At 34.7% G+C, this 72,089-nt stretch overlaps 7 protein-coding genes, 1 long non-coding RNA gene and 1 pseudogene across 10 annotated transcripts; all 9 read right to left on the bottom strand.

The window, feature by feature from the left end:
• Positions 1 to 1,540: 1,540 nt before the first annotated feature.
• Positions 1,541 to 3,729, bottom strand: AMT1.5 (ammonium transporter AMT1.5). The gene has a single exon (XM_006589152.4). The coding sequence runs from the start codon at positions 3,491 to 3,493 to the stop codon at positions 1,916 to 1,918; it is 1,578 nt and encodes a 525-aa protein (XP_006589215.1). The 5' UTR covers positions 3,494 to 3,729; the 3' UTR covers positions 1,541 to 1,915.
• Positions 3,730 to 17,019: 13,290 nt separating this feature from the next.
• On the bottom strand, positions 17,020 to 19,217 carry AMT1.4 (ammonium transporter AMT1.4). Its single transcript, XM_026124130.2, has one exon. It carries the CDS (start codon positions 18,899 to 18,901, stop codon positions 17,384 to 17,386), a length of 1,518 nt encoding a protein of 505 aa, XP_025979915.1. The 5' UTR covers positions 18,902 to 19,217; the 3' UTR covers positions 17,020 to 17,383.
• An 811-nt stretch (positions 19,218 to 20,028) lies between these two features.
• LOC106794994 (uncharacterized) lies at positions 20,029 to 21,006 on the bottom strand. The gene is made up of 3 exons (XR_001383240.3): positions 20,940 to 21,006; positions 20,588 to 20,660; positions 20,029 to 20,463 (listed from the first exon to the last, which is right to left on the bottom strand). It is a non-coding gene; the product is annotated as an uncharacterized lncRNA (long non-coding RNA).
• An 18,628-nt stretch (positions 21,007 to 39,634) lies between these two features.
• On the bottom strand, positions 39,635 to 41,531 carry AMT1.3 (ammonium transporter AMT1.3). Its single transcript, NM_001361523.1, has one exon. It carries the CDS (start codon positions 41,499 to 41,501, stop codon positions 39,984 to 39,986), a length of 1,518 nt encoding a protein of 505 aa, NP_001348452.1. The 5' UTR covers positions 41,502 to 41,531; the 3' UTR covers positions 39,635 to 39,983.
• Positions 41,532 to 43,345: 1,814 nt separating this feature from the next.
• Positions 43,346 to 44,867, bottom strand: LOC121172885 (uncharacterized). The gene is made up of 2 exons (XM_041005769.1): positions 44,090 to 44,867; positions 43,346 to 43,976 (listed from the first exon to the last, which is right to left on the bottom strand). Exons 1-2 carry the CDS (start codon positions 44,421 to 44,423, stop codon positions 43,864 to 43,866), a joined length of 447 nt encoding a protein of 148 aa, XP_040861703.1. The 5' UTR covers positions 44,424 to 44,867; the 3' UTR covers positions 43,346 to 43,863.
• Positions 44,868 to 54,761: 9,894 nt separating this feature from the next.
• LOC100796681 (uncharacterized) lies at positions 54,762 to 58,533 on the bottom strand (annotated as a pseudogene).
• A 66-nt stretch (positions 58,534 to 58,599) lies between these two features.
• LOC100796154 (exosome complex component CSL4-like) lies at positions 58,600 to 61,167 on the bottom strand. The gene is made up of 6 exons (NM_001255945.2): positions 60,921 to 61,167; positions 60,721 to 60,795; positions 60,538 to 60,626; positions 60,155 to 60,239; positions 59,952 to 60,033; positions 58,600 to 58,962 (listed from the first exon to the last, which is right to left on the bottom strand). The coding sequence occupies exons 1-6, from the start codon at positions 61,089 to 61,091 to the stop codon at positions 58,871 to 58,873; spliced, it is 594 nt and encodes a 197-aa protein (NP_001242874.2). The 5' UTR covers positions 61,092 to 61,167; the 3' UTR covers positions 58,600 to 58,870.
• Positions 61,168 to 63,805: 2,638 nt separating this feature from the next.
• On the bottom strand, positions 63,806 to 64,485 carry LOC106794121 (uncharacterized). The gene is made up of 2 exons (XM_003535331.5): positions 64,285 to 64,485; positions 63,806 to 64,083 (listed from the first exon to the last, which is right to left on the bottom strand). The coding sequence occupies exons 1-2, from the start codon at positions 64,395 to 64,397 to the stop codon at positions 63,852 to 63,854; spliced, it is 345 nt and encodes a 114-aa protein (XP_003535379.2). The 5' UTR covers positions 64,398 to 64,485; the 3' UTR covers positions 63,806 to 63,851.
• Positions 64,486 to 65,815: 1,330 nt separating this feature from the next.
• LOC100799672 (uncharacterized) lies at positions 65,816 to 67,796 on the bottom strand. 3 transcript variants are annotated; one of them, XR_005886658.1, is made up of 3 exons: positions 67,135 to 67,786; positions 66,996 to 67,052; positions 65,816 to 66,275 (listed from the first exon to the last, which is right to left on the bottom strand). XR_005886658.1 is itself a non-coding variant. In XM_006589151.4 (2 exons), the coding sequence occupies exons 1-2, from the start codon at positions 67,450 to 67,452 to the stop codon at positions 66,126 to 66,128; spliced, it is 504 nt and encodes a 167-aa protein (XP_006589214.1). In that variant the 5' UTR covers positions 67,453 to 67,767; the 3' UTR covers positions 65,841 to 66,125. The 3 variants fall into 3 exon arrangements, 1 of the variants encoding a protein (XP_006589214.1); XR_416481.4 differs by having other exon boundaries at positions 65,841 to 66,275; positions 66,996 to 67,796; XM_006589151.4 differs by lacking the exon at positions 66,996 to 67,052 and having other exon boundaries at positions 65,841 to 66,275; positions 67,099 to 67,767.
• Positions 67,797 to 72,089: the final 4,293 nt, after the last annotated feature.

Genomic DNA, 72,089 nt, shown 5'->3' with positions numbered 1-72,089 from the left:
ATAAATGGGGGAAGGAGTCATCAAAGTTGCTATCACAAAACAGTTATTGACAAGCTGAAATCATGGGAATACACTCATTACATGAAAATAAATTATTTTGCACATCCCCCCACAATTACATATGCTTAAAAAAAATGATATTCATTACATAACTCGTTGGAAGCTCTCCAAGATCAACATTAACTTAATTGATTGAATGATTAATTATGACATGAGGCTATTGGGTGGTCTGTCATCTCAAGCTTTTCGAAGGAACTTGACTGGAAGGTTGAGGTCCACAAGAATGGCGTGAGTGAGCCTCCTCCATTTTTTTATTTTAAACTAGTTAAAAATACACACTTGAATCTCCTTGTTAAAAATAACTTGAAATTCTAAATAATATTAGTGTCTTATTAATTTCTTAACTAACATTACTCCTTTTCTATGCTTGCCCCAGCTTATAGTCTTGCTACATTGCCAGGATACGTACCCTGATGTGTTGAACAAATGTAATAGTTGAGAAAAAATATAAGAGATAAAAATCTTAGTTTTTTTATAGGGTTTAGGGTTTAAGGTAACATGAAAAAATTAAAAATATATGTATATAAGGAGTTAATTTAAAATAATGGAACAATTTTAAGCATCCTCCATATATGTGTGTGTTAAAATATTTGCAAGCATGTAACTTATTAAAACATTTCTTCTGAAAAACTGTAGGAATATGTGTGTGTAACCTAATTCATAATGCTACGTACATTTTAAACCACGGCTTTGTATAGAGTTTTCTTTGAATAATTTTCTCTTAATAAAATAATTAATACTTACACATTTAATTTCTTTTTAATACACTCTCCTTACTTTTTACTTTAACAAAAAAAAAAGTGTGTAGAAAAAAAATGGCGTGTAAGAAATTCTGTTCATCAATATATATTATCCGATTTAGATTCTGGTTTATTAATTAATTGGTTAGCCAGAAAAATAATGATGATAACATGCAAATGTCTGTCTGTCAATATAAAATAAATTTTTAACTTCTCCTTTCTCTTGATTAATTTCAGTCTTGCTTTCTCAAATGATGTTATGAACTTTACAACTATACAAATAAAGCTCTAAGCGATAAAAGATTTGTCACGTTGATGAGTTGTTGACTGTTGAGATAAAACTGTATGCATTGTTTTTTATTTCTCACCAAGATCGTGAAAAAATATGAATTAGGTTCCTATTATCCTATACTCCTTATTATTTACTTGCGAGAATTAATATTGAAGTGTACAAATATGCATGTATTGGAAGCACAATGAACTTCAAAACCACAAAACAAATATATTTTTTATGAAGTTTCCATAGTTAGGCCATAAGATTTTCATGTACAATACTATTCAAATATTAAATTATATTTATTTGCTTTTGATGCTCCTACACTGTCGGTCTTCTGTTATGATGAAGTATCTTATTCTCTGAGAACATATTTCAAGATACCAAGCTGAGATGGATGGTACTTGACCTTCAGCTATGATATTTATTTTATCAAAAGAAAAAAATGTATGTTGAAACACTAATATCACAAGATTAGCAAAATCATAACCTGCATTAATGCATTTAGTATATATAATATATCACTATATACCAACTAATCAGTATACAATTACAAGCAAGTTATTCTGCAGCAGGATACAAACTAACGTGACAACAGTCGACCAAACTAGTCTTGGAATTCAAAGATGAAAATAATAAACCAAGCCAACAAACATTTTAAAATGTACAGTAACTCTAGAAGACATTTCCTAAATGTTGACCCCCACGCATTAATTTTTATACTACATATATGCATCCCTCGTGTCTTGCTTGTATATGGTTTTGACTAGGCTAGCTTTGCCCATAGCTATGTGCAGGTACGAAACTAAAAAACGCTTGAAAATCATAAACCACATTTTGATTAAACTTGTGGTGCAGCGGGGGGAGAGGGAGAGGTACCAGCAGGCTCAATTCTAAGCATCATGAATCCTACTCCCCTGCTTGAACCATCTTCATCATCATGGTATGCATAAGCAAACCCACCATGCCTCGTCAAATCCATCCCCGCAGTCTCATCATCCCTCGAAATTCTCAACAGTTTCATCTTATGAAGCCCATAGAACAACGGCGCCATGGTCGCCGTAACCCACCCGCACACCACCAATATCTGAATCACCTGCGCCGCCAGCAGCCTCCCTCCGCCACCCATCAAAGCCCCGAACGGCCTTCCAACACCGTAAATCTCCTCCACGTACACTTTCTTCGCAAACAATCCCGTGAAGAAAACCCCCCAAGCTCCGCACCCGCCGTGAAGCTGCGCCGCCTCCAACGGATCATCGTACTCTACCTTCGCGGCAAGCTTATTAAGCCAAATCAAAACCCACGCCGCCACAAACCCGCAGACAATCGCGGCCCACGGTTCCACAACGGCACAGCCCGATGTAATGGCAGCGAACCCGCCAAGCAGGCCGTTACACACGTCAATCACGTTCCAGTGGCCAACCAATAACCGCTTGCTGAACAACGTCGTCAGAGCCGCAGTGCTCCCAGCCAATGTCGTCGTGACAGCTGTCCTCCCTATAGCGCTCCATTGACCATAATACCCTCCACTTTCATACCCCTTGTCTATTGTCACAAACGAACCAGGGTTGAAGCCGTACCAGCCGAACCATAACAAAAACGTACCAAGCACAACTAAAGACGCGCTGTGGCCACGTAAAGCAACCGACCGGCCCGAACGGTCGAACCGGCCGATTCTCGGGCCTTCAATTAAAGCCCCCCACAGGCCCGCTATCCCGCCAACCATGTGAACAACGCCTGAGCCCGCGAAGTCGATGACTCCAGACCCGAATAAAACATTTCCGTGGCTACGAGTCGCGCTGGCCCAACCGTCTGAGGACCAGAACCAATGCGAAACGATGGGGTAAACGAAACCGGTTAAGAAAGAAGAGTAGATAAGGTAAGCCACGAACTGTGTTCTCTCGGCGATGGAGCCGCTGGTGATTCCTGCGGCGGCGATGGCGAAGGCCCACTGGTAGAGGAAGAAGCTGTAGTCGCCGAAGGGAGAGATGGTGATTCCTGCGTCGGCGATGGCTAAGACCAACTGGTAGAGGAAGAAGCTGGAGATAGAGGAGCCCATCGGGTAATCTCGTAGGCGGAAGTTTGGGCGGCCGATGAAGCCGTTGGAGGGGCCGCCGAAGGCGAATGCAAAGCCGAATAGGTAGTAGGAGAGACCGCCGGCGACGGCGTCGAGGACGTTGGTGAGCATGATGTTCATGGTGTTTTTGGCTCTGACGGAGCCGGCGCAGAGCATGGCGAAGCCGAGCTGCATGGCGAAGACAAGATACGCTGAAAACAGAAGGTAGGTGTTGTCGACGGCGTAGGTTGTTTCGACGAGCTTTCTAGAAATGGAATCGAATTGTGCGCAGAGGTAGTTGGCGGCGGCGGTGTCGTTGATGAGTGGGGCAAGGTCGTTGGCGGAGCAAGAGAGAGAAGCCATGCTTTGGCTGTTAGAGTGAGACAAGAGTATGGAGAAGAAGTGATGGCGGCAATGATTTAATATATACTTAGAATTGATGAGGGCCACTTGCTGTTATTTTATCTCTTTGGAGTTCAGCTATTAGGGTTAGTGGTTTTGAGAGCTGCAGAGGGAATCTTTCAATTATAAATCACATGCGCGAATAAATCCTCCTCAAATATTGTGTTGGAATCCTACAGATTGAGTTCGGGATTCGTTGGCTCCTCCTCAACCCTACGCATTTAGATATCTTTCCTCTCCTTTTTTCTGGCTCACTCACTCTGCTACAACTCTTCTTCTTTGCCTTTCTTAGTCTTTGACAGTGAAATTATATATATTTCAATGGATGATAATTTTTTATTTTTTAAAATAAAAAATATTATAAATTCAATGTTTCGCTGCTTTGTTTGTTTTTATAAATATCAGATAACTCTCTAAACGTCAAACATATATATTTTTAAACATTATGGTGAGTACATTAGTTAACAAATCAATAAATAAATTTTGTATCAAATTTTTTCATGGAGTTGGCTGCGTAAATATTATGTTTCTTATGAAACATTTTCACTTTTATTTCTTAAATAGTAATATATATGTAAGATACGAAAAGGATATAATTGAAAAATAATTAATATTATCTTAGTCTTTTAAATTAAAAATTAAAAGTGGATAAGTAAAATAAATAAATAAACAGATAGAGAATATACCTTACATTACAACCATTTTAGCTAAACTAATATATATATATATATATATATATATATATATATATATATATATATATATATATATATATATATATATATGTTATTAATTGTTATATATATCAAATAAGTATTATATGTTCAGTATATTAATGTTAATTAAGCTTTGGATGGTTCATTTTTAGAAAACTGAACACACTATATGTTTGTGTAATAATAAAAAGTGTTTTACCTACATTTCAAAATCCATTCTTTCTCCTTATAGCATTATACTTTATTTCTTCTAAAACTCTCTCCTTAATTAAGCTTTCAATTTAACTAATAGTTTTAAATTTAAACTTTAAATATACAGTTTGAGATTAAATATTTAAAAAAATTGTCACCTGTAATAAAGATATTTTAAGTCGAACAATATTATTCTGGTGAAAGATATTTGCCGCCTCGTACTAAACAAAGCTTCTAGATACACCCATCCTTATTAATATTCTCTCAACAATTTCATATCACAGTTCTGAGACAGCAATAATCTATTGGGAAATAACCAAAGTCCCACATCGACTGTCTCAATCTTTGGAGTACGGCTTATATATCTGTTGGGCAACTTCACTTAATGCCAATTGGTTTTAACATGAAATCTAACATGGTATCAGAGCAGGTTCTGACCTTGGGACCTCGTCTTCGTTTCCGTTGCGACACGCACCAAGTCCAATCCAATAAGGATTGGGCGTGATAGGTGCATGGAGACTTACTAGCCGAATATTAACCTCATGTCCCTTAAATTTTATATATATTCCGATATTTAAGCAGGTTGATCTCCATATTCACACTAGATGTAATTATTATTAATTTATTTTGGTTAAGGAAAAATTAGGATTTCAGGATAATTACCCCAATCGAAATAGTGCAATATCATAATATTAAACAAATTCAAACTCCCATCATGTATATATATTATGAACAAAAATAACAAGAGTTTAACCCTGAGACTCAAAATGATCATATAAAATCGTTTTATATATATATTATCATTTAATTATAAATTATTAATTTTATGATTTTTAAGATAATTTTATAAAAATCAATAATTTATCATAATTTTGGGTCAAAGACTACCGATTTTCTATATATATCAGTTAGCTTCTATTAACTGAAAAAAACATAAATCTACTTTAAAAGAAAACTTTAAAATATTTATCATATCTAAAAAAATAAATTATTATTAATTTATTACTTAAAATTTACTTTTTGTTATTTATGTATATTTGTTATGTTTCAATATAATCTAAATGTACAACACGAGTCTTCAATAAACAAATCTGTATTTGAATAAAAAGAAAATCGAAACTTGAACCAAAGTGAAACCCGCAGCACCCACCAATGTGGCAAAACCAAAGGCCAACAAAACGAAAGCACCACGAACCACCGCAACATCACCACGATCCACAATGAAACTCACCGCAATGCGAAACCACCGCGAACCTCCGAGGAATCTCACTGCCGCGTTCGCGCTCAGATCACTCTGTTGTTGGGTCTGTTATTCATGAAGATTCATCTAACAACTCCGCAGACACCTTAAACGACGACGTCGTTGAAGCCGTCATGACAAAGATGGAGACCCAGCTCTAGCACCTCTTCGACCGCCTTCATGCGCCACCGACGTTCGTCATCAGCAACACGTTTCTCTTCTGGGTCGTCGCCGTCGGGAAACACGGGCACGAGTGCACCATAAAAATTAGGGTTATTAGAAAAAACGAACGATTTTGTGAAATTGAGGCAAAAGGGTGAAATGGGTCAACCTTGGAAGTTCAATTTGAGGAAGCATCGGAGGAGTCTGAGATTTTGGGGTTGGGAGGAACAACAGTGTCGTCTTCTTAGATCTGAGGCTTAGATCTGAGTTTTCTGAGAACGAAGAAACCGGAGAGCGTTGTCTGCACCAAACCCTACCTGGTCGCGCAGGTGACGTGGCTCGAGGACCGCCCTTCTCCTTCCACCGTTAACGGCGACGGCACCGTTTACATGGCATCCGCGGATGGGAGGATTAAGGTTTGGAGGACGGAAGGCGAGGCGAAAGGACACAAGTTTGACGGAGGTGGTGGCGCGGTTGGACGGTGGTGAGAAGTTGTTTTCCATTAAAAAAATAAAGAATTGAATTTTTTAAATAGTTTAAATAATAAAAAATAATATATGGGTAATTAGGTTTGATTTTAACAGAATAAAATTAATTATAATTAATATCAAAAATAAATTTTAGATAATAAATTAAAAATAACCTATGGAAAATATGTTTTAAAAAAAGTAATAAAAATATAAAATAGGACACTGTCAATAATATAAAAGCGGGTAAGATCACCAATGAGTCAATATTTCGCACAACTCGTTATGGTTTGCATGATAACTCTTTTGTTTTGTTATATTTTTAACTATAAGCAATCATCTATCAATTGTTCAATTGTAAGTATTCAAATAGTAAGTTATATATGACCCAGTATAAATAGATGCGGACAGTCAATGAAAAACATTATAATTTGTTCTGGATCATATATATAGTTTAACTAACTTAAAAGATCCAGCTCAAATGTAATATCCATTGGCACAAAAATTTAGTTTAACAGATAATAACCAATTAAATAACAGTATAATTAATGAATTAACTATCATCCTAAATGATTAATCTTACTCGTGATAAAGAAGCTTCCAGATCTTGTATATATTTTAAATTTTGCATACATCTAAAAAAGAAAGCAGAAACAAGAGAGATTAGTATCAAATGTGAACTACACCCATTGGGTCAGCCAATATAAAAGGGGTTAACTGAGTTGGGCAAACATTCCTATTGACAAAGGCATTTTCATGCATTGCACCGTATTTGACAAGCCAGTTCGCGCATGCATTATCTTCACGAAGAGTATGCCTATAAGAGATCGTCCACTGCAAATTCATGATAATTAAGACCGATCGTGAATATGTTGAATCAAGCTGGCAGAAAGGAATTTTGTCCATACAACCTTCAATTATCTAACAGAAATAAATTACTAGTGTATAGATATAGGAAATGGTGAAAGGAATTTTTTTTTTACCCAAAAGTTTAAGGAAAAAATATTGACCGATTTCAGTATAAATAATATATCACGATTAAAAGACAACTTCTATGAGTTTTTAAAATGTAATTTGACTTTAAAAGATTACATGATATCAAATATAAATCGTCTATATATGATTATATAGACAAAATTTATTCTTCTCACTCTTGTTTATATGAAGTTATAATATTTATACTAAAATATCAATTTTCTTGATAAAAATTACTATATATTATTAAAAACAAGTAAAATAACAATCATCCTCTTCTGTTGGTAGTTTTCTTAATAATGAGTCAATGAGATTATTTTAGAACTCAATTATCATTCGCATAAATAACAGTTTTGTTGTCCTAATCCAGCTGATAGCTTTGCTCGAGGGTGAAATCAGTCAGTACAACTATCTATTGATGCCAAATCCATTATGCTGCTACTGTTCATTTTTTTAACGTACTAGTGGCAAAGAAGAGAACATTTAAATTCAGTTCTAATTATGTAGCTACAATTAATACACAGCTGCTAGGGGTATTCATGGACGTGTTTATATATTCCTTATTCTTATTTGATCTAAAATTTTGACAAAAATCATTTATTTGAATCAAATTTAATCTATAAATTAAATAAGACTGGGTTTGCTTAATTTGTTTTATAGTATATATTTCAAAATAAATAATTTTTGTATTAATATAATATCATGTTATGTAAAATAATATCCATTAAGTTAATTTTTGTTTTACAGAAAAATATCCATTAAGTTAGTAAATCTTATTATTACTGTATAATTGTTAAAAAACATGCAAAGCAAGCTACTTCCGGAACCTTCAGATCGTAGACACAGATAACAGTTTGAGTTCTGTGCAGAGCATCTCAACCTTGGCCGAAAACACAAACTGTTACGACATCAAGAGCTACTACAGCAACGAATGGGGCACTTACTTCTACTATGGTGGGCCTGGGAACAATCCTCAGTGCCCCTGATTATAAACTATATACAACGTATATATATCAATGTACTTCAGTTTCAAACAATCCTTCTACTCTAAATGTTTCATTCTTTCATTGTACGTAATTATAGAATTAATATTGTGCTATATATTTCCATTCTTGTTTCTACCACTTCCACTGTTTTGTTTGTTTCGATCGATGAAAGGGCCGGAAAAGGAAATTTTGAGTTGTAGTCAACAATAAATATGGAATTTGCATATCTATGAATGCAAAAAAACACGATTGGAAATGGCTAGTTTGACGGCTAAATATGATGTCTGAAATTTTACGCATATCGATTTCTTTTTATTCTCATAATTTTTTCTTAAGAGAGAGTGATATTATACAAACTTTTTAGTTAAGATGCATTAGTATTATACACCAAAAAATTTAGAAAAAACCCCAATAATTTTTTGTGCAAAAAAAATTGCATTATACACCAAAATTTTTAGAAAAAAAACCCAATAATTTTTTTGTTCACTTAAATTTAATTATTTAAGGGATATTGTATTGAACGAAGAATGCTTCTTTTAAACATTCTTCTGGGTAAAATTTACATGTGAGTCACAAATAGAGTGTGTGATTAACATTATTTGTAGATCATGCCACACCTACTGGTAACATGTGAAATGGTAGCAACAAAGTATGGATGAAATTTGTCTTTATTTAATGAATATCATTTATTAATTAGTGAAACTTATACAATTTTTTCAAGTATTAAAAAGATCGTTAAAAAGAATAGATTGAGTAATTAATAGGTTATTAAAATACATCTATACATTCAGGTGTTTTTTCTTTTTCCTGCACTTTTGAAATTGCTTCCAGCACTCCCCATAAACAATTCAGGAAATGCATAAAGCAATTTGCTGATTGATCACCGTCAGGGGAGATTGAGAGCTCGCGGGATGGACCAGTCCGTTATCATAGAAAGTAGTCCGGTTTTCAATATCAATGGAGAAGAAAATACCCATTAACAAGTTTGTTGAATTTTCATCATTTCTTGTATTAATTTAACACAGCATTCTTCTCTTATCACTCTACGTGTATGTCAATATATATATATTCGTTGAGGATAAGTATAAGTGTATTCTGTGGAGTAACAACTGTAGACTCAAAAGTTAGGATATCATATCTTAGAGATTATTTATATTTTCAAATAATCTAAATCGTATAAACTAAATAATTTTTAGTTTTTATCTTGAGTTAGAGATTATTTGTGTTTACAATCAAGAAAATAAAAAAATAAAGACAAGCAACAGATAAGAGATATGTATGAATAAGAGTGATTTAATTATGATTTTACGTATCATTTTTACCTAATTCATATTTTAAGTAAGAAATCCTAGTTGCCTATTAACTATGCAATCTTTATGAACTCTATCATTCTATAAGTCAATTAATTATGAGAAGATGGTAAAAAATACAATTAACTAATAATTAGAGTGACCAATTCTAATATAGAAGTGAAAATGATAGAAAGATACAATTAATTGAATAACATCGAAGAACTTTATTAAAAATAAGAATTAGAATACATGAATACAACTGCATCATAATCCAAGTTCTAAGAGATTTAACCAACCATAGCCATAGAATAACTAAACAATATACAATATTGCATTATAAAAATAAAAGAGATATAAAAAATCCTTATATATTCATACTTCAATGGCTCCTGGTACACTTCTCCTCTCAAAAGCTCTTAATATTCATAAAATGTATAATGAATTTTGAATCCATCAAGTACAAATTCTAACTTCTTATTTATAGACTCCTAAAGATAATTATTTTAATTAGGCACACACACTATATATATATATATATATATATATATATATATATATATATATATATATATATATAATCTAATATGATCTATAAAGATAATTTTTCTTAATTAAGATTACGATGGTCAGGGTGATATTCACCACGATCATTATCGAAATCCTAGCGTCGAAGCTTAAGTTATTATGAAATGACAAAGACCCTCATGATTGATCGTGATCTTCTTAGATGACCTCAATGTACCATAACCGTTATCAAGTAAAAATAATATCAAATCTTCCTGAAATTATGTATTTTTCAATTTTTTCACTTGATTGAATGATTATTTTTGCAAAGTACAAAATTAAAGTCCAAATGTAAATTTTGTAAAAAAAAATACATAAAATAACATAAAAATTCATATAAAATATCACTCAAATTATAATTTATCATTTCCTTTTTTTATAAGATTGGATATAAACATATAGGTAATTATGGATAACTATATTTCCCAATTCAACGGATGAAACAATGATAAGAAATTAGAGGTGATTTGATCTAATCCAGCCTAAGAGCTAATGATGAAGATGGCTACGGACTATCCCTTGCCTAGTATAAATGCGGGAAGGAGTCATCAAAGTTGCTATCACAAAACAGTTAGTGACAAGCTGAAATCATGGGAATACACTCATTACATGAAAATAATTATTTTGCACATTCCCCCACAATTACATATGCTTAAAAAAAGTTATATTCATTACATAACTCGTTGGAAGCTCTCCAAGATCAACATTAACTTAATTGATTGAATGATTAATTATGACATGAGGCTATTGGGTGGTCTGTCATCTCAAGCTTTTCGAAGGAACTTGACTGGAAGGTCGAGGTCCACAAGAATGGCGTGAGTGAGCATCCTCCATTTTTTTATTTTAAACTAGTTAAAAATACACACTTGAATCTCCTTGTTAAAAACAACTTGAAATTCTAAATAATATTAGTGTCTTATTAATTTCTTAACTAACATTTCTCCTTTTCTATGCTTGCCCCAGCTTATAGTCTTGCTACATTGCCAGGATACGTACCCTGATGTGTTGGACTAATGTAATAGTTGAGAAAAAATATAAGAGATAAAAATCTTAGTTTTTTTATAGGGTTTAGGGTTTAAGGTAACATGAAAAAATTAAAACATATATGTATATAAGGAATTAATTTAAAATAATGGAACAATTTTAAGCATCTCCATATATGTGTGTGTTAAAATATTGCAAGCATGTAACTTATTAAAACATTTCTTCTGAAAAACTGTAGGAATATGTGTGTGTAACCAAATTCATAATGCTACGTACATTTTAAACCACGGCTTTGTATAGAGTTTTCTTTGAATAATTTTCTCTTAATAAAATAATTAATACTTACACATTTTCTTTTTAATACACTCTCCTTACTTTTTACTTTAACAAAAAAAAAAGTGTGTAGAAAAAAAATGGCGTGTAAGAAATTCTGTTCATCAATATATATTATCCGATTTAGATTCTGGTTTATTAATTAATTGGTTAGCCAGAAAAATAATGATGATAACATTGTTGGAAATAAGACTTTTTATGTTTAGGAAAAGTGTTTAGGAATATTGGAGACTTTGAATAAAAATTTGATAGGAATGAAAATTCTTTATGAAGGAGAGAACTTTGTATTTTTGCTTGATACAAATGTATAAGATTACATCTCTATTTATACTACTCTAAGGAGAACTCTAGACACACTAATTCTAGAGAGTTCTCAACTCTAGAGATCCAAAGAATATTCTAGAGAATATTACAACCATAAGAAATATCTAGACACTCCAAACACTACAAGAATTCTCTAGAAACATGACCCATAATTACTTAAGCCCAAAATAACTAAGTCCAAGGAACCAAATAATTAATTTAGGCCCAAATCAAGTTTATATTTCAACATCCCCCTTAAACTTGATTTGTGACTCCAAGCATACTCCTTAGCTTCACGAAAGTTTCCAACTTGAGTGGCTTTGTGAAAATGTCGGCAGCTTGATCTTGAGACATCACATACTTCAACTTTACCTCCTTCTTCTCAATGCATTCTCTTATGAAGTGGTAACGGGTGTCAATGTGCTTACTTCTTTCATGAAAGACTGGATTCTTTGCCAAAGCGAGTGCTGATTTATTGTCAATACATATTTCCGTAGGTTCTTCTTGTGGCATTTTTAACTCTTTCAACAAGTTCCTTAGCCAAATTGCATGACAAACACATGATGTGGCAGCGACATACTCGGCTTCACAAGTTGATAGTGTGACTATTGGTTGCTTCTTTGACATCCAAGTGAAACCAGTATCTCCCATAAAGAACACAAAACAGTAGTGCTCTTTCTATCATCCAAGTCTCCACTCCAATCGCTATCACTATAGCCAACAATGTTATAATTGTCAGAAGAGTAATAGTGCAAGCCAAAGTTTGTTGTACCTTTGATGTATCGAAGGATTCTCTTTGCCGCCTTGAAGTGAGTTGTGGTTGGAGCTTCCATGTAGCGACTTACTACTCCTACAACATAGAGAATATCCGGCCTTGTACATGTCAAGTAACGTAAACTTCCAACCAAACTTTTGTAAAGAGTTGGATCAACATTCTCTCCTTTTTCATGCTTGCTCAACTTGCTGCCACATTCCATCGGGGTGCCAACTGGATTGGCGTCATCCATCTTGAACTTCTTAAGGACTTCTTTGGCATAGCCTTCTTGGGTGATGAAAATTCCTTTGTCTTCTTGTTTTACTTCGATGCCGAGATAATATGCCATGAGCCCCATATCCGTCATCTCAAATTCATTTGACATATCTTTCTTGAACTCTTCGAACATGCTTGGATTGTTCCCTGTAAAGATTAAGTCATCTACATACAAACACACAATCAAAATATCACCACTTTGCGCTTTGATATAGAGTGCATGCTCATATGGACACTTGATGAAGTTCTTGTCTTGAAAGTACTTGTCGATTCGAACATTCCAAGCTCTCGGTGCTTGCTTGAGACCGTACAACGCCTTCTTCAACTTCAAGACTTTTTCTTCTTGCCCTTTTACTTCATAGCCCAGTGGTTGCTCAATATAGACTTCTTCTTCGAGAAAACCATTCAAGAAGGCTGACTTCACATCCATTTGATAGATCTTCCATTTATTTTGGGCTGCCAAAGAAATGATCAGTCTAATAGTTTCAAGACGAGCAACAGGAGCAAATACCTCATCATAGTCAATTCCTTGTCTTTGACTATAGCCTTTAGCCACCAATCTTGCTTTGTATCTCTCCACATCTCCTTTAGCATTCTTCTTTGCCTTGTACACCCATCTTACTCCGATTGCTTTGTGTCCTCGTGGAAGTGTAGTAAGTTCCACGTATCATTCTTCGTGATTGACTTGATTTCTTCGTCCATGGCGTCTTTCCACTTTATGTTTTCCGCCGCTTCTTGATAGCTTAGAGGCTCACAATCACCAAAAAGACAAAAGAGGTTAATGTCGTTTAGGTTTTTGGTTACCTCATAAATCTCTTCAATGCTCCTTAGTCGCGGTGTCCTCTCACTTGAACTTGTTTCATCCAGCCTTGGTGTCGGTGAGGCAGGTGGTGTAATATGTTCCTCTATGATTGGTTGTTCAATTTCATCATCTTCTTCAAAATAAGGAAGAAAATCATACTTATCTTCTTGAACACTCCAATCCCAACAATCTTCTTCGTCGAACTCCACGTCGCGACTTATGACGATCTTTCTACTATTTGGATTATAGAGCTTTACCCCTTGGATCTTGAGTCGTAACCCACAAACACGTACTTCTCACTTTTATCATCAAGCTTTGTCCTCTTTTCGTCTGGAACATGGGTATAGGCAATGCTTCCAAACACTTTGAGGTGAGAGATCCCGGGCTTCCTTCCACTCCATGCTTCTTGTGGTGTCTTCTCATGCACGCTTCTTGTTGGAGAACGATTTATTAGGTAAACTGCACATGTCACTGCTTCAGCCCAAAACTCCTTCGGCATCTTCTTGCTCTTGAGCATGCTTCGCACCATGTTAAGTATGGTCCGGTTCTTTCTCTCTGCTACTCCATTTTGTTGTGGCGATCTTGGCACTAATAGTGGGCGACGGATTCCATGGTCTTCACAATATTTGTTGAACTTATTTGAAGTGAACTCTCCTCCTCGATCAGATCTCATGGCCTTGATGGAAAGACCACTTTCTTTCTCCACGAGGGCTTTGAACTTCTTAAAGTTTTCAAACACTTCTGATTTCTCCTTCAAGAAATAAACCCAGGTTTTTCTGGAATAATCATCAATAAAGAGGAGAAAGTACTTATTCTTACCAAATGAATTGGGTTTGATTGGTCCACAGACATCGGTGTGTATGAGCTCTAGCGGCTTTGTTGCTCTTGTTGTTGATTTCTTTGGAAAACTTTTACGAAATTGCTTCCCAATTAGACATCCTTCGCAAAGTTGGTCTGGGTGGTTGATGCTAGGCAAGCCTCTCACCATCTCCTTCTTCGCTAAACGTTCTAGACCGTCGAAGTTGAGGTGCCCGAACCGTAGATGCCATAGCCACGAAGAGTCGGTATAGCAAGCCTTGAGACACTTTGCCACATCATTTTGAATGTTCAAGAGGAACATTCTATTCTTTGACATAGGCACCTTAGCAATCAAGTTATGTCTACAATCTCTTAAGAAAAGACTATGTTCTTTCAAATGGATGTCATAGCCTTTCTCTAATAATTGTCCCAAGCTCAAAATATTATTCTTCATGTTAGGCACATAGTAGACATTGGATATGAATTGATGACTCCCATTCTTCAAACGTATGAGAATTTTACCTTTGCCTTTGACTGGTATCTTTGAGTCATCTCCAAATGAGACATCGCTAGTTGCCGCTTCATTGATCTCCACGAACATGCTTTTATCGCCGCACATGTGATTGCTTGCGCCGGTGTCGAGGTACCACTTGTTTCTTTTCTCTTCAAATTTGTTTTGGCACGCGAGTAGCAAAGTTTCTTCTTCTACGCCTTTTTCTTCTACAAAGTTAGCTTTCTCTTCAACCTTCTTCGAGAATCTACACTCGGATGCATAGTGACCAATCTTGTTGCAATTGAAGCACTTGATTTGTGATTTGTCATACCTCGACCATGAATTTCCTCTTCCACGACCTCTTATTACTTGTGGATTCCAACTTCTTTCTCCATTGTTGAATTTGTTGGAGTGGTTGTTGTAACCACCTCTTCCTTCTCCTCCATGTCCTCGTCCACGTCCACGATCTTGGCCGCGACCTCGTCCTCTTTGGCTCTTGTAATTTGCATAGTTTGCTTCCTTTACGTTGGGTTGTAGTAGTTGCTCCGTAGCCTCCTTTTGTTTAATTTTTCTCTTTTGTTTTTCTTCGTATGCTTGTAAGGAACCCATGAGTTGCTCAATAGTCATGGTCTTTAAATCCTTGTTTTCTTCAATGTTGGTTACAATGAAGTCAAAACTTGGATTTAAAGTTCGAAGTATTTTTTCCATGACCTTCACTTCATCAACATCTTCACCATTTCTTTTAAGTTGATTGACTATGGCCAATACTCGAGAAAAATAATCAGAAATTGACTCGGACTCCTCCATAAACAAACGCTCAAAGTCACCTCTAAGAGTTTGAAGACGAATCTTTTTTACCTGCTCAACTCCTTTGTTACAAGTTTGAAGCTTATCCCATGCTTCTTTGGCCGTCGTTGCGTTGGATATCTTCTCAAATGTATCTTCATCCACCGATTGATAAATGAGAAAGAGAGCTTTCTTGTCTCTCTTTCTTGACTCCTTCAACGTCTCCTTTACACCTTGGCTTAGCGAGGCTTCATCTTGCTCCTCGAAGTCATTCTCTACGATATCCCACACATCTTGAGCTCCTAGTAGCGCCTTCATCTTGATACTCCAATTATCATAGTTGTTCTTTGTGAGCATCGACACTTGGAAAGGAAAACCTCCATTCGCCATCTTTTGAGGATCTTGAAGCTCTGATACCACTTTGTTGGAAATAAGGCTTTTTATGTTTAAGAAAAGTGTTTAGGAATATTGGAGACTTTGAATATAAACTTGATAGGAAGTAGAATTCTTTATGGAGGAGAGAACTTTCTATTTTTGCTTGATACAAATGTGTAGGATTACATCTCTATTTATACTACTCTAAGGAGAACTCTAGATACACTAATTCTATAGAGTTTTCAACTCTAGAGATCCAAAGAGTATTCTAGAGAATATTACAACTATAAGAAATATCTAGACACTCCAAACACTACAAGAATTCTCTAGAAACATGACCCCATAATTACTTAAGCCCAAAATAATTAAGTCCAAGGAAGCAAATAATTAATTTGGGCCCAAATCAAGTTTATATTTCAACAGCAAATGTCTGTCTGTCAATATAAAATAAATTTTTAACTTCTCCTTTCTCTTGATTAATTTCAGTCTTGCTTTCTCAAATGATGTTGTGAACTTTACAACTGTACAAATAAAGCTCTAAGCGATAAAAGATTTGTCACGTTGATGAGTTGTTGACTGTTGAGATAAAACTGTATGCATTGTTTTTTATTTCTCACCAAGATCGTGACAAAATATGAATTAGGTTCCTATTATCCTATAGTCCTTATTATTTACTTGCGAGAATTAATATTGAAGTGTACAAATATGCATGTATTGGAAGCACAATGAACTTCAAAACCACAAAACAAATATATTTTTTATGAAGTTTCCATAGTTAGGCCATAAGATTTTCATGTACAATACTATTCAAATATTAAATTATATTTATTTGCTTTTGATGCTCCTACACTGTCGGTCTTCTGTTATGATGAAGTATCGTATTCTCTGAGAACATATTTCAAGATACCAAGCTGAGATGGATGGTACTTGACCTTCAGCTATGATATTTATTTTATCAAAAGAAAAAAATGTATATTGAAACACTAATATCACAAGATTAGCAAAATCATAACCTGCATTAATGCATTTAGTACATATAATATATCACTATATATCAACTAATCAGTATACAATTACAAGCAAGTTATTCTGCAGCAGGATACAAACTAACGTGACAACAGTCGACCAAACTAGTCTTGGAATTCAAAGATGAAAATAATAAACCAAGCCAACAAACATTTTAAAATGTACAGTAACTCTAGAAGACATTTCCTAAATGTTGACCCCCACGCATTAATTTTTATACTTCATATATGCATCCCTTGTATATGGTTTTGACTAGGCTAGCTTTGCCCAGAGCTATGTGCAGGTACGAAACTAAAAAACGCTTGAAAATCATAAACCACATTTTGATTAAACTTGTGGTGCAGCGGGGGGAGAGGGAGTGGTAATAGCTGCAGGCTCAATTCTACGCAGCATGAACCCTACTCCCCTGCTTGAACCATCTTCATCATCATGGTATGCATAAGCAAACCCACCATGCCTCGTCAAATCCATCCCCGCAGTCTCATCATCCCTCGAAATTCTCAACAGTTTCATCTTATGAAGCCCATAGAACAACGGCGCCATGGTCGCCGTAACCCACCCGCACACCACCAATATCTGAATCACCTGCGCCGCCAGCAGCCTCCCTCCGCCACCCATCAAAGCCCCGAACGGCCTTCCACCACCGTAAATCTCCTCCACGTACTCTTTCTTCGCAAACAATCCCGTGAAGAAAACCCCCCACGCTCCGCACCCGCCGTGAAGCTGCGCCGCCTCCAACGGATCATCGTACTCTACCTTCGCGGCAAGCTTATTAAGCCCAATCAAAACCCACGCCGCCACAAACCCACACACAATCGCGGCCCACGGTTCCACAACGGCACAGCCCGATGTAATGGCAGCGAACCCGCCAAGCAGGCCGTTACACACGTCAATCACGTTCCAGTGGCCAGCCAATAACCGCTTGCTGAACAACGTCGTCAGAGCCGCAGTGCTCCCAGCCAATGTCGTCGTGACAGCTGTCCTCCCTATAGCGCTCCATTGACCATAATACCCTCCACTTTCATACCCCTTGGCTATTGTCAGAAACGAACCAGGGTTGAAGCCGTACCAGCCGAACCATAACAAAAACGTACCAAGCACAACTAAAGACGCGCTGTGGCCACGTAAAGCAACCGACCGGCCCGAACGGTCGAACCGGCCGATTCTCGGGCCTTCAATTAAAGCCCCCCACAGGCCCGCTATCCCGCCAACCATGTGAACAACGCCTGAGCCCGCGAAGTCGATGACTCCAGACCCGAATAAAACATTTCCGTGGCTACGAGTCGCGCTGGCCCAACCGTCTGAGGACCAGAACCAATGCGAAACGATGGGGTAAACGAAACCGGTTAAGAAAGAAGAGTAGATAAGGTAAGCCACGAACTGTGTTCTCTCGGCGATGGAGCCGCTGGTGATTCCTGCGGCGGCGATGGCGAAGGCCCAGTGGTAGAGGAAGAAGCTGTAGTCGCCGGAGGGAGGGGAGTCCTTCGGGAATTTTCGTAGGCCGAAGAAGTGGCGGCCGATGAAGCCGTTGGAGGGGCCGCCGAAGGCGAATGCAAAGCCGAATAGGTAGTAGGAGAGACCGCCGGCGGCGGCGTCGAGGACGTTGGTGAGCATGATGTTCATGGTGTTTTTGGCTCTGACGGAGCCGGCGCAGAGCATGGCGAAGCCGAGCTGCATGGCGAAGACAAGATACGCTGAAAACAGAAGGTAGGTGTTGTCGACGGCGTAGGTTGTTACGTTGAGCTTTCTAGAAATGGAATCGAATTGGGCGCAGAGGTAGTTGGCGGCGGCGGTGTCGTTGAAGAGTGGGGCAAGGTCGTTGGCGGAGCAAGAGAGAGAAGCCATGCTTTGGCTGTTAGAGTGAGACAAGAGTATGGAGAAGAAGTGATGGCGGCAATGATTTTATATATATACTTAGAATTGATGAGGGCCACTTGCTGTTATTTTATCTCTTTGGAGTTCAGCTATTAGGGTTAGTGGTTTTGAGAGCTGCAGAGGGAATCTTTCAATTATAAATCGCGCGAATAAATCCTCCTCAAATATTGTGTTGGAATCCTACAGATTGAGTTCGGGATTCGTTGGCTCCTCCTCAACCCTACGCATTTAGATATCTTTCCTCTCCTTTTTTCTGGCTCACTCACTCTGCTACAACTCTTCTTCTTTGCCTTTCTTAGTCTTTGACAGTGAAATTATATATGTTTCAATGGATGATAATTTTTTATTTTTTAAAATAAAAAATATTATAAATTTAATGTTTCGCTGCTTTGTTTGTTTTTATAAATATCAGATAACTCTCTAAACGTCAAACATATATATTTTTAAACATTATGGTGAGTACATTAGTTAACAAATCAATAAATAAATTTTGTATCAAATTTTTTCATGGAGTTGGCTGCGTAAATATTATGTTTCTTATGAAACATTTTCACTTTTATTTCTTAAATAGTAATATATATGTAAGATACGAAAAGGATATAATTGAAAAATAATTAATATTATCTTAGTCTTTTAAATTAAAAATTAAAAGTGGATAAGTAAAATAAATAAATAAACAGATAGAGAATATACCTTACATTACAACCATTTTAGCTAAACTAATATATATATATATATATATATGTTATTAATTGTTATATATATCAAATAAGTATTATATGTTCAGTATATTAATGTTAATTAAGCTTTGGATGGTTCATTTTTAGAAAACTGAACACACTATATGTTTGTGTAATAATAAAAAGTGTTTTACCTACATTTCAAAATCCATTCTTTCTCCTTATAGCATTATACTTTATTTCTTCTAAAACTTTCTCCTCAATTAAGCTTTCAATTTAACTAATAGTTTTAAATTTAAACTTTAAATATACAGTTTGAGATTAAATATTTAAAGAAATTGTCACCTGTAATAAATATATTTTAAGTCGAACAATATTATTCTGGTGAAAGATATTTGCCGCCTCGTACTAAAAAGAACTTCTAGATACACCCATCCTTATTAATATTCTCTCAACAATTTTATATTACAGTTTTGAGACAACAATAATCTTTCTTAATCCTTGCAAATTATGCTTGTTTCATTTTTTGTCCTTATAAAGCTTTAGAAAACATTTTTTTACTGTTTAAAACATTATCTAAAGTGTTTTAAGGACTAAAAACAAAACAAACATAATTTGCAAGAACTAAAAACAAAAAAACAATTTTGTAAGGATGAAAAAGAAAAAAAAAACACTAAATTGCAAGGACTAAAAAGGTATTTAAACCTAAGTTTAAACAATTTTACATCCAACATGTTAGCCAGGTTTGTAAAAGAAAATTAATACGTGTCTTACGCATGGGTCTTCGCATTTGGCTGTATACGTTTGTGATCCTCAACCATCATGCCAAGTAACACAGCAACATCTTGTACTCTATAAGCCACACACAAACAAGTTTAATACAATCACATCACCTAATAGCAAATTTAACTCAATCCATGAAATAATCAATTTAAGAATTCCAATGGGAGGTTTCACAGCTATTTAAATGTCTAACCTGTCATAAGATTCAGCTCTAGTATAAGCTTGAATAACCCAATTGTATGTCTCTGTATCAGGCTTCATGTAATCTGTTATGTAACAAATTAAAGATAATTTACCTTGCATAGAATTAATAATGAAGAAAGAGAATTTAACAATTTAGAAAAGAGCATCCCACCTCCACAACACACAGAAACAAAAAAGAAGAAAGATACCATAAGAATTGAAACATAATTGTGAACCCAGTAAGAGTATAAGAAAAAGAAACGAGATTCCCTTAAAATGGTAAATGAAATCTTTATAAGTAAACAAATATAAGCATCAGAAAAAGAAGAAAGAGGAAGAGAAAGCAGATGTGGAGGGCAAACCTTCTCCATATTCCATGTTCTCAAATGTTGCAAAAGCTATTTCAGGTATTCCGCAGGTAGCCTAATGAATTTGTAAGAAATAATATTAAGAAAACATAATGCAAACAGAAGAAGATCACACAAGCTCATAATTTGCTTTAACAAAGCTAATTGAAATTTGATAAGTTTTAAAAAAACAACAACTCAGCATTGTTTGCCTGAAACCTGTAAAACTGAGGGTCCTTTTGATATGTGCCAAGGTATAGCACATAATAAATACTTAAGTTACAGAACATTTTTTTTATCCTGTAGATTGTTTGTGAGACAATGGACAACACAATCAAAGCAAAATAATGTGAAATTTACTGCAAAACCCTTTTTAATAATATTAATTATAAAAAATGGTGGTAACGGTGGCGAAGTTTGTGCCAACGACAATGATGACAACAATCATGGTTTTAAATTGCAGTCCACAACCGCAATGTCAAGGTATTTTGACACTCTGCAATTACATCATGACCGCAATTGCAGCCACATCAGATGCATTTTCCCGCAATATAAAGGTTTTCAGGCTCACCGCAATGCGACCGCAACCGCAACCGCAGTGGTGGAAATAGTGGCAACGGTGATGGTTACAGTGATAGTGCTGTCAACGACAATAATAGTGATGATGGTAATAATGGTAGTGACAACAATGATCATGGTGGTCGCAGTGATGGTTACAACGTTGGTGGCGTGACGGCAAGAGCCGCATTAATGGAGGTCGCACATTAAATGAAATAAAATTGGGTATTTTTGTCTTATGAGTATTTTGTATTTGGCACAAAAAGTTGTCCCATGGTAACAAAAAAATATAAGTTTTTGTTTTGTCCTTCATTTGATTTGTTTGTCCCATGATCTTTTTATAGATCAAACATGGGACAATTGTATTTGTGTTGTCCAGTACCATGCTTTTTAGCAAATGAAACGGACCTAAAGTATTATTGTATCATAATCCATATTAGTTACCTTCACATCTTTTCTAGTCACAAAGAGAATGAAAAAACAGGAAGCAAGGATTTGATTAGTGTTTTCATAAGGGAATTTATCCTTATGAATCATTGCCAAAGATAGGAGTCACTTAATTGCCACAATATATGAATCATTGCCACAGGATAGAAGTCACTAAATTAACACCAATAATCGGTTTGATTTGATGTACAGAGAAAAAAAATAAGGAATGAGATATGTATGAAAGATTTTTTTTTTTAAGAAATACAGAACCCTAAATATTTTCACCCCTATTTTTAAGGTGATACAAAACCAACCACTAATAGTTATAAAAAGAACCACCTAATCTTGCTTTCACAACACAATTTCCCTTGCAAAATTCTTGGATATGGGAAAAAATTAAAAAACATGGCATCTACAAAATTATAATCGAAAGAAAAATGCTATATCTTCCTAAAAATCCTCCTCCTATTTTATAAAGAAAGTGTTAAATGAAAAAATTAAATACATAAAATGTCTAAGAAAATATAAAACGTTTTTAATACTTACCATACAAGGGAACTAGGGGGATTTATAATTATTCTAATTGAAAACATATCATCTGACAATGAAGAAATGCAATATTTTCATTTTTTGAACTTGAATCTTCTCATAATGTTCAGTAACATAACATGGTTATTTTAGGGAGAGCAAGACAATATTTTTAATCAAATTTAATTAATGAGTCATAAAGTATTACTATAGATCCTCACTAAAAAAAACTTGCAATTTATAATGTCGTAAAATGTAATTTTAACAGTTAAAAACTGATTTTGACATATTTTAAAATAGTTGTCAAAATCTGATTTTGACATATTTTAAACAATTGCTAGTATTATTGTCAGAAAAGTCTCAACATTTCCTAGTAGTTAATAATCACCACAAAAACATTTAAACAGCGGCACAATATATTCTACTATACTAAATTTAAAAGAACGATCTCTATAAAAAAAAAAACACCATATTAAAAGACAAAAGAAAAAATTCCAAATTGCAAAATGCTAAGAGTCAAGAAGTGTGAATAAAATCAGAAAGTAAGACCTCAAAGATGTCAATGTCAAAAAAACTTAACTTTCACCATTACCCAGCACATATAATATACATGTCCTGTTCCTTTATTAGTAATACAATATCCTAGATCCATTTTTTTTGGGTAGAGGATGAAACAAAACTAAAGAACAAACAAAGAATCCCGAAGACAAGCTTCCAAAACTACAGGCGGAGGTTGCTGCCACTCCCTAACCAGAACGTGATTGCAGAAGCACCATTTGGCTAAAATGTCTGCCACAGAATTGGCATCCCTGGAAATGCAGCTGATGGAGACCTTCCAGTAGGAGCCCACGTATATCTCTAATTACCTCTCTGTGTCTATGAAAATTGATACTGTACTCTCATCAATCAAAATATCTACAACAGATTGACAATCTGTTTCACAAATAATGGATTTAACTCCACAATTCCAACAAATTTTCAACACTGGAGACTTTATTCCCTACTATATCAGAAGGAATTACTTTACTAGTTTTGCTATTTTTCTTTAGTTAATTTTCATATTAGCTACATCTGAAAATCAGCTAAAGCAAAATAGCAAAACTAGTAATTAAATAATGACTTGTGCATTAATTAGTCTAGCCGGCCGGTAACAATTCAAGACACGTCAAAGATTGGCTTTAGGAACTTATTATGACCTACTTAACCTTCAGTTGACATGAATTATTTGGGTTGTAACTTGGGACTGATTTTTGACAAACAAAAGGCATAGATGTAGTTAAAAATAGTAAATGGTTTTCGGTGCTGTGAATTAATACACTACATTATGAAAATTATTTTTTGGGAAGTTAGGAGGTTTATCGGGGAAAAATGGATATATGGAGAACCATATATTTACCAAGAAAAAAAAAAACTATAACTTGATAGAGAAAAATGTAGTAGAAGAATTTCAATCTTTTACATAATAAACCAATTTATGGTCTCCTAATCCAGCTGATAGCTTTGCTCGAGGGTGAAATCAGTCAGTACAACTATCTATTGATGCCAAATCCATTATGCTGCTACTGTTCATTTTTTTAACGTACTAGTGGTAAAGAAGAGAACATTTAAATTCAGTTCTAATTATGTAGCTACAATTAATACACAGCTGCTAGGGGTATTCATGGACGTGTTTATATATTCTTATTCTTATTTGATCTAAAATTTTGACAAAAATCATTTATTTGAATCCAAATTTAATCTATAAATTAAATAAGACTGGGTTTGCTTAATTTGTTTTATAGTATATATTTCAAAATAAATAATTTTTGTATTAATATAATATCATGTTATGTAAAATAATATCCATTAAGTTAATTTTTGTTTTACAGAAAAATATTCATTAAGTTAATAAATATTATTATTACTGTATAATTGTTAAAAAACATACAAAACACTTAGTCAAGGTGAGACGACATGAAATATAATCTCAACTCTTCTTCGAAATAATTTAAGTTTAATTTTTAAAACTCGAAAGTCAGTGATTAAAGTTAGTCTGGGACTTTGAATTGGGCTACAGTGAAACAGAAGTGCAATTAAGTTGCAGAAGTACGATCCTTTATAAATATCTGAAGGTTTTTCTTTTGGCAATGCAGAGTGACTCGTATCGGGCAACCGGTTGTTACAACCTTCTTTGTGTTGGCTTTATTCAAACGAATAGCAGAATAGCCATTGGAGCTGCCATTTCTCCTGTCTCTTCTTATGATGGCAACCAATATGACATCACAATCCTCATTTGGAAGGTCAGTATTGCTTCCACGCACATACAAATTCATGACTGTGCATTTCATACATCTCAAAGTCAAATAAAGGATTTAATACAAGAATTTAATGACCATGTACATGCCAGAGTCATATAAAGGAATATTTTTTTATTAGTTGACAGTATATATCCGTCAGTATGTAACCTATTTTTTTTTTTTCAAAATAAAAATGCTTCGCATGAAAATATTTTTTTTGACATTTTGTTGTTGTGAATATGAATTAGGATCCATAAGTGGGGAATGTTAGACATTTTAGTGTAATTGATCTCTTTATTATGTTAAAATAAGAGTGCACGCTTGTTTTAATGTAATAACGAGATGTTCGGTTTAGGCAAAGGTTGGAAGTTACATGAAAGTTACTAAAACTTCCATCAACGGTTGGAAATTACATGGAAGTTACTAAAACTTCCATCAACGGCAATTTTTAAAAATAAATAACTTTCATCAACCGCCAAAAACTACCTGTTCTTTGATTATAAATAATCATCTTGGTTCAGAAAGCATAAGATGTGAAAAACATACAAGACAAAAAAAAAAACTCTTGAATTATAATCATCTGATTTTATCCGATTGAACAATTTTGGTTGAACCCCGAAATTTGATTCAATCTGAAAGTGTTTATACACGACTTCAGATTTATCCAGGATTATCTCGATTTTCAAAATTAACCAACAAAAGATTGAATCAAATCTTTCGAGATGACGAACGATAGTTCAAAGATGACAAGCAAGTTTGCGAAGTTGGACAAGTTTGAAGGGCATGATTTCAGAAGATGGCAGAAGAACATGCACTTTCTCTTGACAACATTGAATGTGGTGTATGTGCTGAGTACACCGATGTCGGTGTATATGGAAGACGAAACTCTGGATCAAACAAGGAAGCGTTCGAAATGGGAGAACGACGATTACATTTGTCGTGGACACATTCTGAACGGTATGTCTGACTCTCTCTTTGATATTTATCAAAATGTTGAGTCTGCTAAGGAATTATGGGACTCTCTTGAATCCAAGTATATGACAGAAGATGCCTCAAGTAACAAATTCTTAGTTAGTAATTTCTTTAATTACAAAATGATTGATTCGAGACCTGTTATGGAGCAATATAATGAACTGCTGCCGATTTTGGGTCAGTTTACTCAACATGATTTGAAAATGGATGAATCCATTGAAGTTTCATCTATAATTGATAAACTGCCTTCTTCTTGGAAAGACTTCAAGCATACCTTGAAACATAAGAAGGAAGAGTTGACTCTGGTTCAACTCGGTAGTCATTTCATGATTGAGGAGTCGCTGAGGGCTCAGGAAATTGACAAAGTCAATGATAAAACCGTAGCAGGTTTCTCTTCCGTTAATATGGTAGAGGAAAGTGGAACAGTTAAGCAAAATTACAATGCTAAAGGTAACAAACGAAAATTTCAAGGAAATAAGAACAAAGGTCCAAACAAACAGACAAAATTGTCATGTTGGAAGTGTGGGAAACCTGGTCATTTAAAGAGGGATTGCCGAGTGTTCAAAGGAAAGAACAAGGCTGGTCCAAGTGGATCTAATGATCCTGAAAAGCAACAAGGTCAGATTGTAGTGAATAATTTTAATTCGAATACGAATTCAAATTATGTATCACTAATATCTGATGCATTCTATGTGCAGGATGATGACGTTGCTTGGTGGTTTGATTCGGGAGCAATAAGCCATGTGTGCAAAGATCGTCGTTGGTTCAAGGAATTTAGACCAATCGATGATGGCTCTATTGTGAAGATGGGCAATGTTGCAACTGAACCAATCCTAGGATTAGGTTGTGTGAATTTAGTTTTTACTTCCGGAAAAAGTTGTATTTGGATAATGTCTTATTTGTACCTGGTATTCGTAAGAACTTATTGTCTGGTATGGTTTTAAATAATTGTGGTTTCAAGCAAGTACTTGAAAGTGACAAGTACATCTTGTCAAGACATGGTTCGTTTGTTGGATTTGGTTATCGTTGTAATGGAATGTTTAAATTAAACATTGATGTTCCTTTTGTTCATGAATCTGTTTGTATGGCCTCGTGTAGTTCTATAACTAATATGACAAAATCAGAAATTTGGCATGCTAGATTAGGACATGTTCATTACAAAAGATTAAAAGATATGTCAAAAACAAGTATGATTCCTCCTTTTGATATGAACATTGAAAAATGCAAAACTTGCATGTTGACCAAGATCACTAGGAAACCTTTTAAGGGTGTTAAAAGTGAGACTAAAGTCTTAGACCTTATTCATAGTGATTTGTGTGATTTGCATGCTACTCTATCATTAGGTCATAAAAAATATCTTGTTACTTTTATTGATGATGCATCAAGGTATTGTTATGTATATTTATTAAATACAAAAGATGAAGCTCTTGATAAATTTAAAATTTATAAGAAAGAGGTAGAACTTCATCAAAATGGGCTAATCAAAACTCTTCGTACGGATAGGGGAGGTGAGTATTATGATCCGGTTTATTTTCAATCTACTGGAATAATACATCAAACTACAGCTCCCTATACACCACAACAGAATGGTGTAGCCGAAAGGAAGAATAGAACCTTGAAAGAAATGGTGAATTCCATGTTATCTTATTCGGGTTTAAGTGAAGGATTTTGGGGTGAGGCTATGTTGACAGCCTGTTACTTGTTGAACCGAATTCCTAACAAAAGGAATAAGGTTACCCCATATGAACTTTGGCACAAAAAGACACCAAATTTGAGTTATCTCAAAATTTGGGGATGTAGGGCTGTAGTCAGGCTTACAGAACCTAAAAGGAAAACCATAGGTGAAAGAGGTATAGATTGCATATTTATTGGATATGCTGAATATTCTAAAGCATATAGATTCTATGTGCTAGAATCTAATGATTATGTTGCTGTGAACTCGGTTATAGAGTCACGAGATGCTATCTTTGATGAACAAAGGTTTACATCTATACCTAGGCCAAAGGACATGAATTCCATGTCGAAAGTCTCAGTTAATATTGAGGATATACCTTCAACTAGTACTGAAACTAGAAAGAGTACGAGAGTAAGAAAGGCTAAGTCATTTGGTGATGACTTTCAACTCTATTTGGTTGAAGGGTCAAGGAATGATATTGAATTTCAATATCAATATTGCCTTAATGTTGAGGAAGACCCAAAGACTTTTAGTGAAGCAATGGCTTCAAGGGATGCTGTATTCTGGAAAGAAGCAATCCAAAGTGAGATGGATTCCATCATGCAAAATAATACCTGGAAATTGGTTGACTTACCTCCTGGATGTAAGCCATTAGGATGTAAGATGATCTTTAGGAGAAAGATGAAAGTGGATGGTACTGTTGACAAGTACAAAGCCAGATTGGTTATCCAAGGCTTTAGGCAAAAGGAGGGTATTGATTTTTCGATACATATGCTCCTGTTGCTAGGATATCCACTATTAGACTGTTGTTAGCACTTGCTGCTATCCACAATCTGATGATTCACCAAATGGATGTGAAAACTGCATTCTTAAATGGTGAATTGGATGAAGAGATATACATGAAACAACCTGAAGGGTTTGTTATGCCAGGAAATGAAAATAAGGTGTGTAAACTGATGAAATCTCTTTATGGCTTGAAACAAGCGCCTAAGCAATGGCATCAAAAATTTGATGAGGTTGTGTTGTCTAGTGGTTTTGTTATAAACCAAGCAGATAAATGTCTATACAGCAAGTTTGATACTCATGGCAAAGGAGTTATCATTTGTCTGTATGTAGACGACATGTTGATCTTTGGTACCGACAAAGATCAAGTTGATGAAACTAAGACATTTTTGTCTTCTAAGTTTGATATGAAAGATATGGGGGAGGCGGATGTGATCTTAGGAATAAAGATCAAACGTGGAAACAATGGTATTTCCATCTCTCAATCACATTATATTGAGAAGATATTGGAGAAATTTAATTTTAAAGATTGTTCTCCGGTAAGTACTCCCATTGATCCTAACCTGAAGCTATTACCTAATAAAGGTGTAACAGTGTCTCAACTTGAATACTCAAGGGGGATAGGATCACTCATGTATGCAATGATTAGTACTAGGCCTGATATAGCTTATGCTGTTGCTAAACTCAGTAGGTTTACAAGTAATCCTAGTTCTTATCATTGGCAAGCTATGAATAGAGTATTCAAATACTTAAAGGGAACCATTGATTATGGTTTGACATATACTGGATTTCCTTCGGTTATTGAAGGTTACTCTGATGCAAGTTGGATAACCAATATGGAGGATTATTCATCCACAAGTGGTTGGGTATTCCTCCTTGGAGGAGGTGCTATCTCTTGGGCATCCAAGAAACAGACCTGCATTACAAATTCAACAATGGAATCTGAATTTGTAGCTTTAGCAGCAGCTGGTAAAGAAGTTGAGTGGCTAAGAAATCTGATCTATGAGATTCCATTGTGGCCCAAACCTATACCTCCCATGTCTATCAGGTGTGATAGTCAGGCAACTTTGGCTAAGGCATATAGTCAAGTGTATAATGGGAAGTCTAGACACTTGGGTGTTAGACACAACATGATTCGGGAGTTAATCATGCATGGTGTGATATCAGTGGAGTTTGTGAGAACTCAGCATAATTTGGCCGATCATTTAACCAAAGGGTTAAGTAGAGATCTCGTGAAAAGGTCGATTGTGGGATTAGGATTAAAGTCCATCTGAAATCTCTTATGTTAAGATACCCAATTCCCATCTAATATGACATTAGGTGCTGAATTCAATGTGGAAAGCTTAACATGTAGAGATTGGAACACATCATCGAAAGTATCCTAAAAGGAATGTGTTCGGTTCTGTAAGTTAAGGAGGTTGAAGTATAACTTCTCAATGGTCCTTTTGAAAAATTGCATTTGCAGGTGCAAGAAAGAAAAGGACTACCTATATAAGCATGAAGTTTAGCCGCTTCAAGAAGCTGGGACTTGGCTTTGATATGCTTATGAAGGATAGGGACACAAGCTAGTAAAACTAGTGTCGAGCAAGAGTAATGTTATAAACTATTGTGCAGATTATCTTCATGTATTCATTATGAATAGAAAGGGTTCAATCCTTAGTGACACCCTGATATTCGAATATTTGAAACGTGTAATTTGCTAAGATGAAATTCAATCGTCACGATATTTCATCTATGCAGTAGTTTGTGGTATGTTATGACTTTGGTGATTTGATCGGTAATTACACTAAAATGGGGGAGGTTTGTTGGACATTTTAGTGTAATTGATCTCTTTATTATGTTAAAATAAGAGTGCACGCTTGTTTTAATGTAATAACGAGATGTTCGGTTTAGGCAAAGGTTGGAAGTTACATGGAAGTTACTAAAACTTCCATCAACGGTTGGAAGTTACATGGAAGTTACTAAAACTTCCATCAACGGTAATTTTTAAAAATAAATAACTTTCATCAACCGCCAAAAACCACCTGTTCTTTGATTATAAATAATCATCTTGGTTCAGAAAGCATAAGATGTGAAAAACATACAAGACCAAAAAAAAAACTCTTGAATTATAATCTTCTGATTTTATCCGATTGAACAATTTTGGTTGAACCTCGAAATTTGATTCAATCTGAAAGTGTTTATACACGACTTCAGATTTATCCAGGATTATCTCGATTTTCAAAATTAACCAACAGGGAATTGGTGGATGAGTTTTGGTGACAACACATTGGTAGGGTATTGGCCCGCAGAGTTATTCACACACTTAGCCGACCACGCCACGATGGTGGAGTGGGGAGGAGAGGTGGTAAATTCCCGGACCAACGGCCAACACACCTTTATCCAAATGGGCTCTGGACACTTCGCCGAGGATGGTTTCGGAAAAGCAAGCTACTTCCGGAACCTTCAGATCGTAGACACGGATAACAGTTTGAGTTCTGTGCAGAGCATCTCAACCTTGGCCGAAAACACAAACTGTTACGACATCAAGAGCTACTACAGCAACGAATTATCAATAATAATAATTAGTTTTCAATTCCTTTAATGAGGATATCAATAATAATAATTAGTTTTCAATTCCTTTAATTATTTAGCCGTGTAAATCTGTTATTTCCAATTCTGATTTGTTGAGAATTATTAGGAGATCGGTAGCTTGATTCACTACATATTAGGGATCACCTAAAGCTGTTCACTTGTATATATATCACTGTAAACTAATATCAAATTATTAATAAAAGTTACAAACCTATTTCTCTATATGGTATCAGCCTAAACGATCCACCCATTCCCTATTTCTTCAATTAAGGACGTCGTTCCCCACCCTTGCCTCCCATGGCCGACAACAACTCCTTCATTCCCAACCCCCATGAGCCATCCAAACCCCTTGCTTGCATCACTTTCACCAATGTCACCAAACTTCTTCCCAACAATTATCCTAATTGGAAACAACAAGTTGAAGCTCTCCTTGATGGCTATGATCTCCTCCAATATCCAGATAGATCTTTTCCTGCGCCGTCAGAAACGATCCTCACCACTCCAACATCTTCGACGCCGACTCCATCGGAAACGACCCCACCACTGCATCACTTCCGGTAACAACTCAGAATCCTGCTTACCAAACCTGGCGTCGACAGGACCGCCTTATATATGGTGCTCTCCTCACCACTCTCTATAATGAAGTGGCCTCCCTGGTGTCTCAAACCAAGACCTCGCATGATCTCTGGATCCTTCTCAAAAACACCTATGCCAAAGCATCTCGCAGCCATCTCAAGCAGTTAAAGGAACGTCTCCGTACGGCTTCCCAAGGTACCCAATCCATCACTACCTATATGCATCACCTAAAGCAAACTGCAAATCTCCTTGCATCACTTGGCTCTCATGTTTCTGTTGAAGACATGACTGATTATGTCTTACACGGTCTCGACGACGGCTATAGAGCAATCATTGATGTCGTGAATGCAAGGGACACCCCAATCAATTTTGATGACCTCCATGAACGGCTTCTGATTCAGGAACTTTCAATTGGTGCTGCCCAAAGACAAACTCCTGCCCCGCTGACAGCCTTGAATGCTCAGGCTCGACCCAATTCCAATGACAAATCTCGGCATGGACAAAACCCTGCACAATCAACTCAACGCACTGGCACTCGCAAACCTTTTCTCGGCCGCTGTCAGTGGTGCAACATCAAAGGTCATGTTCTCTCTCAGTGCAAAACCTTCCAGCAGCAGCATCCTAGTGTCCCACCGCCACCTCGTAACTCTCCGTCCCACACTGGACATGTTCAGGTCAATACTGCAACTGCCGGCCCATCGCAACATGATTTTCTGTTTGACAGTGGAGCGACACATCACGTAACCAATGATCTCGATAATCTGGCGCTTCATCATCCGTACACTGGTCCTGACTCACTGTTTATGGGTAATGGTTCAGGTTTAAACATCACTCATTCTGGAACACTTTTACTTAATGATTTATCCTTGTCTAATGCTTTGTGTGTTCCTTCCATGAAACAAAAAATAATCTTTGTCTCTAAACTTACCCAACAAACTAACTCTGTTGTTGTTTTCCTGCCAAACTCTTTTTATGTGAAGGACTTGCAGACGGGTCACACAACCCATAAAGGCTCATGTGTGGATGGACTCTATCTCTGGCCCGCCACCTCACCCTCCGTCCACACGGTTCGAACAGAATCCTCTGCATCATGGCATCATAGGCTTGGGCACCCTTCATCTTCTATTTTCAAATTTGTTCAGAAACATTTTTCCTTAGGCTCAAATAAATTTCCGCAATCCGATTGTAACTCGTGTCAAATTAGCAAAAGTCATAAACTTCCATTCCATGAATCCACTCTTAAATCTTGTTATCCATTAGAAATAATTTTCTCTGATGTCTGGACTTCTCATATTCTATCAATTGATGGTCTTCGCTATTATTGCATGTTTGTTGATCATTTTACTTGCTATATTTGGCTATATCCAATGAAACGAAAATCTGATATGCAAACTATATTTCCCAAATTCAAATCGCTCGTTGAAAATTTCTATCATCACAAAATAAAAATTCTTTACACAGATAATGGTGGCGAATATATTGGTCTTCGCCCTTTTTTACTAAATCATGGTATAAGTCATCATACAACGCCACCTCATACACCTGAACATAATGGAATTTCAGAACGCCGGAATCGTCACATTGCTGAAACCGGTCTCTCTCTTCTCCATCACTCGGGCTTGCCCCTCACCTATTGGCCTCACGCCATGACCACCGCCGCTTATCTCATAAATCGCCTCCCAACTCCAATTCTTGGGTACCAATCACCCTATTCTAAATTGCTCAACATTAGTCCGGATTATCATAAGTTAAAGTGTTTTGGATGTTTGTGTTTTCCCTGGATTAAACCATATGCTAACCATAAACTTGCACCAAAGTCTACTATGTGTGTTTTTGTAGGTTACTCGGCTGATCAACATGCATATTTGTGTCTCGATCCCACAACAGGAAGGATCTACACCTCTCGGCATGTGAAGTTCGTTGAATCTGAATTCCCGTTCAACTCCCTAGTAACTCACGCTAGTCCAAGTCCGGAGCAACAAATAGGCCCACTTCAACTCTCCATCTTACAACCCATGAACCCACCGGAAGATTCATCTCCTGCCCCTTCCTCCCCATCCATCACCAACTCCCCATATATGGCCCAGTCCTCCACCGAACCCACAAACCCCACTCAATCTCCTCCTCCAACCTCACAATCATCCCCGCAACTCTCTGCTCCACCACCCCAAACCATTGTTAACCCAAATGGAGGTGGGATCATCACTCGGTCTAAAAACCCATCCAAAAGCTTAATCTCCATGTCCAAGCCTCCTCTCCCATTGAACCCAACACCATCACCCAGGCCCTTCGCGACCCTGATTGGCGCTCAGCCATGCAAGCCGAATTTGATGCCTTACACCACAACAACACTTGGGATCTTGTCAGTCGGTCCTCTGATCAAAATTTGGTTGGTTGTAAATGGGTATTTTGAATCAAACGAAATCCAGACGGATCAATTGATCGTTACAAGGCTCGGTTAGTCGCCAAAGGGTTTCACCAACGCCCTGGTTGGGACTATACAGAAACTTTTAGCCCCGTTGTTAAACCGGTGACCATTCGCATTGTCCTAACTCTTGCAGTTCGTCAAGGGTGGCCCATACGTCAGCTTGATGTCAACAATGCATTTCTTCAAGGGACACTTAAGGAGGAAGTCTTCATGATACAACCACCTGGTTTTGTCAGCAAAAACTTTCCTGATCATGTTTGTCGCCTCAAAAAGGCATTCTATGGGCTGAAGCAAGCACCCCGCGCCTGGTATACGGAGCTTCGCGTATTCCTGCTCTCCCTTGATTTTGTCAATTCCACTGCAGATGCATCTTTTTTCATCTACCAAAAACCAGAGGTTACACTTTACTTATTAGTATATGTTGATGATATAATTATGATTGGAAATTCATCTGCAGAGCTGTCCAAACTCATTGCCACACTTGCTTCTCGGTTTTCGTTAAAAGATCTTGGATGTCTCAGTTATTTCTTGGGTGTCGAAGTAATTCCTTCCGCTGCAGGAATGTTTCTTTCACAAAGGAAATATATCATTGATCTGCTACATAAATCAGGCATGACAAATACAAAACCAACATCCACTCCTTTGTCAGCAAGTGTTCAATTACTTAAGGATTCTGGTGATCTCCTACCCTCTCCAAATGAGTACCGCACACTGGTTGGAAGCCTTCAATACTTGAGTCTTACACGTCCAGACATCGCCTTCAGCACCAACAAACTTGCACAGTTCATGCAAAATCCAAGAACAGCGCATTGGTCTGCACTCAAACGAGTGCTCCGATATTTGGCGGGCTCTTGTGACAAAGGAGTCTTCATCTCAGCGACTGCTCCTTTGACCTTTCATGCCTACTCGGATGCTGATTGGGCTGGTGACAAGGATGATTATGTTTCAACCACTGGTTACTTGTTGTATCTCGGTAACACTCTCATCTCCTGGAGCTCCCGCAAACAACGTTTTGTTGCTCGATCATCAACTGAAGCAGAATACAAAGCCTTGGCTGACACGGCTAGTGAACTATTATGGGTTCTTTCCTTGTTCACAGAACTTGGTCACATGTCCACTGCCAATCCAGTCATATACTGTGACAATCTTGGTGCCACAAATCTCAGTGCTAATCCTGTCTTCCACTCTCGGATGAAACATATAGCCTTAGTCTATCACTTTGTCCGAGAACATGTTCAACATGGCAAGTTTCGAGTGTCTTTTGTGTCTACCGATGATCAACTTGCTGATATTCTAACAAAGTCTCTGCTTCGCCCTCGGTTCGAATCGCTACTGTCCAAGTTGCATCTCTCATCCAGATTATACAACTTGCGGGAGGATATCAATAATAATAATTAGTTTTCAATTCCTTTAATGAGGATATCAATAATAATAATTAATTTTCAATTCCTTTAATTATTTAGCCGTGTAAATCTGTTATTTCCAATTCTGATTTGTTGAGAATTATTAGGAGATTGGTAGCTTGATTCACTACATATTAGGGATCACATAAAGCTGTTCACTTGTATATATATCACTGTAAACTAATATCAAATTATTAATAAAAGTTATAAACCTATTTCTCTATGCGAATGGGGCACTTACTTCTACTATGGTGGGCCTGGGAACAATCCTCAGTGCCCCTGATTATAAACTATATACAACGTATATATATCAATGTACTTCAGTTTCAAACAATCCTTCTACTCTAAATGTTTCATTCTTTAATTGTACGTAATTATAGAATTAATATTGTGCTATATATTTCCATTCTTGTTTCTACCACTTCCACTGTTTTGTTTGTTTCGATCGATGAAAGGGCCGGAAAAGGAAATTTTGAGTTGTAGTCAACAATAAATAAGGAATTTGCATATATATGAATGCAAAAAAACACGATTGGAAATTGCTAGATATGATGTCTGAAATATGATGCCTGAAATTTTACGCATATCGATTTCTTTTTATTCTCATGATTTTTTCTTAAGAGAGAGTGATATTATACAAACTTTTTAGTTAAGATGCATTAGTATTATACACCAAAAAATTTAGAAAAAACCCCAATAATTTTTTGTGCAAAAAAAATTGCATTATACACCAAAATTTTTAGAAAAAAAACCCAATAATTTTTTTGTTCACTTAAATTTAATTATTTAAGGGATATTGTATTGAACGAAAAATGCTTCTTTTGAACATTCTTCTGGGTAAAATTTACATGTGAGTCACGAATAGAGTGTGTGATTAACATTATTTGTAGATCATGCCACACCTACTGGTAACATGTGAAACGGTAGCAACAAAGTATGGATGAAATTTGTCTTTATTTAATGAATATCATATATTAATTAGTGAAACTTATACAATTTTTTCAAGTATTAAAAAGATCGTTAAAAAGAATAGATTGAGTAATTAATAGGTTATTAAAATACATCTATACATTCAGGTGTTTTTTCTCTTTTCCTGCACTTTTGAAATTGCTTCCAGCACTTCCCATAAACAATTCAGGAAATGCATAAAGCAATTTGCTGATTGATTACCGTCAGGGATATTGAGAGCTCGCGGAATGGAACAGTCCGTTAGCTGATCGTAGGGAGTAGTCCGGTTTTCAATATCAATGGAGAAGAAAATACCCATTTAACAAGTTTGTTGAATTTTCATCATTTCTTATATTAATTTAACACAGCATCCTTCTCTTGAAGATCACTCTACGTGTATGTCAATATATATATATATATATATATATATATATATATATATATATATATAAATTAAATTTTTTTATAACATTTTAAATTAATCTAATCTTTTACTTCACTAACACATCCCTTGGAATACATGAAAATAAAAATTTATTTAATTATATTCTTATTAATTATTAGTTTAAATACATATTCGTTGAGGGTAAGTGTATCCTATAGAGTAAAAACTGTATACTCAAAAGTTAGGATATCATATCTTAGAGATTATTTATATTTTCAAATAATCTAAATCGTATAAACTAAATAATTTTGAGTTTTTATCTTGAGTTAGAGATTATTTGTGTTTACAATTAAGAAAATAAAAAAAATAAAGACAAGCAACAGATAAAAGATATGTATGAATAAAAGTGACTTAATTATGATTTTACGTATCATTTTTACCTAATTCATATTTTAAGTAAGAAATCCTAGTTGTCTATTAACTATCTTATCTATTATTTTAATTATTAGCATATGATCAAGGTCTAAGAATATTCTTCCCCTAAATCAATCTTACGTTGTTTAGATTTAACTTGAATGACATATACGTGTAAACAGGAGATTCATGTGGTCAGCCTGGTCATGCAATCTTTATGAACTCTATCATTCTATAAGTCAATTAATTATGAGAAGATGGTAAAAAATACACAATTAACTAATAATTAGAGTGACCAATTCTAATATGGAAGTGAAAATGATAGAAAGATACAATTAATTGAATAACATAGAAGAACTTTATTAAAAATAAGAATTAGAATACATGAATACAACTACATCACAATCCAAGTTCTAAGAGGTTTAACCAACCATAGCCATAGAATAACTATACAATATTGCATTATAAAAATAAAAGAGATAAAAAAAATCCTTATATATTCATACTTCAATGGCTCGTGGTACAATTCTCCTCTCAAAAGCTCTTAATATTCATAAAATGTATAATGAATTTTGAATCCATCAAGTACAAATTCTAACTTCTTATTTATAGACTCCTAAAGATAATTACTTTAATTAGACACACATACTCTATATATATATATATATTCTAATATGATCTATAAAGATAATTTTTCTTAATTAAGATTACGATGGTCATGGTGATATTCATCACGATCATTATCAGAATCCTGACGTCGAAGCTTGAGTTATTATGAAATGACAAAGACCCTCATGATTGATTGATCGTGATCTTCTTGAATGATCATGACTGTGGTTAATGTACTATGACCATTATCAAGTAAAAATAACATTAAATCTTCATGAAATTATATATTTTTCAATTTTTTCACTTGATTGAATGATTATATTTTTGCAAAGTAAAAAATTAAAGTCCAAATGTAAATTTTGTGTAAAAAAAATACATAAAATAACATAAAAATTCATATAAAATATCACTTAAATTATAATTTATCATTCCCTTTTTTTATAAGATTGGATATAAACATATAGATAATTATGGATAACTATATTTCCCAATTCAACGGATGAAACAATGATAAGAAATTAGAGGTGATTTGATCTAATCCAGCCTAAGAGCTAATGATGAAGATGGCTACTGACTATCCCTTGCCTAGTATAAATGGGGGAAGGAGTCATCAAAGTTGCTATCACAAAACAGTTATTGACAAGCTGAAATCATGGGAATACACTCATTACATGAAAATAATTATTTTGCACATTCCCCCACAATTACATATGCTTAAAAAAAATGATATTCATTACATAACTCGTTGGAAGCTCTCCAAGATCAACATTATTTTAATTGATTGAATGATTAATTATGACATGAGGCTATTGGGTGGTCTGTCATCTCAAGCTTTTCGAAGGAACTTGACTGGAAGGTCGAGGTCCACAAGAATGGCGTGAGTGAGCATCCTCCATTTTTTTATTTTAAACTAGTTAAAAATACACAGTTGAATCTCCTTGTTAAAAATAACTTGAAATTCTAAATAATATTAGTGTCTTATTAATTTCTTAACTAACATTTCTCCTTTTCTATGCTTGCCCCAGCTTATAGTCTTGCTACATTGCCAGGATACGTACCCTGATGTGTTGGACTAATGTAATAGTTGAGAAAAAATATAAGAGATAAAAATCTTAGTTTTTTTATAGGGTTTAGGGTTTAAGGTAACATGAAAAAATAAAAACATATATGTATATAAGGAATTAATTTAAAATAATGGAACAATTTTAAGCATCTCCATATATGTGTGTGTTAAAATATTGCAAGCATGTAACTTATTAAAACATTTCTTCTGAAAAACTGTAGGAATATGTGTGTGTAACCAAATTCATAATGCTACGTACATTTTAAACCACGGCTTTGTATAGAGTTTTCCTTGAATAATTTTCTCTTAATAAAATAATTAATACTTACACATTTTCTTTTTAATACACTCTCCTTACTTTTTACTTTAACAAAAAAAAAAGTGTGTAGAAAAAAAATGGCGTGTAAGAAATTCTGTTCATCAATATATATTATCCGATTTAGATTGTGGTTTATTAATTAATTGGTTAGCCAGAAAAATAATGATGATAACATGCAAATGTCTGTCTGTCAATATAAAATAAATTTTTAACTTCTCCTTTCTCTTGATTAATTTCAGTCTTGCTTTCTCAAATGATGTTGTGAACTTTACAACTGTACAAATAAAGCTCTAAGCGATAAAATATTTGTCACGTTGATGAGTTGTTGACTGTTGAGATAAAACTGTATGCATTGTTTTTTATTTCTCACCAAGATCGTGACAAAATATGAATTAGGTTCCTATTATCCTATAGTCCTTATTATTTACTTGCGAGAATTAATATTGAAGTGTACAAATATGCATGTATTGGAAGCACAATGAACTTCAAAACCACAAAACAAATATATTTTTTATGAAGTTTCCATAGTTAGGCCATAAGATTTTCATGTACAATACTATTCAAATATTAAATTATATTTATTTGCTTTTGATGCTCCTACACTTTCGGTCTTCTGTTATGATGAAGTATCTTATTCTCTGAGAACATATTTCAAGATACCAAGCTGAGATGGATGGTACTGGACCTTCAGCTATGATATTTATTTTATATCAAAAGAAAAAAATGTATGTTGAAACACTAATATAACAAGATTAGCAAAATCATAACCTGCATTAATGCATTTAGTATATATAATATATCACTATATACCAACTAATCAGTATACAATTACAAGCAAGTTATTCTGCAGCAGGATACAAACTAACGTGACAACAGTCGACCAAACTAGTCTTGGAATTCAAAGATGAAAATAATAAACCAAGCCAACAAACATTTTAAAATGTACAGTAACTCTAGAAGACATTTCCTAAATGTTGACCCCCACGCATTAATTTTTATACTTCATATATGCATCCCTCGTGTCTTGCTTGTATATGGTTTTGACAAGGCTAGCTTTGCCCATAGCTATGTGCAGGTACGAAACTAAAAAACGCTTGAAAATCATAAACCACATTTTGATTAAACTTGTGGTGCAGCGGGGGGAGAGGGAGTGGTACTAGCAGCAGGCTCAATTCTACGCAGCATGAACCCTACTCCCCTGCTTGAACCATCTTCATCATCATGGTATGCATAAGCAAACCCACCATGCCTCGTCAAATCCATCCCCGCAGTCTCATCATCCCTCGAAATTCTCAACAGTTTCATCTTATGAAGCCCATAGAACAACGGCGCCATGGTCGCCGTAACCCACCCGCACACCACCAATATCTGAATCACCTGCGCCGCCAGCAGCCTCCCTCCGCCACCCATCAAAGCCCCGAACGGCCTTCCAACACCGTAAATCTCCTCCACGTACACTTTCTTCGCAAACAATCCCGTGAAGAAAACACCCCACGCGCCGCACCCGCCGTGAAGCTGCGCCGCCTCCAACGGATCATCGTACTCTACCTTCGCGGCAAGCTTATTAAGCCCAATCAAAACCCACGCCGCCACAAACCCACACACAATCGCGGCCCACGGTTCCACAACGGCACAGCCCGATGTAATGGCAGCGAACCCGCCAAGCAGGCCGTTACACACGTCAATCACGTTCCAGTGGCCAGCCAATAACCGCTTGCTGAACAACGTCGTCAGAGCCGCAGTGCTCCCAGCCAATGTCGTCGTGACAGCTGTCCTCCCTATAGCGCTCCATTGACCATAATACCCTCCACTTCCATACCCCTTGGCTATTGTCAGAAACGAACCAGGGTTGAAGCCGTACCAGCCGAACCATAACAAAAACGAACCAAGCACAACTAAAGACGCGCTGTGGCCACGTAAAGCAACCGACCGGCCCGAACGGTCGAACCGGCCGATTCTCGGGCCTTCAATTAAAGCCCCCCACAGGCCCGCTATCCCGCCAACCATGTGAACAACGCCTGAGCCCGCGAAGTCGATGACTCCAGACCCGAATAAAACATTTCCGTCGCTACGACTCGCGCTGGCCCAACCGTCCGAGGACCAGAACCAATGCGAAACGATGGGGTAAACGAAACCGGTTAAGAAAGAAGAGTAGATAAGGTAAGCCACGAACTGTGTTCTCTCGGCGATGGAGCCGCTGGTGATTCCTGCGGCGGCGATGGCGAAGGCCCACTGGTAGAGGAAGAAGCTGTAGTCGCCGGAGGGAGAGGAGCCCATCGGGTAATCTCGTAGGCCGAAGAAGTGGCGGCCGATGAAGCCGTTGGAGGGGCCGCCGAAGGCGAATGCAAAGCCGAATAGGTAGTAGGAGAGACCGCCGGCGGCGGCGTCGAGGACGTTGGTGAGCATGATGTTCATGGTGTTTTTGGCTCTGACGGAGCCGGCGCAGAGCATGGCGAAGCCGAGCTGCATGGCGAAGACAAGATACGCTGAAAACAGAAGGTAGGTGTTGTCGACGGCGTAGGTTGTTTCGGCGAGCTTTCTAGAAATGGAATCGAATTGGGCGCAGAGGTAGTTGGCGGCGGCGGTGTCGTTGAAGAGTGGGGCAAGGTCGTTGGCGGAGCAAGAGAGAGAAGCCATGCTTTGGCTGTTAGAGTGAGACAAGAGTATGGAGAAGAAGTGATGGCGGCAATGATTTTATATATATACTTAGAATTGATGAGGGCCACTTGCTGTTATTTTATCTCTTTGGAGTTCAGCTATTAGGGTTAGTGGTTTTGAGAGCTGCAGAGGGAATCTTTCAATTATAAATCACATGCGCGAATAAATCCTCCTCAAATATTGTGTTGGAATCCTACAGATTGAGTTCGGGATTCGTTGGCTCCTCCTCAACCCTACGTATTTAGATATCTTTCCTCTCCTTTTTTTCTGGCTCACTCACTCCGCTACAACTCTTCTTCTTTGCCTTTCTTAGTCTTAATTTGACAGTGAAATTATATATGTTTCAATGGATGATAATTTTTTATTTTTTAAAATAAAAAATATTATAAATTTAATGTTTCGCTGCTTTGTTTGTTTTTATAAATATCAGATAACTCTCTAAACGTCAAACATATATATTTTTAAACATTATGGTGAGTACATTAGTTAACAAATCAATAAATAAATTTTGTATCAAATTTTTTCATGGAGTTGGCTGCGTAAATATTATGTTTCTTATGAAACATTTTCACTTTTATTTCTTAAATAGTAAATATTATGTGTGTGTTATTAATTGTTATATATATCAAATAAGTATTATATGTTCAGTATATTAATGTTAATTAAGCTTTGGATGGTTGATGTTTAGAAAACTGAACACACTATATGTTTGTGTAATAATAAAAAGTGTTTTACCTACATTTCAAAATCCATTCTTTCTCCTTATAGCATTATACTTTATTTCTTCTAAAACTTTCTCCTTAATTAAGCTTTCAATTTAACTAATAATTTTAAATTTAAACTTTAAATATACAGTTTGAGATTAAATATTTAAAAAAATTGTCACCTGTAATAAAGATATTTTAAGTCGAACAATATTATTCTGGTGAAAGATATTTGCCGCCTCGTACTAAAAAGAACCTCTAGATACACCCATCCTTCCCGTAATTCCTAGCCATTCTTTTGTCACATCTGTTCATTCGGATTTACTTTCTTGTTTGCTCTTTAACTGGCATGCTATCCTGTCACAATTTCGTGCCGCAAAATTGAGACCCCTTAACAAGCCAAAGCCATGTTGATAGGTGCATGGAGACTTACTAGCCGAATATTAACCCCATGTCCCTTAAATTTTATATATATTCCGATATTTAAGCAGGTTGATCTCCATATTCACACTAGATGTAATTATTATTAATTTATTTTGGTTAAGGAAAAATTAGGATTTCAGGATAATTACCCCAATCGAAATAGTGCAATATCATAATATTAAACAAATTCAAACTCCGATCATGTATATATATTATGAACAAAAATAACAAGAGTTTAACCGTGAGACTTACAATGATCATATAAAATCGTTTTATATATATACTATCATTTAATTAAAAATTATTAATTTTATGATTTTTAAGATAATTTTATAAAAATAAATAATTTATCATAATTTTGGGTCAAAGACTACCGATTTTCTATATATATCAGTTAGCTTCTATTAACTGAAAAAAACATAAATCTACTTAAAAAAAACATAAAGATATTTATCATATCTAAACAAATAAATTATTTTTAATTTATTACTTAAAATTTACTTTTTGTTATTTATATATATTTGTTATGTTTCAATATAATTTAAGTTAGTATGTAACAAACAAAATATCATATTATCAATTAAGTTGAAGTTATATTATTATTTATTATTTAATTTATTTTAAAATTTTAATTATTATATTTTATTAACTAATAAAATTAAAAAATAAATAAAAGTCACGTTTTTTTTTTCTCATTATTTTCCCATTTGACCCTAATTCTCTCTTCTCTCTCATCACACGAACTAAGTTACCGTTCCCAACTACACCTTTAGGCCACCTTCATCCTTTTCTACCCTTCATCTTAAAATTCCAAGAGTTAAAACAACAGAACAGAGAAGGCAAAGCACAAAAAAAACCAAAACAAAAAAAACTTCATAATGTATAAAGTTTCTCAGATCTGAGAATCAATACAAAATCAAAAACAAAAATGTACAACACGAGTCTTCAATAAACAAATCTGTATTTGAATAAAAAGAAAATCGAAACTTGAACCAAAGTGAAACCCGCAGCACCCACCAATGTGGCAAAACCAAAGGCCAACAAAACGAAAGCACCACGAACCACCGCAACATCACCACGATCCACAATGAAACTCACCGCAATGCGAAACCACCGCGAACCTCCGAGGAATCTCACTGCCGCGTTCGCGCTCAGATCACTCTGTTGTTGGGTCTGTTATTCATGGAGATTCATCTAACAACTCCGCAGACACCTTAAACGACGACGTCGTTGAAGCCGTCATGACAAAGATGGAGACCCAGCTCTAGCACCTCTTCGACCGCCTTCATGCGCCACCGACGTTCGTCATCAGCAACACGTTTCTCTTCTGGGTCGTCGCCGTCGGGAAACACAGGGGCACGAGTGCACCATAAAAATTAGGGTTATTAGAAAAAACGAACGTTTTTGTGAAATTGAGGCAAAAGGGTGAAATGGGTCAACCTTGGAAGTTCCATTTGAGGAAGCATCGGAGGAGTCTGAGATTTTGGGGTTGGGAGGAACAACAGTGTCGTCTTCTTAGATCTGAGGCTGAGATCTGAGTTTTCTGAGAACGAAGAAACCGGAGAGCGTTGTCTGCACCAAACCCTACCTGGTCGCGCAGGTGACGCGGCTCGAGGACCGCCCTTCTCCTTCCACCGTTAACGGCGACGGCACCGTTTACATGGCATCCGCGGATGGGAGGATTAAGGTTTGGAGGACGGAAGGCGAGGCGAAAGGACACAAGTTTGACGGAGGTGGTGGCGCGGTTGGACGGTGGTGAGAAGTTGTTTTCCATTAAAAAATAAATAATTGAATTTTTTAAATAGTTTAAATAATAAAAAATAATATATGGGTGATTAGGTTTGATTTTAACAGAATAAAATTAATTACAGTTAATATCAAAAATAAATTTTAGATAATAAATTAAAAATAACCTATATTTTATATATGAAAAATATATTTTAAAAAAAGTAATAAAAATATAAAATAGGACACTGTCAATAATATAAACGCGGCTAAGATCACCAATGAGTCAATATTTCGCACAACTCGTTATGGTTTGCATGATAACTCTTTTGTTTTGTTATATTTTTAACTACAAGCAATCATCTATCAATTGTTCAATTGGAAGTATTCAAATAGTAAGTTATATATGACCCAGTATAAATAGATACGGACAGTCAATGAAAAACATTATAATTTGTTCTGGATCATATATATAGTTTAACTAACTTAAAAGATCCAGCTCAAATGTAATATCCATGGGCACAAAAATTTAGTTTAACAGATAATAACCAATTAAATAACAGTATAATTAACTAATAATTAACTATCATCCTAAATGATTAATCTTACTCGTGATAAAGAAGCTTCCAGATCTTGTATATATTTTAAATTTTGCATACATCTAAAAAAGAAAGCAGAAACAAGAGAGATTAGTATCTAATGTGAACTACACCCATTGGGTCAGCCAATATAAAAGGGGTTAACTGAGTTGGGCAAACATTCCAATTGAGAAAGGCATTTTCATGCATTGCACCGTATTTGACAAGCTAGTTCGCGCATGCATTATCTTCACGAAGAGTATGCCTATAAGAGATTGTCCACTGCAAATTCATGATAATTAAGACCGATCGTGAATAAGTTGAATCAAGCTGGCAGAAAAGAATTTTTGTCCATACAGCCTTCAATTATCTAACAGAAATAAATTACTAGTGTATAGATATAGGAAATGGTGAAAGGAATTTTTTTTTTACCCAAAAGTTTAAGGAAAAAATATTGACCGATTTCAGTATAAATAATATATCACGATTAAAAGACAACTTCTATGAGTTTTTAAAATGTAATTTAACTTTAAAAGATTACATGATATCAAATATAAATCGTCTATATATGATTATATAGACAAAATTTATTCTTCTCACTCTTGTTTATATGAAGTTATAATATTTATACTAAAATATCAATTTTCTTGATAAAAATTACTATATATTATTAAAAACAAGTAAAATAACAATCATCCTCTTCTGTTGGTAGTTTTCTTAATAATGAGTCAATGAGATTATTTTAGAACTCAATTATCATTCGGATAAATAACAGTTTTGTTGTCATATTCTTCATAGCTGACTTTAAAATTTAACATATGATAATAAATTAACTATTTAAACTTCTAACTTACAAACAATATAAAAAATGAGTTAGCTTATGTAATTATTTTAATTAATGACTGACGTACTATTCTCTTGAAGAAAAATATCTAGCATTATAGTTAGATCTATAAGATAATATTTTCCTGTGCGTCATATGATACTGACAAAAATAAGTGAATGACTTAATACGAAAGAGAAATATGCAACCTTTGGCGATTATTAAATTTATTGTAGGGTGTATACCCTAATAGAAGTTGTCTTCTCAGTGAAGCTGCCGGCCATTACAATCATTAAAACATCCCACCCACAGTAGAGAAGGCTTAATTATATGTTTTATTCTCTCAATTCTAAAAAATGTTTATATATATATATATATATATATATATATATATATATATATATATATATATATATATATATCAAATAAAAAAATTATGTTTTTTAGCTCCTTAAATTCTGACGGAGAGTCTATTTTTTTTTTTAATTTGAGAAACTAAAAATTTTATTTGAAAGATTAAAAAATAAACCCCATAATTTAAGAGACCAAAAATATAATTAAGTCTTCTAAGAAATTAAGTTAATATAGATGATAAAAATTTATTAGTTTATCTTTTAGTTGAAATTAATTTAGTTCTTTAAAAATATAATTGTTATGTTTCGGTCTTTTAAAATATGTGCAACTGGTGTGTGTAGAAAAGAGCCTAACATATTCACACACACACACAAAAAAAAATAAAAATTGCCTAACATAAGAGTAATGTATTTTCCACACCCGTTTGTAAGTAGGAAGCGAATCAAAGGAAAAAAAATGAAGGAGAACGTAAAAGATGTAATGAAAAAGGAAAAAAAAAATAGGCAGTTAAAAAAAGGATATATAAGAAATATAAGAAAAAATGAGTGTGAATAAAATCAAAACTCTTCTTTATTAAAAGTCCCTAGAAAAATATACTGAAAAATATGATGGAAGTGTTGATGATTGATTAATTGTATTTGGTAGATTAATTGTCATTATTAGCCCAAGACAGCGCGAGCACGGACCATCGATCGATGATTGGTTAAGTTTTTATTTTGATGTGTAAAATGTTATTGTATGCCCTCTTGAACCTCCAGTCTAACCCCTCTTCCCTCCAACCAAAAAAAAAAAATCACATACGCAAGTGTAGAGTGGACTTCATGCAATATACAAATCCAAATTATTACGACACTAGGAATCTGAGTATTTTAAACATGAATCTTGAGATTAGCGGCGTCGTGGCTGATCAATTTGTGACTGGCAACTACCAATAGTAATTTTAATTTTGCAGAGAAGTAATATATGATTCTCTCATTCAAAATAAAATAAAGCAATTTGGCCATGTCAACGAGCATGGGTGAATGTGCATGTTGCCGCATAATCTCTTCAACAAGGTGCAACAATAAGGAAAGGTAGAGTGAAATTCACACTGATAACGAAACTTTGCAAGTATTCCACAATTATGCAATTGTAAGATGTAACATTTCTAAGAGTCTTCACCAAATGCTAATAGAAAATGCAATAAGTTCCAAACCGCTGACGAATGGTGTGACGACCCTAATCAAAATGCTAACCAGTCATAGCAAGGGGGAAATCGACAGCATTTTTTTTTCATATATAATTTAATAATCATTAATTGATGATCCTGTACAGTTTTACCACTGGATCTAACCTCTCGTTGTGTTCCCACATGCATGGCAGCATATAAGATTCCGAACATTACCTGCTCTGCTTTGATTTATTTATTTATTAATTTTTATACATCGATCATTTCCATTAAACTTGCTATTCTCTAAATAAAAGAAATTAGTTCTTTATAGTTTACACTAGAGATGACGAAGAATCAGTTTTGTCCGCATAAACCAATTTGCCCTAATCGCACCGGATGCCCTTATTGTTCCATGTATATGACACCAAGATATGGGTACTTCCTATATTCCAACTCAAGTCACGTATTAGTTATCCAAATTTCCAATGTATGACACCAAGATATGGACTATAGCTATAGCTATCTAGGAAGTATATTAGATTCACCGACTGTCTCAACTTTGTTGAAGTTGTTAGAATTGATAACTTATTTGAAAAAATGTGATTTATGTAATGACTAATAAATAAATAAATAAATAATAATTAATGATTAAATTGTAATTGAATTAAATATGAAAATTTTTTAGAGATAACTATTATTTGATGGGATTAGCGATTATAGAATGATTAATACCTACTAACGTGAAACAATGTCATCTTTCTGATAGACAAATGCTCTCTCCAATCCCTAACTATCACAAACTTAGAAAGAAAGAATAGTAAAAAAAAAAGTAAAATTTTGTTTCTCTCTTATTTTAATAAATCAAAGTGTACCGGAGAAAAGTTTCACTATAGAGAAAGATATACATTGTTTATTTATTATTTGTGAAAATCATATATTTCAAGATCTTGCTGATTTCCTATAATTATTAATTTAGTAAACCCTTAAGATTTATATATGGTATCAGAATACAGGTTATAAAATTTATAATTCTTCAAGAATAATTTATTTTCTCTCAATTATGCATGAATTCTAATTATGAAATTTAGGATTTTAATTTCCACTGAATGTACTTTCAATTATATGTTTGAATAATATGCTTTTGGTGTTGATTTTGTTTTCCACTGTAAAATATGAAAATTTGTATCAAAGGAATATTATACGAAACTTCAATGGCATTGGCCTGCACAAAAGGTTTGAACCTTTGTAAAGTTTTCATAGTGTGACGTGTTCAATGTTGGAGAAATTATTGACATATTTAGATACCCTATGACTTATGCACGAAGGACGACTCTTTGGTATGAATTCGGAAATAGGACAAAAGGAAATAAACAATATTGAAAACCATTACATTATATTACATTAAATAAAATTCATTTAAGTGAAATAATTCATGTACGTGAATGTGATTAGAAAAGTTTATTTTATTGGTTATAATGGGAATGTATGATATATATTATGGTTTGGAATAAAATTAATAAAATGATTATAAATTGTTAATAATAATAAGTATGTGTAGGTCTTATATTTGATTGAAATTAAGTTTATGATGAATTTGTTAGTCACCAAAGTAGTCAAATATATAAGATTATTTAATTTCAAATTAATGATTATTTCAATTACTCATAGAATAATGGATGTTAAATTATATGATTATTGGTTTATAGGTAATTGAAATTCATTGTTATAAGACATTTATGATCACCCAAAGGTTCATTAGTTGTTCTTATAATTAATGAATATAATTGTAGACGATTTGTGTGTATAATTAGTTTTATTTATATACCAAATGTAATAAGTACTACTAATTGGCGCATATTTAATTTTCAAATAATGGTAAGAGTTTTATTAGCATCATATTGTTTGTATGTTGTGTGTTGGTGTATCTCCCAAAGGAGAACATAAATATACATTGATTGTTATATGAATGAATTATATGTATAACATGTGTTTTATGTCTCAAAATACTTATGTGAAATTTATTATACAAAATACTTGATCCCAATTCACTGAATTTTCATGTATCATCTGTGCCAAATTTTTAATGGGCTTAACTTCTTTGATTAGAATGAGCAAGTCCAATTTCACCTTGGTGTATTGGATCTTGATCTTGCTATATTGGAAGAGAAGTCTGTTAATATTAATAATGTCAATAGCAATGAAGAGAAAGCTCATTATAAAGCCTGGGAAAGATCTAAAAAATTTAGCTTAATGTTCATAAGAATGACTGTTGCAGACAATATTAAAGACAATTCTCCCTAAGATCAATAGTGTTAAAGAGTTTATGAGATTAGTGAGAAAGCACTCTCAAAAAACTGATAAGTCTCTTGTTAGGACATTTAGTGAGTACATTGACCACCATGAAGTTTAATGGTTTGCGTATTATGCATGAGCATGTAATTGAAATGACAAACATTACAGCAAGACTTAAGATCTTGGGAATGGTTGTGAATGAGAACTTCCTTGTTCATTTTATTCTAAACTCATTACCATCTGAGTATGGCTCATTCCAAATGAGTTATAATACCCTAAAAGATAAATGAAATGTGCATGAATTGCACAATATGTTAGTTCATGAAGAAACAAGGCTTAAGAATCAAGGAAGTCACTCAGTCTATTGTGTAAGTCACCAAAGGAATCAAGGAGCTGGAAAGAAATTTGTGAAGAAGCATGATAAAGCCAAGGGGCTATTAAAGATCAATGACAGCCCTATGCAAATCCAGGAAAATGCATAAAAGAGCAATAATTTCCATTTTTGTGGGAAATCTGGACACTTCTAGAAGGATTGCCTAAGTCTTGGTTCGTAAAAAAAGGCAAGCTTAATGCTCATGTATGTTTTGAATCAAATTTAATGAAGTTCCCCATAATAAATGGTGGACTAATTTTGGATGCACGACTCATGTTTCTAATACTATGCAAAGATTCCTTACAATCCAAACCATAAGCCTAAATAAGAAGTTCAGTTTCATGGGGAATAAAGTGAAAGCTCTAATGGAAGTTTATCTAGGAATTTAGTTTCATTATCTAAACTTGATGTTACTGGATACTCTTTTAATTTTGGTGATGGATGTTTTTCAATTTTTTTAAGCATAATCATCTCATTGGTATTGATGTCCTTTGTCATGATTTATATAAATTGAAATTAGATGGTTTATATGTTGAAACCGTTTTAACTATGCATCGTAATGTTGGCACTAAACATAGTTTAGTGAATGAACAATTTATTTTCTTGTGGCATAAACGGTTAAGTTACATTTCTAGAGAAAGGATGAAAAGATTAATAAAGAATGAAATTTTTCCTGATCTAGATTTTACGGATCTAAATATTTGTGTGAATTGTATTAAGGAAAAATAAACAAAACATACAAAGAAAGGAGCTACAAGAAGCACTTAGCTTCTTGAAATTGTGAATATTGATATTTGTGGGCTTTTTATGTTAATTCTTTCGAAAATAAAAAATTCTTTATCACCTTTATTGATGACTATTCACTTTACGATTATGTCTACTTACTGCATGAGAAATCTCAGGCAATGGATGTCTTAGAAATTTATTTGAATGAAGTAGAAAAATAATCAGACATAAAGGTGAAAGTTGTTAGGTCTGATTGAGATGGTGAGTATTACGGAAGATACGATGAAATTGAGCAACACTCATGTCCATTTGCTAAACTTCTTTAGAAACGTGATATTTGTGCGCAATACACAATACCTAGTACAACACAACAAAATGGTGTATCAGAAAGGCGTAACAAAAACTTTAATGGATATGGTTAAGAGCATGTTAAACAATTCAACTTTACTGTATCTTTGTGGATGTATACCTTAAAAATTGTCATGTATTTGTTGAGTAGGATTCCTAATAAGGCAATTCCAAAGACACATTTTGAATTGTGGGTGAATAGGACACCTAGTATAAGGTACCTGCATGTTTGGGGTTGCCAAATAGAAATAATGATTTATAATCCACAAGAAAGAAAATTGGATGCAAGAACAATCAATGGATATTTCATTGGTTATCCAGAAAAGTCAAAGGGATATATGTTTTATGATGTTAATCATAGTATAAGAATTGTTGAAACTGGAAATGCAAGGTTCATTAAAAATGGTGAAATCAATGGGAGTACAGTTTCACAATATGTGAAAATTAAAGAAGTTAGAGTGCAAGTTCCTTTAACTTGTGCCTCTAGCAGTAAGGTGATTGCTCATTTAGTTTTTGTTCCAAACAACAATAAAGAAGAATAACACAATAATAAGTCCATGATACATAATGAACCTATTATGGAAGAACCACACGAAGTATCATTAAGGAGGTTTCAAAGAGAAATGAGATTGGCTATTTCAAATGATTATGTGGTATATCTACATGAAACAAAAACAGACTTAAGCGTTAATGATAATGATCTAGTTTCATTTTCACAAGCTGTCAGCTATGATAATTTTGAGAAGTGGTTAAATGCCATGAAATAAGAGATAAATTCCATGGAATATAGTGGTGTTTGAGACCTTGTATAATTGCCAAAGAGTTATAAGAGAATTGGTTGTAAGTGGGTCTTCAAGACTAAGCGTGACTCTCATGGCAACCTTGAATGTTACAAAGCTAGACTTGTTGCTAAGGGATTTACTCAGAAAGATGACATTGATTATAAAAATGTGTTTTTACCGGTCTCATGTAACATTGATTATAAAAAGGGAATGACTAAAAATGTATTGTGATAATCCCGCAATAATATTTTTCTCTAAGAATGACAAGTACTCTAAGGGTGCTAAGCATATGAAATTGAAGTATTTTGGCATGAAGCAAGAAGTTCAAAAACAAAGAATGTCAATAGAACATATTAGCACAAATCTCATGATAGCTGACCTTTTAACAAAGGGATTACAACCCTAGACATTTATAGAACATGTTGAAAGTAAGGGCATTAGTGTTATTGATAATCATTAACTGTAATTTAACTTATGCATTTTACAGACACTCTGAGTTCATTTATGATATGTTTCTGATTATTTATTCTCTATGTTTGCATGCATATTTATTTTAGAGTAATGTTAATAGGTTTTGTCTTGAATAAAGACATTATGTTGGACTATTATGTACTCCTAACTAATGATCATATTAAGGAGAAAACTAATGTGTAGTACATGGAAGGGACTATGTCGATTAAGTGATGTACAACCGCCATGACTCAAATTGGTTTCTATTCTTAATCATGAAATTATAATGTACCCAATGTATAGAATGGTTTGGTCATTTTAATGCACATTATGTTAGTTTAATCTATTTATTTATTTAGTCCATAATGTTTGGTAATGTCACATGAGTCAAGTGGGAGAATGTTAGAATTGATGTTTCATATGAGAGGCATGTGACTTATGTAAGGACTAATAAATAAATAATTAAGGACTAAATTGTAATTGGGTTAAATAAAAAAAGTTTTTAAAGATAATTGCTACTTGACAAGAGTAGTTATTATAAAGGGTTAATACCCACTAACGTGAAACAAGGTTTCTTCTTGACAGAAAAGTGTTATCTCTAACAACTAGCCATCATGAACGTAGAGAGACAGAAATAATAGTCCAGGAAGCAAAATCTTGTTTCTTTCCTCTTCCAAGGAATCAAAGTACATCGGAGAAAAGTCTCACTATGCAAAAAGATACACAATGTTTATCTATTATTTGTCAGAATCATAATATTTCAAGATCCTATTGGTTTCCTATAATTGTTAATTTAGGAAACCTTTAAGATTTATAGAACTTTCTCAACACATACAAAATGCAAATGAAACCATAGATAAAGGAAAATAAAAATTATCTAAATTAGTCGAGTGCTCGATCCATTCAATCCAGAAAATTTTGATGGATCTCAGGACTAATAGAGAAGGGGGTTGATATTGGTACCACCTAATTGTTATTGGCACTACCAAAAATGTTGGAAATTACTCGATTACCTTTCCTCACACTCCCTCCCTTTCCCCTCTCTTCATTCAGAACCATTTTCTCACCCCAAACAACTCCACCACTGCACCACTCCAAATCTAAGCACCACTGTGTCGCACAGTCCAAGTCTGAGTACCACTGAGGCCATCCACACCCTATCCATGTCCAGATCTATAGCGAGCATCCCACCCACAATGTAGATGAAGGCGGGCAAGAGAAGGAGAGCAGGAGTTGCAAACGATGGCGACAACATTGTTGGAGATGAGGCAGGCGAGGGAGGGGGAGGAGTGGTTGCACTAAGGGGTGAAAGGGTTGGGATTTTCAGTCAACAATGAAAATACGATTTTGTTGAACAAATCTACAACGGAAACATAATTTCATTTTGTAAATTTTCAAGTGTGCAAAGAAAATGTATTTTTGTTACATAAATAGGGGTGAAAAAACAAAATACAACAAAAACATGATTCCATTACACACTTAAGCAACAAAATTCTTATTCTACTATGTTTTGTTTTTTGCACCCCATCTACGTAACAAAAATATGTTTCTATTGTTCTTCTAAGGGGAATTTAGGAATATAGCTAAAGAGCACCCAAATGAGTAGTGCCAATAGCAAAAGTGGTAGGACTAATAGAAATACTCATTAGAGAATCCTTCCAAAAGTCTAGTTGAACGGTTATCTTTATTTTCTTTTGTTTTATTTTTTAACTTTTTAATTCAACCAAAAACTCCTTTTTAGTTAAATAAAACTAAATGTCAAACTATAAACGTTCTCATGAGATATACTATATTACTATAGATTGTTAGTATTTAATATTAATATATTATTATTGATTTTTCACTTTAGTTGACATATAGCATAGTCATTAACACTGTTTAGCATTGAGTAAGATTACTTTTGATGAAAAATACTTAAGGAAATAATTAAAAAAATACATGTCAATTATTTTTTGTTAATTTAAAATTGAGTTTAATCATAGTCGGTTCAAGTATAAAGTAGGACAAGTTCTTATTTTAGGCATCTCAGGAATAATTTTTTTTTGTATTAACACTTGAGTTTAATGACAAAGCAAAGAACGAAATGACTGATGGTACATGGGGAAACAAAGAAATTATAGAATACGTTACGATATTCTACCTCAAGTTGAACCACAATCGGCAACAAATTAAGCAGGCTTCCCAGGTCTAGACAAATTCATAAACCGCAACACAAGTATTTCTTAGTTTTTTTTTTTTACAGAAGCTTCATTCATGATAGTCTGATAGATACATGAAGGAATATAATGGAAAACTTTTGAGTCTATTCTAGTCTATTGCCCTCCTTGCAAGAAGATGAGCAACAAAATTAGCTTACCTCTTGACAAATGCTACTCTATAGTTAGGATTATGCACAAGGACGCCTTTACACTCTGAAACTATACTTCCTATTTCAGTCAAATCTGTAGCAAAATTGTTGATTTTATCTACAACTCAGTATTTCTTAGTTAGGGAAACAAAAAAACAATAATGTAACAAATGGTATTCTGCTTACTTACCGAGAATAAAAAGCAGAAGTCGTTAAGTACACATACCATTCCACGTTAGAACTTTGGCAGGAAAGATGAAGAAAAATCGAACCTAATCTAGATGCTTAGGGCCAAGTTGAACAAAACTACTGTGTGTATCGTTTTACAACCATGTGATGAGTTAGATACTTTACTATAATAATATACAATTATTACTCACAAACGTAGACCGTGCATCTACTCCATTTACAAGCAAAACTGAGGGAAGAGCACACCTAGAACTCAATCTTTCTTTGATTTGAGCTGTAACCCAAGTAGAACAAGTCCCACCGAGGTAATGCAGACAAGAACGTTGACGAGTAGAAAATAGCAAGCAATGCTCCCTTTAAAGACTGCAGCCAAACATTTAGCGAGGATCAGAAACAAGTTGAAGTGATGCAAGTGAGAAGTAATGTCAAAGCACCTTAGCAAGCAGCAAAGCATTGTCATTTGCATACTGCAACGAACTGTCAGGAATGTTTTGAATTCCCTGCGCTACTTCCCAAGAAAGAATCATATGTTCCAAATTAAAACAAGAATTGAGTTTTCCTTGTTTCCATCCTCTTATAAGAGTCAAGTTTAACTTGGAAAACTTACCCAAAAACTAATCCAATTACAGCCCCGATATTGGCCTTATCTGGTGTTATTTCAACCTGCAATTCTCCAAACTGCAATTGGCAACCATGTTACTAATTTTGCATTTCCATACTAATAGTTTCTTCTTACATAAACCTTGTCAATGCCAGAGACAGAATAATTACCGACTTTCAGCACCCTAGTTTCCTCTTTCAGTTCTTCAACTATCACTGCTGACGTTGAACTAGCAGACAGAGCTCTACCAGCTGCAATCACTGCTTTTGCAATCTATGATGGTTAAACATTGCAACATATCAATATTAGTAAGATAAAAATACACTATTTCAACTATGATGACATAGATTCTGTGTATTTATATAATTGTTTAGCCATTTTTGTGTAGAGTTGACCTAATTAGATTCCTACCTAGTGTGTTTTGTTGATGTCCTGAGATTAGGTAATCTTTGGCCAAGCTTTTATGGTGTTCTCTTCTCCTTAAAAGTAGAAGCTTCTTCAATTAGCTTCAATTGACCAAATATTAGTTGTTTAAAAAAAAAGTTACTTTTATTTTTAAGAGTTTATCCAAAACTGAGTTTCTCCTAACTTTTAAAAAGAAAAGTCCAAAAATAGCTATGTCAAATGCTACCTAAGTAATCACACTTTAAGCTATGAAGCAAGTATAACACCTAAAAAGTGATTAAAGTGAAGTACTTTATGGTTCCTCAGTTCCTCTTTTGGTCCTAATAATAGCTTGACATCCTAAATTTGTTTCAATACAAGTTTTCAAAGAGAAAAAATAATTTTGAAAAGAAATTGAAATCACATCCCGGGTATAGGAACAAACAAGAAAAAATCAGAACCATTCATTCTGAACCAATAACAGTTAGTTATTCCCCAAAAAAAATCAATTATTTTCTCATTACATCAAATTAACGGAAGCTAGAGAACCACCGGCACAGATGGAGTAGAGGAAATACCTTTTGTGGCTCACCTTGGCCATACTGTCCCATTGATTGAAACCTTCTTCCAGCAGATACCAAATGCTTTCCAAGTGCTAAGCAACAAAATGAGCAAAGACATCTTAAAGCTAAATCCTTTATAATTTTAGGGGAGGGGGTTGTTTAGAGGAGGTGTTCTATTAAAAGCTCATTATTGATTACTTTCACATCGGTTTACCTGATTTGGCAGAACCCGTCAACTTGGCCTCAATCAAAGGGAGCTTTTTCACTAAAGAGTGGGAGGTTGATGTGTCAGCTAGTTCCCATGCTCGAGAGAGATTCAGCAAAGTCTCTCCCAACTCTTGGCCACACTGAGAAAGTATATTCATTTCCATTAAACAAATATATATCCATTATATTTGAGAATGAGGAAAACACCAGAAACACATAGTAGAGACTACAGACATCTTGAGGAAATAAATGGATTAGCAGTTAGCACTAGGTTACATACATGTGAACCTCAAATGAAATGCTTCAGGATAACTTCAATGAATATATTGATTGTGATGAATAAAAGCTATCTCATAGAAACCACCTGTGAAGGGACTATTTTATAGGAGAGCTAAGAGGGCCAGGCCAATCATTAGCAATTTAGTACTGTAAGTTGTAACCCTCAATCTTAATTGGAATCTGAATTGTGCTTGGAAATTGTAGCTAGTATTAGTAACAACTAACAAGTACTAACCTCATCTAAAACAGGTCCACTTGAAAGGTGGAATGCAGCGTCGTTTAGCTTCACAAAATTTAAAACAGAGCCATGATTCAGAGCAAAGAAGAATCTTTAATTTGCTATGGATTAACAATGGAAACGAGTGCATGATAATGCTGAGCATGGAAATAGCAAAGGATTGCACTGCACTTACATCTAATCGAAGATCGCGGGGAAGCTTTGCAAAGTAATCAGAAGGAAGATCAAAACTGTCCTGCAACGTAAACGCACATGAACTCTTGAATAACCAAATTTACAATAAATAAAAAAGAGGGTAATTTGTATTTTCAGATGAAATTTGCAACCCACCCAGAAGGTTTAAAGAAGATAACGTTAAATTTGAAACATGGGAAATGAACGACTTACAGCAATTTCTTGGAGAAGAGTTTGAGGGTCAGGTTCTGGATTTGGGAGAGTCGGACTCTGTTAGAGCAAAATGCACAGCGAGAGGTTTGGGAAGATAAACTGTATTGGTTGAGGATATAGGAGTGACGAATTTGAGTGAGGTTAGAGAAGCGAATCGATGGGTGTAACGGTGGGATAGAGGTGCTATCGAAGACCAGAATTGAAGCGAAGCTGAAGCCATTGTTTTCTTCCCAACTTGGTTTGAAGCTCTATGCAACTCAGTGTCAGCCACTGATATTCCGACACAATTTTAAATTAGCAGACATATCTATTAGTGGATAATAATAATAATAGGTCTTTTTTATTTTTCAGTAATAACAAAACTCAATTATTATTTTTGGGACGTTTATATTTAACTAAATTATCATCTCCGATCTCTAATAATTAAAAAAAGGACAATTTTCATGTTTACTGCTTGGACCTTGGAGAAAGTGGAGAATGGCTTGCAGTGAGCCTAGATTCGTGCTCAAACGAGGCCACAATTTTGGGGTACAGATCTTAGACAGAAGAGTTACAATTCACAAGAGATTGGCTTGTAGCTGACTGATACTTAAAAACTCAGCACTTATAATAAAGGAAAAAAATTACGCATTCTCCTAGCGCAAATCTTGACTTCAACGACGCACTAATGAAGAACGGATGGAAAGTCAAAACCCATACTCTTACCCAGAAAGTTATGGAATAAAAAGTGATATATATGTAAAATGATACAGAATTTATAACGGGGTCAATTGATTTTAATGAGAATGAGAAATTAGAGTATGAAAAATTAAACTTCCACTGCATAATCAGAGTCCCTTAGAAAGACACGCAAACTGAGAGCTAAATTACACCAGATAACGATGCAATAATTTGGGCTTTTCGAGTACTTCTAAAACATGAGACCAAAGACAAAACATTCAATACAGTCATCAAAGATACGGCTCAATCCTGCTATAATCGTGATCCAAGTATCTTCTGTTTTTGCTTCCTTTGCAACAACAATAAAATATTGCAGTACGAAGTAAAAAGGATAACATATAAGATGCAGCAGCAATCCACTAAACAAGGTCCAACGCGTTGAGAAGTTCATATGCAAGACAGCAACATTTAAACTATTTTTTAACTACTAGTCTAATATGAAACAAGTTCCATTCAAAGTTGAAAATTGAACCATGTCTTAAAATGACAGTAATCAATAGCCTTAAATTGAAAAAATACAATAAAAAGTAAATAAAATCCTGCTCATAGCACGAGTGAATTGAAATCCCAGGTTTGTGATACTTTATAAGTAGGCCAACTTGCAATGTAAAATACAAACTGGCTATAATTTCTCACCCTAACAACAACGCATGTTAGTCTATTTCTACAAAACAGAACAGATTCCAGCTCGATGAAGTATTCTAGTCAGCTTGCAGCCTTTGCAACCTTTCTTTGCTCAATTTGACCAGTTAACGGGCACTGCATCTCTGTCCAACTTACTGGAACCATAGTTGCACCTAAACAGAGAATGTACAACACATTTGAGGCACATATTGATTCAATCAGGTATTTTCTAGGAAAGGACAAAATGATATGCAATACATCATTCCAACATGTGTCATAGTTACATATGCTTAAATGAAACAACCCATTTCAATATTGCTCAACATTGATGAAAATCCCTACCTGATAAGTGCTCAGCCGATGAAAGTGTACAACTTATAATGCAATTATTAGATTTTATTCAGCGCTTGCTATAAATAAGATGAATCAACAATAAGTGCATAAAACATATTGGAGCAATTAATGTGAAAAGGCACTAAAAGATAAACAGCTAAAGTTCAAGCTGTGTTCACCAGACTAAAGTTGAAGTAAAATCTAAAACATTTATAATATCATCTCAAATGGGGGTCCTTTTATTCATAGCTAATTCAGATTTCAATTAAAATCTTCACAAGCCCAAAGCCCTATTAAGGTCAAACCTACCCACATCACTAATGACTAACTTATTCCTACATACTCAACGATAATTGCTTAACAACTACTGCTGCTAACTGACAAACTGATGCAATTTAATCATATCTGGGACACATTGTGGGGAACATCCAAATAATTCTCATAAAATTTAAATATGCATTTATCCCCTTGGGCTTTAGCAACACTAGACCTATCATCCAAGATAAAATATTCCATAAAGAGAAGTCCAATGAGAAACATGCAGACTTAGATGGAGATTCCTTCAAACCCAAATGTGCTTCCTTTGTTCTTATTGTGTCCCTTCCCAAGGAGAAACATGCAGAAGAAAAACTAGAGTCCCTGAATAGACAGAAAAAGGGAAGAACAGATATCTTCCGCATAATAAACTAGACTTGAGTAATACACAGCAAACTATATAAAGCAATCACACAAGTCACTAACATTAACATAAACTGGAGGGAACTATCAATAAACTACAACCACAACCACTTATAAGGATTTATCTCCCAGAACATGAGTAAAATCTCACCAGCAATGCTTTCTGCAGAAACAACACCAAGTTCATTCTTTGCAGTAGACAGAAAGTACGCCCGTGCATCTCCAAGAGAAAGCTAACAAAACCAGATTGAATTAAGGCGCTATTCAAGTAGCAAGTGGCAACCAATTGATTCAAGAGCATCATGGAAAATTTGAAATCGACTTAATAAAACTCTTAAAAGCAAGTAATAATACCACAAGGGCTCTAACAATGTCACCAGGATGAAAAGACAAGTGCATGTCTACTTTATCAATCTCAGTCGCTCTAACATCTTGCTGCCTGTCATCAAAATAAAAATTATTAAGTTATATATACTAGAACATTTGTAGACATAAAACTCTTGTCAGAACCCCAAAAGTCAAACAAAATGAAATGCATGATATAGAGATTACCATGCATATATAAACTAAATTAGTTCAATCAAAAGACGAAGAAACTCTAAGCATACAAGATCTAGAATCAATAACTACAATTCCTCCAATCCTTTGCTTCCTCTTTTTATTTCCCATGTAATCGCTAAAGTCAAACTAAATCCACAAATGATAACTTAGAAGGTAGTAGTATAAGAATAGCAAACCTAATGATGCCAGTAAATTTTTCTCGAACAGACTTTGGTCCAACACACATAATATCAGCTGAAGCGGACCGAGCCATCACTTTGGTGACCTATCAAAGCAAAATGCAGCAGTTGAAAACAAAGAGCATAATGAAAAGTGTATTAGACGACACGTGGGCATAGCCATAGACATAGATATTATACCCGAGCAATGACTACAGATCCAGGCTGTGGAACAGGTCCATGGGCCTTGTGACCAGTTACTTCAACAGTCGGTCTCTGCATATAGTCACTATGATTTCAGTTCAGCTTGCCTCAAATTAAAAAAACAAATAAAGCAGATAAGTTGTTCGGTGGATTCATTTGTTGTATAATATAGTTAGCAAATGAATTGAAAACCCTACCAGGTCGGAAGAGTCGGGGGCGGGAGGTACGGTGTGGCGGAAGCCGGTTAGGGAGGCGTATACGGTGTTGTTGTGAAGCGCCGCGTATGCTCCTCTTCCAGCTTTGACATCGCTGGTTCTACCCAACACTTCTCCCGGTGTTACCATCACTGCTTCTTTCTCTTCTTCCATTAACGACGTTCTTCGCCGCTACCAACCCAAGTGCCACCACCCTTCCACTTCTTCTTGGGCTAAACCACTCCAAAATAACTACTTCATGGACCGGCCCTTTTTTAAATTTAATACTTCTAAAATTAAATTAATTTTATCCGATTCGCGTTAATTCATTTTTTTGGGCAAGATTACTTTTAGGTTTAAATGCTTTTTGGCCGGGATAATAATAAGGTTTAGATATTTTTTTTCATGTATTTTAGTGTTTTTTATTTTTGTCTATGTAAAAAAAATTGTTTTAGTCTTTTTTTAATTTTTTGTCCTTAAAATGTTTTAAATAATATATTTTTTATTCATCAAAGTACTTTTTTGATTATTTAAAATATTATCTAAAATATTTTAAAGATATAAAATAAAATAAACATATTTTACAAAAACTGAAATAAAAAGAATAATTTACAAGGATGAAAATGAAAAAAAAAATTACACCAAATAGGTAGGTATTTTTTTCCTGCACTTTTTTTCCCGGAATGACCATGGGAAGTACAAGAAATAATTAAGGGAATGTAGAAAGCAATTGCCAAAATAGGCCGAGATTGGATAAGCAATCACAAAAGGTTCAGTAAAAAAAAAAGGGCAGTCTAGGTTAATGAGTTAGATTTAATGGGAAGTCTACAACTTCTTAAAAATTTCACATGATTTGTGTATTTAGTTTTGATTATTTATAATAACATGCGTGTGGCTTAACCAATATTTTTTTCTAATAAAATACATATTTCTTGTTTTTAGTCCTATATATTTTGTTTCGGTTCGATCTTATAATATCAACTTTTTTTTGTTTTGATCTCTATCATTACTTAATTTTTGTTAAGTATATGTGACTCATGGAAGGCCAAATTAACAATTAACAATGCACAATTATAATAAGACACTAAAACAAAGAAAAAAAATATTACTAGGATCATTTTAAAAAAATATTATAGGAATAACTTGAAAAAAATTATAAAAATAAAACTAAAATATAAGTATAGAAAAATTGATCTATAAAAACAAATATGGATTTATAAGGTTAACTTGGTGGTAAAGAGAGAATGAATGAAAAAAGTCATAACTCTTATTAATAAAATACTAATAATTAACATATAACATTTATCGGTAAAAAAAATATATAGAATTAGAATTATATCTTTATTTTAAGGATAAATGATAAAAAAAAATTTCTTATCTTATTTAAATTGTCTAAAGATTCAAGATTCAAGCACAACTATCAAAAATGTTAATGTATAATAATGTGTTTTAGTGTTTTATATGTAATTTTTAGAATCTAATAATTAGAACTTTTACATCTCAATATGTTTAAACTCTTCTATTTTGTGTTTTCAAACATACGAGCAGAGTTTTTTGTGAATCACATCACAAGTGAACAAAAACTAATTAATAACATAATTATAACAATAAAATTTGATATTGCTTAACTAATTTAAGTAAAAAAAAAATAGAGAAACAAAAAAAGGTGTATCTTATAATAATCAAAATGTTAATTAAAGTTATATATCGTTGGTTCAAACTTTGCTTCTTATTGTTTTATAGTTAAGAATCGGTCAAACGAGTTTGACCAAAGCAAGAAATATTTATTTTGAGAAAATTGAGTTCAGAGTGCTTCCTATTTCATGTGTTTTTCCAGTTTGCAGTTCGTGTACAATCTAAATCAAGTGGACACGCAAAAGAAAGAAATCAGCACAGACCATTAAATTTTATCTGCAGCTTGAATTTTCCCATTTCAGAAGGCATCCATTTGAAAGGAGACCCTAGTAAAAAGAAAAATTAAAACACATTTCTAGTCCTAGAGGCATGTCATCGTTGAAATCAAAGACAATTTTTATACACCGGCAAATAACAAATAAGCTCAAAGATGCATATAGATATATATATATATATATATATATATATATATATATATATATATATATATATATATATATATATATATATATATATGTATGGATCAAATTAGACATCAGCGGTGCAAATCTGGGTCAGCACAATGAGCATGATTCGTAATCAATAAAGAAGACACGCGCAACATTTGCCTCGTATATATATTTTTGCACATCTCATAAAGCCTTGGATTTTTAAGGTCGTGGTTGTGGAATCACATGCAAAAAGATCGAAACTAAAGGAGGAGCATCGTTATTCGTTATGCAGTTCCAAAGCATCTAGTTCGGATAAACTCCAATCGTAGCTACTAGCTAGGATTCACATGTTACCGAACCTCACCACCTTAATTTTTCTATGAACCAAATTACTTCGGGTGCTATTGAATTTCCCATAAAATAAGGCAAGGTAAACTTTTCCTTGCATGAGGGGTAAATAACAGTATTAGTAAATGACCTAAAAATTAAAGCTGACCGGTCAAAGAAAGCATTCGCAACATGGAAAATGTATGCATCCTGAAACACAAGATGCAAATGCATGGTCCTTCTGTCTTTCCTAGCTAGTTATACATATTTTAATCAAATACACAGGCTAGGTGAACTTTGAACGTACATTGAATTAACAAGAAGTATTAACATTATAACCCTAGCATATATATATATATATATATATATATATATATATATATATATATATATATTCATTTGAAAATCTATCTCTCACAAACCAATAGTAAGTAGTAACTAGCTAGCCTTTATTTTAGAATTTCTTTTCCTAACAAATATTAAGCACGATAAAAAAATAAAAAAAAATTCAAATATTCTTTAGCTAGCTCTATCATCACAATCATTCGGAGGATGGTGCAGTGGAAGAAGACTCGAACTTGTAATGCTTGTCCACTGCAATTGATACGTCCCACGTGCAACTAATTCCCTTGGGTATGGTGACAAGGTCCCCCGCAGCAAATTGTACAAACTCAGACGAACCTTTTGGGTAAACCTTCACTTCCCCTCTCAGCAAATAACACGTCTCTTGAGCATCGAATTTGAGCATGAATTTCCCAGGAGGACAACCCCATCTGAAGAAAAAAAACAAATTATTTCATTGGATCCGTTGATTAATATATGCATATAGTTAAGAAGAAAGTACCTAACAAAGGGAAAGGCATTCAATAAAGAAAGAAAAAGACTCTAGCAATGATCTATTAAATTGATATATATATATATATATATATATATATATATATATATATATATATATATATATCTTGTTCACTCACTTGGGCCACGAATTTATACCCAGCTCTGATAGTCGTGATTTGGAAGGATTGTGTTCAACTGAGATAGTTAGTTCTGAAGATGACCCTGGAGTTGATGTCGATGCCATGGACATAAAAGAAGTTGAAAAGAGGAAAACTAGAGGAGAAGAGAGAAAAAATACAGAAGTCCAGAATCAAACTGTTGGTTAAAGAAGTGGTTGATTTGCTACTCAGATTTAATATATATATATATATATATATATATATATATATATATATATATATATATATATATATATTAAGGGCACTGGTCAGAGGTAGAGAAATGGAATTTTAATTGATCAATTAGTACATGATTCCTGCTGTCGTGTTGGTTTTTATCCATATTTTAAAATAACTCGCGAATATACTAATAAGTTTATGTATTCTAACTTTATTATTGTAACGCACGTCCATTAATTAGTTTTTTATAGGCACACCCATTAATTAGCTAGTTTAGTACGTATATATAAATCCTCAATTTAGAATTTATCATATAATTAAGGTTTTTCTTCTTCTCCATGATTTTTTTAGTGGAAATTTTTATTTATTATACAATTATAGTAATTATAATCATAATTATTCAATTATGTTATTCAATTTTCGTTGTGAAAATTTTAAATTATTATTTTCTACTTATAGATTTAAAAATTATAATATAATTAAAATATAAAATAAAAATAATTTTTAATACCAAACATGTAAATGAACAGAGCATTGATAAAGATGTACTAAAATAAATTAGAATAATTTATCATTATTATTAAGTATTATTATTATTATTATTATTATTATTATTATTATTATTATATAAGGTATTTAAATAATTTTAAAGTAAATAGATGTACTGCTTGTTTTTGAACCGTCAGTCAGTAGATATCATAGAAGTGTTTATACAAAGAAAGAAGAATATTTTTATGGGGTTGTTTTTGTAAATATAAAACTTTCTGTACAGTGCTACACATGGAACGGAACCGTTGATTATGATTTGAGATAGTAAACAATTTTATTTCTAAGTTCAAAAATATTGTATGCATGAACACAATGATAGTTCCCTTATTAATGTAGTACAAATACAAAGGGAAAGAGACAGCGGAAAACGTGCTCCAAACTGCTATATTCTATGAATATTTTTTTTTTCAGCAAGTGTGCACTTATGGAATAAGAACTTAAGGCCCCATTCCAGACTTATTTTCTGTTTCCAGTTTTTAAATTATAAAAAATTAAATTCAGTTTCTTTGAATATTAAGTTTTAGATTTGAAATTTTAGAAAATATTATAAATTAGAAGTAAATAAAATAAGTTCGTTGTTATATTTTATCGTGTACCATTATCAAATTATGTAATATAAAAAAATAATTAAAAAGTACTAATACAATTTTTTTTCTTAAAACTAAAAAGATAATGACACTAACATAACATGAATAAGAACATGTAAAATTAGACAATATTAGAGTATAAGTGTGAGGTGAAGTCTCACATAGAATAAAATTGAAAAAGTTAAACACCGTAGTGAAGAGAAAATCCATAAACCTAAATTTTAAGATTTTGAGTTAAAGTGTGGTATCATATTTTCTTAAAAATTACCTGTCTAAGACACCTTTTTGGTTCAAATATCATGCCACTGTGTTTGTCACTATGAATAACACCTTTTTGGTTCCAAGACAAAACAGTGTTGCAGTTAAAAGATTTTGGTGGTATAGATATTTATCCTATCGTTACATGTCAAAGGACACTCCCAACATTTTGGATTCACAGTAGAGTTAGGACGACATGGTTTTTGCCTTGCTTTAAGGGGTTTTCCAGATTCAACAGCCATCATCTCACCATTTTGGGTTTATTCCCAACCTTGTTGGAAAACCAAAGACAAAGCCATCTGCCGCGGGAAGTTTAAAAGGGTTAATGATTGGTACATCACTCTTTGGGGGTGCTCTCAGCCTAACAAGCTCCTCAGGTGGCAGTGTCTGAGGTACCTGCTCATAGGTTCAAATGTTCAATATAGTCAGCGTTGCATCTTTTTTACAGAAAGAAAATTAAAAACCAAATGTTCAATTGCCCTCTTGAAAAGGAGAATGTGAACAGGTTTTTGCATCCCCTTCTAGAATTTAGAAGGAGCAAATCTGGGAAGTCTTATTCATACTATGATTCATAGAGACTAGATGACTTTGTATTAAATTTTGATAGAGTTGATTTTGAATCATTGAAGATGATTGAAATGTGTGTCCAAATTAATTGAAGTCACAAATTTTGTTACATCAAGCGTTAAGGCAGGAAAATTTGATTTTTCCCTAAATGAATTATGTACTAAAACATATAGCAAAACTTAGGACATGAAATTATTAGATCAGTTAAGGGCTTAAGGCCATTGAATTCTCCTGTCAGAAGGCCATTGTAAAATATGGTTATAGTCAAGGAACCAAGCCAACAGAAAAAAAGTTTGAATCTAACTTTGTAACATTTAGATCAGATGGCAGCAACAAGTTTAAAACTATTTTATCAACCTAATGTAGAACCAGGCAATGGGGGTAATACATGCAGATAATTTTCATGAAATTTATCTGCTCCATAGAGGCACAGGGGAATAAGGCTTATTAGCATTGGACTTGTAGTTGCTTACTATTTTCAATTTTATGCTATAACTAAATAGAATGTATTTAATTAGGAATTGCGATAAATGTAACAAATATACATACATGCCACAGTATATTTCCCTAGCTAGTCTTTCCACATGACCATACATTGAGTAATACCTGCAAAAACAAATAAAAAAAAATTGTTTAGTAAGTGAAGCTCCACCTCTACCCGCACGAGATCCCTTCTGAATCGCACAACCGAATCGAGGCTAAGCCAAACTGAGAAACCAACGCTCTGTTGACGTTGCGATATTGCGAGTTCCACGGCCGCAGTCCTCTCTGACTCTTCTTCACCTGTGTTTGTGGGGGAGTGATTCTCTACTCTGACAGAGCGCCGACCTTCGACGACAAATCCAACCACGTCGGTGAGGCGCCCAATTCGACCACCGGAAAGAACTGGATGGTGTGAACGAAGGATTCTCTGGCGGCAACAAGGGGAAGTCCATCGAAGGTGGCAGCATCGTCGACGACAGCGGTGGTGTTGGAGTTGAGGATGCGAAGCTGTATGTGACAGCATAGGGATGAGGAGCGTTCACATAGATAGAAAACTTAAACAGAAAGCATAACACCTTTTTTTTTTTTTTTGGAAATTGGTCCAAAACTGTTGCAAAACTGGTGAAAAAACAAATTCGATTCCAATTTTGTCAAACACGTTTCCGTTTTGAAAATGCATGGTAAAATTGAAAATCGTAAACTTGTCACCATCTCGAACGGGGATCATGGCAACTGATAAATTTGTGAGAGTTTAATTCTGTTTTGGTGTGATGTAGATTTAATTGTATTTTAGATATAAGAGAGAATAACAGAATTTTAAAATTCTATTATAAGTGTCTAGCCTAAGTGTGAAGGATTATTATTCTGTTTTTGCTTGTATAAAAGAGCATACATACATCTTAATAAAGTGGATTATTCATTCTATCATTTTTAGTCTCTAGTGTTATTCATAGTGTGTAGGTGTGCAATTCTTTACTTGAAAACAGTGAGTGATACACGAGTGAATGTGTGAGGGAGTGAATTGCATCTCTTGCAATTGAGTGAAGAACAGTGTGTGTTCCAACAATTGGTATCTAGAGCATTGGTTTCGATAGAAAGGGCAAGAATAGCAAAAGAAAGGTTCTTGGAGGTGTTCTTGAAGGAGTTCTTTGATTTCTGCAGTATCTGGCTCAATTCCTGCAAATCTACCAGTTCTCACAGGAAAGAATTATAAAAATTGGAAGATTCAGATCAAGGTGGTGATGCGATTCCAAGGGATTTGGGAGTTCGTAGAAGAAGATTATATACCTGTCGGAGAGAGAGCAACAGATGAACAAAAGGCTGCTATAGAGAAAAAGAAAAGAAAGATTGCAAGGCACTTTTCATTTTGCACCAAAGTGTAGATGCTGCTAACTTTGAAAAGATAGCAATGGCTCAAACCTCCAAAGAAGCATGGGACATTCTGCAGAAATCTCATGATGGAGCCACAAAAACCAAGAAGATCAAGCTGCAAACTCTAAGGAGACAATATGAACTACTACAAATGGAAAAGAATGAATCAGTTGCTGAGTACATCACAAAAGTGCAGACAGTGGTGAATTCAATGAAGGGCTATGGAGAAAAGATAACTGTGCAATCAGTTGTAGAGAAGGTGCTTAGAACCATGCCACCCAAGTTCGACCATATTGTGGTAGCCATCGAGGAATCCAAAAATCTTGAAGAGCTTAGCCTAGAGGAATTGCAAGGATCTTTGGAATCTCATGAACAGAGAATGAATGAAAGGATAAATGAGAAGAAAAGTGAACAAGCCTTGCAAGCACGGTCTAATCCAAAGAAGCATGGTGATAGATGGAAGAAAGAGAAAACTGAAGCAAAGAGCAATAAATGGAGGGGAAATCAGAACAGTGATAAGGACCACAAGAAAGGAGGGGGATCCAATTCCCAAAACTCTTCAAATAGAAAGAAGTTCGACAAAAGAAGTATTCAATGCTTTAACTGTCAAAAGTTTGGGCATTTTGCTGATGAGTGTTACAGCAAACCCAATAACAAAAGAGAACCTAAAGGTGATGATGCAAAATTGGCTCAGGAAGAAGATGATGACACTGAACAGGTACTGCTAATGGTAACTACTCAAATTGAAGGGACAAGTGATAATTGTTGGTACCTAGACACAGGTTGCTCCACTCATATGACAGGAAGAAGAGAGTGGTTTCTCAACCTTGATCAATCTGTGAAGAGCCAAGTCAAATTTGCTGATGATAGAATCTTGACTGCTGAAGGAATTGGGAAGGTCCTTATCAAAACAAAGGATGAAGGTCAGTCTTGCATCACTGATGTACTCTTTGTACCAGGTATGAAAAGTAATCTACTCAGCTTAGGTCAATTATTAGAAAAGGGCTTTATGACTAAGCTTGAAAACAAGATGTTGAGAGTATTTGACAGAAATCACAAGCTCATTTTGAAGTCCCCTCTTTCAAAAAATAGAACATTTAAAATTGAGATTGATGTGATAGAACAGAAGTGTTTTACCACTACAGTAAACAGTGAAGAGTGGTTATGGCATTACAGATTTGGCCATTTAAATTTTAGAGATCTGATTAAGCTAAACTCAAGAGAAATGGTGTTGGGTTTGCCTCAGATCAAGCCTCCTAGTGAAGTATGTGATGGTTGTTTACAATGTAAGCAATCAAGAAGCACTTTCAAACAAAATGTACCAATCAGGGCAAAAGAGAAACTTGAGGTGATTTACTCTGATGTGTGTGGCCCTATGCAAACTGAATCTCTGGGTGGAAACAAATACTTCATATCCTTTATTGATGAATTGACTAGGAAAGTATGGGTTTACCTAATAAGAAGGAAGAGTGATGTCTTTGAAGTCTTTGAGAAGTTCAAAAATATGGCAGAAAAGCAAAGTGGCTCATTGATCAAGATATTGAGAACAGATGGTGGTGGTGAATATGTTTCTGCAGAATTTCAAGAATTTTGTGATCAAGAAGGCATAATTCATGAAGTGACTCCTCCCGACACACCTCAACATAATGGAGTTGCAGAAAGAAAAAAACAGAACCATAATGAATATGGTAAGGAGCATGTTGAAAGGCAAGAGTCTGCCCAAGTACTTGTGGGGAGAGGCAGTGTCTACAGCTGTCTTCATCTTGAATAGGAGCCCTTCAAAGAGACTAGAAGGAATAACACCTGAAGAAGCTTGGAGTGGTGCTAAACCAAATGTGAGCCATTTCAGAATCTTTGGATCACTTTGTTTTAGGCATATCCCAGATCAGTTAAGAAGGAAGCTAGATGATAAAGGTGAACAAATGATCTTACTCGGATATCACTCAACTGGAGGCTATAAGTTGTTTGATCCGAAGAGTAAGCAGATAATAATCAGTAGGGATGTGGTATTTGATGAATCTAGAAGCTGGGACTGGGAGCAGAATATTGAAATGAAGGGACCTTCAATAATGATAAGGTCAGAAGAGGAAGAAACAAGTGAAGGGAATGGTAATACCACTCAAAGGGAAGTGAGACCCCAGAGAAATGCACCCAAACCAACTAGATTTCAAGGTTTTGAGATGTTGTCTGATGCTGATGTAAGTGCAGATGGGAATCTTGTATATTTTGCTCTGTTTTCTGAAGCAGAACCAATAAATTTTGAAGATGCTATGACTGATCAGAGGTGGGTTGAAGCTATGACAGAAGAGCTTAAATCTATTGAGAAAAATCAAGTGTGGGAGCTGGTATCTCAACCAAAATCAAAGAAGCCCATTGATGTGAAGTGGATCTATAAGATTAAGACAAATCCAGAAGGCAAGGTGGTCAAGTATAAAGCTAGACTTGTGGCTAGAGGATTTTTGCAGAAAGCTGGGATTGACTATAGAGAGGTGTTTGCACCAGTTGCTAGAATTGAGACTATTAGAACAGTAGTGGCAATTGCTAGCCTAAAGAATTGGACAATGCACCAACTAGATGTGAAGTGTGCTTTCTTAAATGGTCCTCTTGATGAGGAGGTCTATGTGACTCAGCCACCTGGATTCTCTATAGTTGGCCAAGAGTCAAAGGTTCTCAGGTTGAGAAAAGCTCTTTATGGACTTAAGCAAGCCCCAAGAGCTTGGAACAAGAAAATTGACAGTTTTATGATGAAAATTGGCTTTGATAAGTGTAGCTGTGAGTTTGGAGTCTATGTAAGATCCAAATCAGTAGGTAATATCATTATTGTATGCCTCTATGTGGATGATTTGTTGATCACTGGTGGTAATGAAAGTGAGATAGCAGAACTGAAAAGGGAATTGATGAGTGAGTTTGAAATGACTGATATGGGGGTTCTATCCTATTTCCTTGGACTTGAATTCAAGAAGACTGAGAGAGGTATTTTGATGCACCAGAGCAAGTATGCAACAGAAATATTGAAGAGATTCAACATGGTTGAATGTAATTCAGCAGCAACACCAACAGAGGCAGGTCTTGTACTTGAAAAGGAGGGCAAGGAAGACAAAGTCGATGCAACTGAGTTCAAACAGATTGTTGGTTCTCTCAGGTACTTGTGTCATTCAAGACCTGATTTGGAATTTGCTGTTGGACTGGTAAGTAGATATACGAAAGGACCCAAAATTCCTCATCTCCTAGCTGCCAAGAGGATTCTAAGGTTCATAAAAGGGACCATCAATGCTGGAATTTTATTTCCAAATAAAGACAATAGCAACTCAGAGGAATTGATGGGATATACTGATGCAGATTGGGGAGGAGACAGAGATGACAAAAAGAGTACTACAGGTTACATATTCATGTATGGTGCAGCACCAATATCGTGGTGTTCTAAGAAGCAATCCATAGTGGCTCTATCAACATGTGAAGCTGAGTATGTTGCAGCTGCAATGAGTGCTTGTCAAGCTGTCTGGTTGGACACATTACTACAGGAATTAAAAATCAAGGAGAGTGATGGAGTGAAGCTTTTTGTGGATAATAAGTCAGCTATAAGCCTATCAAAGAATCCAACCTCTCATGGTAGAAGCAAACACATAGAAACAAGGTTTCACTATCTTAGGGATCAAGTGAACAAAGAGAAATTGAAAGTGGAGTACTGCTGCACATTTGATCAACTTGCTGATATTTTAACCAAACCCCTCAAAAGGGAGAGGTTTAAAATGTTAAGGGAAAGAATTGGCTTGATGAACTTGGGAGATC

The sequence above is a fragment of the Glycine max genome, chromosome 10 (assembly GCF_000004515.6).
Source record: "Glycine max cultivar Williams 82 chromosome 10, Glycine_max_v4.0, whole genome shotgun sequence".
NCBI classification, from domain to species: domain Eukaryota; kingdom Viridiplantae; phylum Streptophyta; class Magnoliopsida; order Fabales; family Fabaceae; genus Glycine; species Glycine max.
The sequence above is the reverse complement of the archived record's forward strand: the minus strand, read 5'-3'. Positions and strand labels throughout refer to the sequence as shown.

What these genes read in the sequence shown, in the direction of transcription:
- AMT1.5 (XM_006589152.4), bottom strand. Translation starts at nt 3,493, where the DNA reads ATGGCTTCTCTCTCTTGCTCCGCCAACGACCTTGCCCCACTCATCAAC.
- AMT1.4 (XM_026124130.2), bottom strand. Translation starts at nt 18,901, where the DNA reads ATGGCTTCTCTCTCTTGCTCCGCCAACGACCTTGCCCCACTCTTCAAC.
- AMT1.3 (NM_001361523.1), bottom strand. Translation starts at nt 41,501, where the DNA reads ATGGCTTCTCTCTCTTGCTCCGCCAACGACCTTGCCCCACTCTTCAAC.
- LOC121172885 (XM_041005769.1), bottom strand. Translation starts at nt 44,423, where the DNA reads ATGGAAAACAACTTCTCACCACCGTCCAACCGCGCCACCACCTCCGTC. An exon ending in CCTCAAATGGAACTTCCAAG is followed by an intron (nt 43,977 to 44,089) that starts GTTGACCCATTT and finishes GCGACGACCCAG; the next exon opens with AAGAGAAACGTGTTGCTGAT.
- LOC100796154 (NM_001255945.2), bottom strand. Translation starts at nt 61,091, where the DNA reads ATGGAAGAAGAGAAAGAAGCAGTGATGGTAACACCGGGAGAAGTGTTG. An exon ending in CCCCCGACTCTTCCGACCTG is followed by an intron (nt 60,796 to 60,920) that starts GTAGGGTTTTCA and finishes GACTATATGCAG; the next exon opens with AGACCGACTGTTGAAGTAAC. An exon ending in ACATTGTTAGAGCCCTTGTG is followed by an intron (nt 60,034 to 60,154) that starts GTATTATTACTT and finishes TGGTTTTGTTAG; the next exon opens with CTTTCTCTTGGAGATGCACG.
- LOC106794121 (XM_003535331.5), bottom strand. Translation starts at nt 64,397, where the DNA reads ATGTCCATGGCATCGACATCAACTCCAGGGTCATCTTCAGAACTAACT. An exon ending in GGTATAAATTCGTGGCCCAA is followed by an intron (nt 64,084 to 64,284) that starts GTGAGTGAACAA and finishes TTTTTTCTTCAG; the next exon opens with ATGGGGTTGTCCTCCTGGGA.
- LOC100799672 (XM_006589151.4), bottom strand. Translation starts at nt 67,452, where the DNA reads ATGCTGTCACATACAGCTTCGCATCCTCAACTCCAACACCACCGCTGT. An exon ending in GGGATCTCGTGCGGGTAGAG is followed by an intron (nt 66,276 to 67,098) that starts GTGGAGCTTCAC and finishes ACCTATGAGCAG; the next exon opens with GTACCTCAGACACTGCCACC.